The 72,089-nt window shown below is 40.0% G+C and overlaps 1 pseudogene; it reads right to left on the reverse strand.

Annotated features, from left to right (window-relative positions):
- Positions 1-383: 383 nt before the first annotated feature.
- On the reverse strand, positions 384-47,454 carry LOC108695766 (annotated as a pseudogene).
- Positions 47,455-72,089: the final 24,635 nt, after the last annotated feature.

The following is a 72,089-nucleotide window of genomic DNA, read 5'->3' on the forward strand; positions in this document are numbered from 1 at the left end:
GTGGGGTGGAGGGATCTGCTATTGCAGAGGTGGCCTGGGGGGTTTGAGGGCACGTGCAGCCACAGTGGGCCCTGGACCCCCTAGTTTGACGCTGAATCTGGGACTTTCTGTTCCTTGTTTGTGTAGGTTTACTGTATAAACAAAAACATACTGATATTAAATTGCATCCAATGCAACTGACCCCTAGTGTATGTGCATGCCCATTTTAGGCACATTCCATTCCATTTCACTTTAGTCAAATGTAAGCTCCAGTAAGCTCTGTATTTTACTATGTAATAGATTGGCTGTATATAAATATAGACAAATAACAATTCTATAATGCAGAATGTCTCTGAGAAAACAAGCAACCAGCTCCCCCAAAGACAACAGACCATTGGTTGGGGTCATTCAGCTACAGAATAACCATTTGTGGTCCCAGTGATTATGCTCAGGGTACAGCAGGTAACATTTGCTTCTTTGCCAAAGCTGTTTCCAGCCGTGCCTGTGTAATCTGTGTTGCTTTCATTTCTTTCCTTCGTTGTTTCCTCAATCTTCTTCAATGATCTGAGGAACAAACGGCTCCACATAAAATCTTTAACGTAAACTTTATCTAAATATTTTACTTTCATCTATAATTCATGCATATTGCCTTAATGTGAGTTCTCCGTTCCAAAATCAATACAATGAAGCCATGCCAGAATTGTGCAATTAGCTATGGAATGTTTATTCCTCAGTGGCAGCTAAAGAAAAGGAAGCTCGTCCCATGCACATTGCAAGGGCAGAATCGAAACTATAGGAGCAATATGATGAGAAAACCTGTGACCTTCCAGAAGCTCATGCACCGTAGTCTTCCTCAGTAGAGCCCCAGGCCAGAACTTCTATGGATTAGAGAAAGGTTGTTGATTAAATGTAAAAAAAGTTATTGTTATAAAGCAATGAAAGATGTTATAAAGCAATGGCTTCTTATTGAAAGCAATAATTTGAAGTTATTCATGTAGTTATTAAATGATCAATGGATTATTTCATTATGAATCAGCTTTTAACCAACAGTGTCGGACAGGTCCAACTAAATACAAAGAAGACTCCATGGCTCTTCCCCATTTCTGTATGAGAAGAAACAGAATAAATGGAATTTCAGGGATCCTCCCCGACACAACAATTTGAAGATTCATTTATTTGAAAAAAAACTTGAGAAAAGCTTGCATACAGCCTATTATGGCATTTAACACCTTATTATTATTGAGGCGTTGAGATCACAAACCCCAGAATACGATAGAGCAGTGGTCCCTACCAGTTTCTCACCAAGCCTTCTGATTTTGCTCCCAGTGGCTTCATTTTTGGATTTCTGACTTGGAGGCAAGTTTTGGAAGCATACAGACCATGTGTACTGCCAAACAGATCCACCTGTAGTCTGCCAGTCCACATAAGGGCTTCCAAATAACCAATTACAGCCCTTATTTGGTAAACTGTAGGATTTTTTTTTCATGCTTGCGTTGCTCCCCAACTGTTTTATTTAAATTTGGCTCTTGGGTAAAAAGGCTGGGGACCCCTACTCTAGAGAATTAAAATAATTTTGATCATAGCAATCAAATTGGTCAATTCATAGGCTAATTTGATGGATTCAATCAAAGTTCTATTAAAGATTACATGGCTAGAAATCCTGAAGGATTCCCCTTTTGGTTTTCGATAAATCTGCCCATAGCATTGCCTTTGTCCACCATATCGAGCCATGCCATCCTAGTGCAGGAGATTTTGAGCATCCTTTATTATTTATTATCCTTTATTATTTTCACCTGGTGAAATGACAGTGTTCATTAGGAAGTTGAGTGCTCTCTAGCACTACCACTCAGAATTAGACCATCACCTAATACATCCCTACTTAATGGGGCTCACAAGAAGCCATTGGAATAAGGAAATTAACTAGACTATGAGCTATTTATAAACAAGGCCCTCTCTTGCTCCAGGTAGAGTCCTGCTTGGGCCCAATTTCTGAAACATGGACCCACATTTATACCTGGACCCACTTGAATCTGCTGCTTGATCCAAACAGCAATTGCCTTATCTGCATGAAACAGGAAGTGGTGTGATTGCAAATTAGAAGTGACATCATCTGAAGGTTTTGGGGAAAAAGGAGCAAAGGAGTCAAATTAGCTTATATTCCGACCTGTGACTTGTACCCGTACTGTACCTGCAGGTCCTACACTCAACCTGCCAAATACTTGTAGATACCCAACCCAGTGCCGACTCTACCTCCAGCTACATCTCAGGCTTTTAGAAAGAACCTGTTAATTTTACCAGGGAGATAAATAGTTGCTTACCATAAAACGTCCATGTCAGAAGCCAGAAATGACCATCCTGCCACAAACCACAGATTCTTCATTTCCACATTCAATTGTTGGTAATGGTGACTCCAGCTGTGGTTAGTGTGAAAAAGGGCACAAGGAAGATTAATTTCATTAACTACCTGGTCCTTCTGCTACAAGTGCTCTGAAGAACCAGAAAGTTGCAAATTGAAGGAGAATTCATTTTCACTGCTTGCCCTGTTTAGTGTGGGATTAACAAAAATCACAGATAGATAAATCAACTGACAAAAAGTATGTTAATCTCAACCACAGCTAAATTAAAATGTTTGACAATATCAAATTATATTTTGTTCTGAACCCTTGAAATGGTCTTATAGCTGCGATGCATTTGTGATTTTATTGGGAGATTCACGGGCAGAGAAGAATGCAGTGATTCATCGTCCAGATGCTGTATGGCAACTCCTTGGGCTTATCCATAATGGTATGAGACCTATTATCTGGAATCCTGTTAGTCAGATTACTTTGCAAACTGGTGATTCCATTCTCTACAGAATATTTTTATGTTTTTCTCAGATATCTAACAGTCAATCTGGTAATGTGTGAATAAGTAAGGGGGAGGTGGGGCATCACTAGAGTGCTTTGGAGGAAGTCATTCTGTTTCTTGTGGTATGAGGTAAGTAGTACTTGCATTTCTAGGATTTCCATAGTAGAATTGTATTGTCTTTTGTTTTACATCTCTGGTTAAATTATGTTCCATTTGTTCATAGTTGCTATCTGTCAGGTTTATCTGCTCTGTAATAGTATTTAGGAGTGCTCTACCTTCATTAAACCCGTGTGGGTCTCAGGTGCTGAACTGGAAGACCCTCGCCTGCTTTTTGGGTCAACTGAACATCCAGAACAAAAAATCCAGCAGCACACTCAAATTGATGCAACAATCCGTAGTGTTTTATTAGCCCATATATAAAACATATATGGGCTAATAAAACACTACGGATTGTTGCATCAATTTGAGTGTGCTGCTGGATTTCTTGTTCTAGGTTTATCTGCTTTGTTCAGTGTGTGCATGTGTGAAGTTAATTTTCAGGAGAGATAATTAGCGATAGAGTTATCTATTCTTCATTGATCTCTAGGGTGGAGAATATGTATTTTTGTCTCTTCTGGTTGCCTAGATGGTTCATCTGCATCACTGGGTTGACCTTCAGAGGAGAGGTCCTCCTCTGAGCCTGTAGTACTACATTCGCCTCAAGACTGAGAGTTATAATCCTGTTACGACGTACAGTAGGAGAGGGAGAATGTTTACGTTTTCTTTAACAGTCTCGGCTACTGATTGAGCTGAGACTGCTTGTTTGACAGCTGTATTAATTGTGAATTGAATCCACAACATGAGCTGTGAAAGGCGAGCAACGGATTTTGTGATGATACTGATGCCATTGTGGGTGTTGTATCTGAGGGCTGAGAATCCTGAGACGCATGAACCATTGCTGTAGTAATTATATTATAATCTTGTAAATAGTATAAAGGAATAAACAGCTTCCAGGCAGTAATTTATAACTGCAAAGGTTCTTTATTTTTAGCAGTTTAAAACAGTGTAAAAGCAGTGTTTTACACTGCTAAAAATAAAGAACCTTTGCAGTTATAAATTACTGCCTGGAAGCTGTTTATTCCTTTATACTATTTACTTGATTACTAAGGGAGTGTTACACAGACTCCTTGGAAATTTACAGCTATACCTTCATGACAACAACATACGCTGGGACCAGCTACTGTTTATTCTTATATTATAATCTTTTTGTGTGAGCTTCCAGTGCGCTCACACTTTTACGCACTCTAGCGATGTGCTATTACACCCTGGCGTATTGATGTCCTTGCACAAAGCTCTAAAATTTTAAAATTTGAAGGGTCTATGCCAAATTATCCAATGCCCAACTTAGGTTCTGTTTGCTGTTAGTTCATGGGTGTGATATTATTCTGATTCGTTTGTATACTATACTATATATACTATATATATATATATATATATATACTATTCTATATATATATATATATATATATATAACATACTTAAAGTTGAACTGCCACTTAGCTTAGAAAATGCTATAATTAAAAAGCAGCCCACCAACCTAGGAACTGAGGAACACTAGGGTTTTGATATAAAATACAAATTATAATGGAAGAGTACAATAAAGGATGAAAAACCTTCAGTGCAATGTCTCATATTCCGTGCAATAACTCGTTTTTTATTCAAAAAATAGCAGATAAAGCAAAATATGATGAATCCAATAATCCAGTTGACTGTGTAAACGTAAATCACATTCATGCCTATTTCTAATCGCCATCCCCAATTTTCATTTTTAAAGTCCTGTCTGTGCCCACTATGCGGATATCCCCTTCCATTCAAATGTCTACTAAAACCTATAATTAAAACACAAAATTGGCAAGGTAAAATACACCACGTACGGGTTACCAACAAAACCAACAGTTTCATTTATTGCACTCAAGTTAAACACAGTTTAAAGGGATCCAGTCATATAGAAGCACCACAAAAACATTAAACACATATGGGGTTATGTAATGAAAGGCACTAAGTTTGCCCAGGGGCAGTAACCCCTAGCAACCATCAGCAGGTAGCATTTACTAGTCACCTGTTTAAATGCAAGAATTTGAGTGCAGTAGCACTGTAATAGATGCCCATGTTGTAAGTTTTGATGCCATTCACTAAAGGTTCTTGCGTTCAAAAAAACTCTTCTTGCACTTTTGTATACTGGTAGTTGCACTATTGCATCCATTCTACCTCTTCTGCTGAAATGTGCACAGTGCCATTTACTTTAGGGAACTCTGAAGCGACTGCCACCTTGAAGATGGTTATAATTCTAAAGTTGCCTAGGGTGGGACCATACCATGGAATAATACAGTAGAAAAGGCTGCTATATATTGTACTTCAAAAATCAAACCATCAGTAACAAAATCTTTTAGGTCTTAAAGGGGACTGGTCACCCAAATAAATTATTCCAAATTCTAGTTTATCATGTCAGTCAAGCAAAATTAACTTTAATTACACTATATAAATTACTTGAATCTTGTTTCCATCAGTCTGGGAATTCATAATTATAACAAGCAGGCAGGAGCCATTTTGTGGACACTGTTATTAAGACAAGCCTTGTATCATCTCAGAATCTTGTTTGTGCACCAGAACGGGGGACCTGATGTCCATCTCCATGCACTGGCTAAACAATTAAATGATGAAGAGAACAGGGGAATGTGGGGAGAGCAGTGACATTTAGGAAGTGCTGAATGGAAAGTGAAAGTTATTGCCTGACAGCTGAGATCTTAAAATGAGCTTACAACAGCTATGAATGTTTTAATAAAAAAATAATTTGGATTTCATGTTTAATTTGAAAAGGACTTTTATTATGCAGCTTTTTATGTTTGGATGACGGGTCCACTTTTAGGCTGTTATTGCCTGCCATTTTAGCTACATTTAACAATACCTTCATTTTGCAGAGGATGTGGTCCTTTCCCAATAGGTCTCCACAGGCTCTCCTGCTGCTTATCCTTTAAGGACTAGTAACATAAATTTTTTTAAAAAAAAATTAGTTTCTACTTAATGAAACAAAAACCCACCAAGGCAGTTTTAACTTTCAATTTGCAAAGTCTTTTTTTAAGAAATTACTTACCGATTCTCTGCTTGCCCTCCTCTTCGCTACAGGGCAACAATCCATCGTGCGGTGCTCGATTTCTCCCCCCTATCTATCTCCTATAGAAGGCAGGGAGGAGAAATCGAGCACCGCACGATGGATCATTGCCCTGTTGCTGTTTCTGAAGAGGAGTGCATGCAGAGAAGTCATTTCTTAATAAAGACTTTGCGAATTGAAAGTTAAAACTGCCTTGCTGGTTTTTTTCGTTAAGAAAAAAATTATTTATTTAAAAAAAAAAAAAAAAGAAAATTATGTTACTGGTCTTTCAAGGCCACAAAGACTGGATCGACCTTATTTTGCTTACCAGCTAGGTGGCCAACCTTAAGGGTGGGCCTTAAGCCCCTGGGACAAAGCTTAGATCATATGGATGTCCTTTAGCACCCATTGGGAGAGGGTTGCATCCACAGACTGATGCACTCCTTGTCCAATGAGATTTTAAAGCTAAGCTTTAATAATAGTCGGGCACTATCATTTTAATCGCAGACAGGGGCCAACAACCTACTGACTTGGTGGGGGTGGCAATTTTGATCAGTTTATGGGCAGCTTCTGATACTTCTCTTTGTCTCACTGTACATTCATTTTTAAATTCACAAATATTCTGTGTCCCACGGAGATTCCAGATGTGAGTAGATGCTGGCAATTATAGTTTTGCTATGCCCGAGGCAAAGCATTATATATTTATTAGTACTGCACATATAATACATATTAATAATCTGCATAATGTACTGAGGCAAGAAGTATAGCTTCCACTGTCCTCTGGGAGTTATAATTCTAAGTGCTAGAGTACCTCAACCCAATAAAAATTTCAGCATCACAGTTTGTTGAGAGAGTTGTAATTCAGATTTTTCCATTTCTTCCTCTGGTTCTCTAGACTGTGTATATACTGTATAGGTTATAAGGATGCACAACATCCAGGATTCAGGAAGCCTTAGTACTCAAACCAAATCCAAACCTTTAAAGGAACAGTAAAACCAAAAAATTAAAGTATGTTAATGTAATGAAAATATTATGTACTGTTGTAGTTTACTGGTGTGTTTGCTTTAGAAAGACTACTATAGTTGATATAAACAAGCATGGGGGCAGCCATTCAAAAGTTGAAAAGGGAGAAAAGGCTCAGGATACACAGCAGATAACAGATAAGCTCAGCAGTATACAATGGGATTCTTCAAAACTTATCTGTTTTCTATTGTGTGTTCTGTGCTTGAATGGCTGCCCCCCCCTGGCTGCACAGCAGCTTGTTTATATCAACTATAGTAGTCTTTCTAAAGCAAACACATCATTTTTACCAGTGCAGGGCAACAGTACATTATACTATGTATGAGACCTTCAGAGCCCCGGGAGGGATTTTGAAACATTCTCTGTAGATATCTGATTGATTGTCAGCTAGGTAGGGCCACTATACATTTGGCCCATATGTGGCCAGCTTACTTGTTGGGTTATAGTATAATTTATTTAATTAATATTTTTTATCATATATATGTAATGGAATTGCTGGTAAATGGCACTTGCACCCAAACAAAGCAGTTTGGGTTTAACAAAAATGCATATGACTGTCAGCAACTCCCTGTCCTACAATCAGGGATCTGCTTTTTACTGACTGCAGCTCTTCCTTTTTTCAGCCAATTTAGACCTCATGCTTTTGGTGCTGAGTCAGTGACTTTTCCCCCTTCCATTTTCCCCTTTTGACATCACCTACGATCAAGCTGCAGGCAATGCCCATTTGAGTTCCTGCCCTCTAAGTCAGTACCTGCCATTGTCTCCTCTGGTTTTGACTCCCTGTTTTCTGACCCTTGGCCTGTTATTGGATTTCTGCTTGACTAAGGCCCGCCCTGATCTAGTGCCTGTTTCAAGGACTCTGTTTACTTACTGCCTGCCCTGACCCTGTCTCAGAACTTGGACTTGTTTTCTGCCTGCTTCACACATTCTGCTAAGGTCTGTGTATTTTATATTTTTTAAAAAAAATCTTTTCGTCAAGCCTCTGTATGTTTGCTAGAAGTTACACAGCACGTAGGCTCCTAACAAACAGCCATTCTGAGAGTGCCTTAGCATCAAATACAATAATCACAGAGGAGTTGTCTTTCCCAAGATAAAGATCTAAATGTAAATTGGCTAGCATCATTCTTTTTCCATTGATGATTATGTATTTGTGCCTGGAAATATCTGGATGTAAAAACATTTCTTTCCCGAAGGGTCTCCACAGGCAGTGCCAGGCCTAGCCAACCAAGCTCCCTGAGCAACCCAGCAGGCAAGTTCACACCCAACCAGCCACAAATGAGCGGTAAAGGGGTGTTGGTGAAGCACGCATGCAAGCACACTCATGCCTGCAGGGGGATCGGGAGATAAGCAGGTGGCCAGAAGATAAATTGGCAACTCGATGATGAGGGCCTAGGTTGGGGTAGGCAAAGAGAAAAAGTACATGCATAGAGCACCCTAGTTCCAGTCCAGTTTGCAGGTCCCCCATGTGATTCTATTGTTAGACTGAGGCACACAATCAGATACTGCCCTCTGTTTAACCATGTCCAAAGTGAGCAAGTTTCCTCTAGCACTGTTCAAATACTGATACAACTGACTGACCCATCAAAATATCACCACTATTCCTCTATTGGTCACTACCAGGGATTGAATCTGGTATCCGTATTTCTTGCTTTGACACCCTAAAAATTGATTGAATAAAAGGTCTCTTACACATGGGTGTTTTTTTATGCGTGTGACATGCTTTTGAAGAGCAGGTTTAAGCGCAACGAAACGCATTGACTATTTCATTAAATTTCATTCTAATTGGTTGTATTCATGAAAGTTTATTGCATTTAATTGCATTATGTCACTTTTTAGACATAACTCGCTGCATTATTTGGAGCTTGCTGTATTTTCAGAAGACAATGAAATCAAAGGTTGCATTGGGAACAAAAACCCAGCTTAATTAAAAAATGCATATTAACGCAATATATGTGTTTTTGCACGCTCAGCATGCACACATAAATGCATATAAACACCCTGTCTTAGTTTTAAAATCTGAGGGCTCAGTTGTTAACAAAGCCTATTACTTATGGGAACTCTTATCTGGAAACCAGATGTAGGGATGTGAAAATCTTAGACACCCTTACATTTTACAGACAGGCACATCCCTAGTTAAATGGACACCTCAGTGGGTCCTTATAGGGACCTTGTGCGTATGTAACCCCTGCAGTTCACACAGTGTTCACCAGATGGCACTGTGCCAGAGTATAAAAGGTTTAGGAACCATGTGCTCTGGGTCCATTGCTTTAGCCCAACCAAGCAGGCTGGAAGGGAATGGGTGGTGCTGACCCTAGGTGCCTTGGCCCTAGTAATTAGACAGCTATACTCGTTTTATAGATCACTCTAGGAGTGATAGAGAGGTTATTTAGTTGAGCAGCTCAAGGCTCCGCCGAGGAGATTAGAGGGATTAAGATCCCAGGGTATTACTGACCCAGAGTAAGGAACCAAGTGTTGAGATAGGGATGTCAGGAGTTCCCCTAGTCTGCCACTGGAAGATATCCTGAAAACTGGGCAATACCCATCACATGCTGTCAACTTATTCTCTGCTGTATATTCCCTAGCCTGTGGGGATTCAGTCTATACGTGCTGCGAGTATATGCTTCCTTTATGCTGCTGTGTATGTTCTATGCTCCATTGTGGATCAATGTGCTGACTGATCTATGTGCTATTGTTCAATAAACACAGTTATATGTTCAACTGTTAAAGAACTACTGGCGCCCATCATTGTGCTATCGCACCTAGTTACAGTTACACTACACCCTTGCCTCCACCGCGTTGCGAGGGCTTACCCCTGAGAAAGAGAGCTCATCTGTGGTCTCAGCCCACAAAGGAAAGTAGCTAAAACTGCCCTGGCACAAGTCAGTTTATTATAGCGCTACACAGATATACAGAGAACTCTGAATTATAGAAACGGCATCTCCAATAAGGACATTTTAAGCTTGTACTTGATAACAACTCAGGTCATGTTCCAAGAAGATGGAACTGCTGCTTCATTTGGAAGATTTTTGGAATTAAATTATTCAAAATATATATTTGGTTTTACAAACTCTGTTTTGTATTTTTGAAGATTTTCTCTTGTTTCAGTTAATTCTATCATTTTCAGAAAAACAAGAACAATCTTTATACTGTTGACATTTTTCCAGCTAAAAACACCCTATGAGCCCTACATTGCCTAAATGCGCGATTTTATGGTATAACTTTATATTAATTTTTCTGAAGTTAAATATATTTGCAAACCCAAACGCCTGAAGGTTATTTTTGTATCAGCAACTTGAAATCATCTTGTAATCAGAGTGTAATTGCTGCAGAAATGAAGGCATCCAGTGGTGTTCCTTATAATTGGATAGTTAGAATTCTAGAGGGAAAACATGCACTTTCAGTGCTTGATGTTTCTATTTATCTCATGTAGCGCTGCTTGGAAATGTTTAAAATTAGACTTTGTAATGAAATCACTGGAATTAAAATTTACTATTGCCTACAAAAAAATCTAGCAAAAGTAAGGAAACTTTCACATAGAGAGTTTGATCAGTCTCTGTGGATAGAATTCTTAAAGCAGTTAAATCTGACCTGACTCATATTGCAGCAAGATTTGCAAAATAGCATCTTGATCCTAATTTTGAAAAGATCATGGAAAAAATCTAAACCATTTCAGTGCAAATCATAGCAACTAAATGCACAGAAAGTGGATGTACAGAACATATCATTTGCACAGGATTTCATTAAAGTGGACCTGTCACCCAGACACAAAAATCTGTATAATAAAAGTTCTATATAAATTAAACATGAAATCCAATTTCTATTTTTATTAAAGCATTCATAGCTGTTGTAAGCTCATTTAAAAATCTCAGCTACCAATCAAATATTGTCTGCCCCTCCTCTATGCCTTAGGCATAGAGGAGGGGCAGACAATTACTTTCACTTTCCATTCAGTACTTCCTAGATGTCACTACTCTCCCCACATTCCCCCATTCTGTTAACCATTTGATTGTGTAGCCAGGGCATGGGGATGGACATCAGGTCCCCCATTCTGGTGCACAAACAAGATTCTGAGATGAGGCAAGACTTGTCTTAATAACAATTTCCACAAATTGTCTCCTGACTGCTTGTTATAATTCCCAGACTGAAGAAAACAAGATTTAAATAATTTATATTGTGTAATTAAAGTTAATTTTGCTTGACTAGTAAACCCTCAGTAATGCTGCTCTGAGTCCTCTGTCAAAAGAATCACAGCATTTCCTTCCTTCTATTGTGTACCCATGGGCTTCTGTACTAGACTTCATGTTTTCAGCTTAAAGGAGAACTAAATCCCCCCATGATGATAAATCCCCACCAGCCCCACTCCCTGCCGCACACCTGCACAGTCTTACCCCTGAATTCTGTCCCCTCTAGAAATAGCGACCGCACATGCAGAGTGCAGCGGGGCTCATGGGCACCATCTTCTTCTCTTCAGTAATCTTTTTGTCTTCTTCCTCCCCTTTGGCAATCTCTTTCAGCACATGCGCAGTTGTTGCGAACCAGAAGGTTGCTCCAACTGCGCATGCACCAATACGCCGCTCACTTTACGAAGATTACCAAAGAGAAGAAGATGGCATCTGTGAGCTAGAGGGGACAGAATTCAGGGGTAAGGCTGTGCAGGGGGAGGCAGGGAGGGGGGCCAGTGGGGACTTATCACCATGGGGGGTTTAGTTCTCCTTTAAACCTCTAGGGCTAGGGCTTGAGCATGTACAGTTTACTCCTCTTTCCCTCCATTTCCCCCCTCCCTCCTCCCCTCCCTGCTGTAATCTGAGCACAGAGCTATGAGTGAGCAGGGAGAGAATCAGGCAGGAAGTGATGTCACACCAAGCTAATATGGCAGCAGCTATCCTAAACAAACAGAGAGCTTCTAGAGCTGTTTACTCAGGTATGGTAAAGCATTCTACAGAATACATATAGAGTTCTAGCTTGCACTATTGTGGCTAATCTATTGGCAATAAACTGCTTCGGTAGCTTTCCTTCTCCTTTAATACCTTTATAATCACATGGTGTTTGGGCCAACATTGGTAACAGACCCTGCCGCTAAGCAATGAGCCAGACTTAAGATAGTTCATACTTACCAAATGTTCCTAACTTCAAGGAACACACACAAAAATAAAAATTTCAGGATGGACCTGGTGCATCTTGCCTGCTTCCCCTGGCCGTGTCCATTACATACTCTGCTCCCTGCCCACAGTGGCTGGGAAGGGGGGATTTATTTGCAACTACACAGGAGGCAGACCCTGAGGTCCAGGTCCCCTTTCCCCCTTACTTCCTCTATTGTTATGCCAGTAGAAAGTTATCCATCATTCCAGGAAACCAACCCTGAAAATATAGTGTGGAAGGCCCAGGAATGACTAATAAGGAGGTTACACTAGTGGGCAGATTTATCAAGGGTCGAAGTGAAAATTCAAATTTGAATTTTTGAATTTGAATTTTCAAGTTTTTTTTATGACCAAACGGTCAAATTCGATTAGGGAATTTTTAAAACTCAACTCAAATTTGACTATTCGCCACCTTAAACCTGCCGAATTGCTGCTTTAGCTCATGGAAGACATCCTGAAATCAATTTGGAGTTGTTTGCAGCCTTCCTGACATTCGAGTTTTTTTGCGCTGAAAAAACTCGAATCGAATTCGGGTCAATCCTATTCACCCGACTTTTAAAAATTCGATTGGTTGAATTTTGAGTTCATGTGAGTTAATGGGAGTTTTAAATAACTCCCATGAACTCGAAATTTCCAAAGTGTTCAAAGGGAGCAAGTTTCCACTAGAATTTTTCAAAGACTGATACAACTAAATGACCCATCAAAAACTCACCACTATTCCTCTATTGGTCACTACCAGGGATTGAATCTGGTATCTGTATTTCTTGATTTGACACCCTAAAAACTGAATGAAAGGGCTCTTACACATGCGTGTTTTTTTAAGTGTGTGACATGCTTTTGAGAAGCAGGTTTAAGCGCACCTAAATGCATTGACTATTTCATTAATTCCACTTAGTCATTTGAGATGTTATTTACCATCATTTTGGTTTGTCCAGTAACAACGAGTTTCCATAGAATCTGCTAGTGTAGGGGCCGCTTCCTAAGTTTTGTCATAGCCTCTACAGAGTGATGTAATAAAACTATACCAGCATAGATAGGCATTCCCTTGTACTAAGCACAATTCAGCAGGATTCTTTAAGACACACAGAGAAGTTGTTCGCCTATAGCACTCAATTTGGAAGGCATGCAATTAAACTGGAAACGCAGCAATCCAATAATAGCCATTGTACCCTTAACATTACTGTCAGTACTGTTTGTCTATATCCCAGTGAAGTCAAACCACACCATGTAATTAAAGGTTTTACATCCACTGGCTTAGTTCATTTTAGTTAGTTGTTGTCAGTCTCATTAAATGGTATTTAGTTTTTAATAATTTTATGCCATTGTATCGATTATAACTTGTCTTTCATCTGCATAAAATTTGCTGTCATGCTGTTATCATTTGTTTAACATGAAAATCAAATAAAATATTTTCAAAAAAAAATAAAAAAAATAAAAAATAAAGGGGTCGGTCACCTTTTAAGTTAACTTTTAATACGGTAACGTATAAAAATTGCCAATCCTAAGCAACTTTTCATTTGGTCTTCATTATTTTTTTTTGATAGTTTTCGAACGATTTGCCTTCTTCTTCTGACACCTTCCAGCTTTCAATAGGGGGTCACTGACCCCATCAAAAACAAATGCTCTGTAGGGCTACAAATGTATTATTATTGCTACTTTTTACACTCATCTTTCTATCCAGACCTCTCCTATTCATATTCCAGTTTCGTATCCAAATGAATGCATGGTTGCTAGGGTAATTTGGACCAGATTGCTGAAATTGCAAACTGGAAAGCTACTGAATTAAACGCTAAATAACTCAAAAAAATTATCAAAACCAGTTGCAAATTGTTTCAGAAGATCACTCTCTACATCATACTAAAAGTTAATGTAAAGGCGTTTAATGCATGCAAGGTGTTATAAGAGAATATATGGGCTATGGTGGTGCAATAGGGAGGCTTTGGCCAATCAGTCTAGGTCGGACAACTGCAACGTAGAAACACCTTCACTAGGGAAATGTAAATCACACATTCACCTCCAGACGTCCAATACAAAAGGAAAGCAGAACTGCAGCAGTGGTGTATCTCTGGTGTCAGTACATATGGAACACAGTGCTTGCATGGCTGGGTGCTACAGAATTAATGCAAATTATTCTGACCATCCACCTGAATAATAAATACAAGGCTTGTGTCATGAGTTATTGCAGGCACATCAAGCCAAAGAGTCACATCTTATTACATTTTCTAATTTATAACTGATCATATTTTCTTCTGAAATTCCTTCCCGTCACACACAGAAATCTTCTTAAAAGGCTGAGGCGTAATTGCTCATAAATTACCTTTCGGCAGACAATTAATTTTAACTACTTAAATTCAATTTGGATAATGATCTTTACTTTACTGGCACTTGTTTTTTTTGGCTCTTGCTACCGATCATAGTCATTATTCCATCTCAGTTGCATCTTTATTGGATAAAACAAAACGACTTTCTTTCATTGCGGTATAGGCGATTCACCTTGTTAAAACACTTTTCAGCTACAAACAGCTAAATGGCAAAGTAAAAGCAATACAAATATATAAGTAGACTACCTTTCCCTAAACAAATTAACCTTCAGGCATGGTGGTTATTTATACTTGCCTGTACAATTTCTATGGTGTACCTCCCTGTAGTATCTTTAGGAACAGTAACACCAAAAAATTAAAGTGTTTTAAAGGAATGACAAAATAATGTAGTGTTGCTCTGCACTGGTAAAACTGGTGTGTTTGCTTCAGAAACTCTACTATAGTTTATATAAACAAGCTGCTGTGTAGTCATGGGGGCAGCCATTCAAACACAGGCCACACAGTAGATAGCAGATAAGTTCTGAAGAATCCCATTGTATACTATAAAGCTTATGTGTTATCTGCTGTGTATCCTGAGCCTTTTCTCCTTTTTTGTAGCTTGAATGGCTGCTCTCATGGCTACACAGCAGCTTGTTTATATAAACTATAGTATAAAATGAGCAGCAATCTAAATAACGATGCTCAATGAGCATTGGGTCTATATTTTCAGATTCTTATCCTGGAAGTACACTAAGGGGGCGATTTAGTAATGTTCTTTTTCTTTTTTCTTTTCCGTGATTCAAAATTTTTAGTGCCTAAAAACCGGGTATTTAAATAGTCTAAAACCACAAGTTTTCATAAGTGTAAAAAACCTTGAAAACGTCTAATATAAAACTACAGCATCTAAAAGATAGTGAAGTCGTGTAGAAGTCAACGAGAGCTGTCCTAATCAAATTGTAAAATATTAGATTACTTTGAATTTCTAGAATCTTTTTGGGGTTTTTTTTTTTGCTTATAATTGCAAAAGGTATTCATTCCACACGTTTATTCATTTGTTCTTTTTGTAATTTGAGAGAGTATTGCAGAGTGTTGGGTAACAGCAAAAAAAGAAAAGGGGGGTACCCTGCAGGTTTGGTCGTGGGTAGGATTTTTAGGTGCTGGTACAGATGGGGTTCACGGGTCATGGGTCTCATCTATATTTCTTATATTATGTTATCTATATTAATTTACGCCTTTAAATATTGTTAACACTTTTTTCCTGCCCTGCCCACTTCTGATGATGTCACTTCCAGTTTACAGCAGCAGCACTTCCTGTTTAAGTGCTGTCAGCGGGTTGCAGATTGGGTTTCGATAAAGCAGTTACAGGTCATACACTGTACCGTGTCCAAGAGGATAAAAATGCCGGCTCCAGGTCCAGGTTGGGTCCAGGTTAGGGTTGCCACCTGTCCGGTTCGGACCCAGACAGCCTGTTTTTTTGAAGGGCTGCCCGGGTCAAAACTGCCTGCTGCTTTTCCAAATTAGGAAAACCGGACAGGATTTCCTAAGATTTATGTGGCAATTGGCAATCGCTGACCGCCACGTCATAGCCCCACCCCTGACATAGTTACAAACCCAGTCGCATCACAGACCCGCTGCATTATGTTGAGGCCCCACCTCCAACACATCACACCCCGCCCCCCCGCCTGGAGTTCCACCGCACAGAAGGTGGCGACCCTAGTTCGGGTTTAAAAACAAAATGGTTCACTGCAGGACTCTGCTCTTTGGATTTTTTAATAAATAACGAACCATTTGTCATAGAAAAACCTTTTAAAATGACACAAAAATGAATTCTGATAAATAAGGCCCTCAGTTGTATCTTCAAGATATCTGGTCCAGGGGATGGCACTGCTATTACTTACAAACTGGAAATTTCTATGTCAGTTTTGGCAAGCAGTTATTTACTACAACTCCCAGCATTCATAGGGTGATTTCCCCCCTGGAGTCAGGTGTTGCCTGATGGTCCAGAAACCAATAACAGCCAGTGGCAGCAGTTACATTGTGCTTCTCTGGTGCCATTACAATAAAGAAATATCTGATTGCTATATGTTATTATATATTATATTATATAGTTATTATATGTTATTGGTCTTGGATAAACATTGCCCATTTGCCTTTGCAGCTTTTATGGGATTTAGTTACATCGTCACAGCATTTTCTGCTTCTGAATCACTGAATGATTGCTTAAATAGGTGTTCATGTAAATCTAACCCGATTCTAATGGTGTTCTACCCACTTAAGCATAAATGACAGAATGCAGTACACACATGGAAGAACATTAAACCTGAGGTTTAAATTTTCTGTATGCAATAACTGGTGCAAAACATAAACAGTTGATATCTCCATTTGAGTGACATAGGAATATATATTTATTTATACAGTATGTAGATAAAGTTTTCTACATACTGCAGTCACTTATTTAGAACCTACTCCCATCCTCTAAGCTTAACTTTTTGAAATGCTGAGGGTGTATTATCACAGAGGAAAGCCAAATACAGGTATGGGACCTGTTATCTAGAATGCTCGGGACATGGGGCTTTCTGGATAATGGATCTTTCCATAATTTGGATCTCCATACTTGGGGAGGCACATTTATCAAGGGTCGAATTTCTAATTCATGCGAGTTTTTTTTTTAAATTTAAAACCATAAAATCCCATGAATTCAAAATCTGATCAATGGAAATTTATTAATAAAATAAAAAAATTTCACCTCGGACAAATTGAATCGACCTGAAAAACTCGAATCAAATTCGACACGAACTTGCAAAAAATGCAATTCGAATTAAAAAACTTGATTCGAGTTTATTTCTCAGAAAAAAACTCGAATGTCAGGAAGGCTGCAAACATCACCAAATTGATCCCTGGACCTCTCCCATTGACTTATACAGTAATTCAGAAGGTTTAAGGTGGCGAATAGTAGAATTCTTAAAGGGCCAGAGTATGATAAATCTCGAAATTCATAATTCGAAGAGTTTTGACCAAGAAAAAAATTAGAAAATTCGAATTTAAAATTTCACTTCGACCCTTAATAAATCTGCCCTTAAGTCTACTCAGGGCCACTTCTGCAATGAGGCAAAGTGAGAACCTTGCCTCAGACGTTAGTGAGTGGCCAGTTACAAGGGGCAGCAAAAAGTTGCTTTAAGATCTCGAAGTTCCGCTTTTGAAACTGGAAAGCTAGTCCACAGAGCTCATTGCACTAGAGATCTAGTCCCCCTTTGACCCCCTCTGAAGCTAAAGTTTTAAGCATGGAGCGGGATAGGGTGGGCGGCAGGCCTAGGATCGTCCCCTGAGTCTACTAAAAAAAATCAATAAACCCAATAGAATTGTTTTGTCTCCAATAAGGATTATTTCCTAGTTATGATCAAGTACAAGGTAATGTTTTATTATTACATAGATAAAGGAAATCATTATATAAAATGTGAATTGTTTGATTAAAATGGAGTCTACAGGAGACAGCCTTCCCATAAAGGGATAATGGGTTTTCACATAACAAATACCTGTACTAAAAAATTACATCCCCCTAAAACTCTTGGCATAGGGGGATTAACCATATACATTTTTTATTATTTTTTATTATTGCAACACTAAGATAAATGTGCATGCCTGATGCTCTTACCTCCAAATCCTCTAAACATCCTATTGCTGTTGGGTAGTGGCCATTTGGAATAATTTGTTCTTTGGAAACATTCTTTCCTTTTCGAATATTCATTAGGGAAAAAGGCAAGAGATGATTTGTTCAAGTCTGTGAAATGAAATATGGGAAAACAGCACAAAATCACTTTTAACATTTATAGATAAAATCTGCGTTATGACTATTGCACGGACAAGTTCCAAGTAAAATGGTGCTATTTTGTATGAACAGAACTCTCCTAATAAGGAACGCTGCACATTCTTGGCACCTCTTGGATTGGTATGTTCCTTAAGATACACCAATATGGCATTGGGTTGAAAGATCATATTTATATTTGTAGCCGCATCTTATATATAATGATGTTCAGACACGGTATGGCCAAATGCAATGAAACTTCTAAGGGACCATGCACTCATCCAGAAGGACATCAACAACCAATCTGCTTCAAAGAAACAAGTGAGGCTCATTTATCAACAATGGGCAAATTTGCCCAAGGGCATTTACCTATAACAGCCAATCAGTGATTAGCTTTTTGATGCCAGCTGCAAGTAGGACAATGAATGCAGCAATCTGATTGGTTGCCATGGGTTACTGCCCATGGGCAGATTTGCCCAGTGTTGATAAATGACCCCCAATGAGAAGAATCAAGCAAAGCAAGGACAGGACTTGCCTCTCATCCAACTACTTTTTGTATACAAATTGGTCCCTGCCCACAAAGGCCCACCAATCTATCTGAATAATCAGATTTTGTATTCCATACAAGCAAATGAAACAAAACGTGTACCTAGAGCTTCAATCTGCCATCAGTGTATCCATATATTACAGGCTGGCCTATGTAACACTGAGATTTCTCCATTCTATAGTACTGCATGATTTCTTAGCAAAGCGTTTTTACAAAGGCAAAAACATAAGAGTTTCTCAGGGGCAGATTTGTCAAGGGTCAAATTTCGACGCAATGGGACTTTTTTTGAACTCCCATAACTTCGAAATTCGAATAAGAAAAGACTAATCGAAATTTATTTTAAAAAAGTTTTTAACTTTGGGTGAATAGGCTGCATTCAAATCATTTGAATCGATTTTTTGGGCTAACCTAGCTAACCATTGACATTGCAGCATACCATGCAGCATACCACTATTTTAAGACCTAATATCATATTTCTCAGACAACACTGAGTGGGTTTTTACTAAACATTTAATTTATCTGGCTGGGCTTTTTTGGGCAAAAACTTAAATTTTTAAAGAGATTTATTAAGCCCTAATGCTGCAAAAAGCCAGGATACAAATGCGCCATCCCAGACCTGTCGAGGTCATCTATACAGGCCCGGATTTGTGGTGAGCCCACAAAGGCCCCAGCCTAGGGCGGAAGAATTGTAGGGGCGGCATGCCGCCCAGCCGCTTGCTACGGAGCACTGGGGACGCGCAGGTCTGTGCTGGGTTAAACTCGATAATCCGATAAATTTGGAAACTGAAAACTGGCAGTTAGGCAGGTTAATATAGAGTTAAAAGGTTGAACTTGATGGACGTGTGTCTTTTTTCAACCTAACTTACTACGTTACTATGTAAGTGATCACATACTTCCAGTGCACCCACACCAACGTTGGTTATAATAATATTGGTGAAACAATTAAAGCCTCAAAGCTTCGCCAAAGCTTTTGCACAATGGTTTTCACATACAGCAGTCAATGCAATAAAAGCATTAGCTCTCTTATGTTTCAGATATATTGTCTAGTTACCTTAGTGACAATGCACAAACACACAAAGCAGGTCCTCTGGTATAGATACACAGTGTGAATGATTTCATGGCAAACTAGACATGTACATGTCACCAACAGGAGGGTGAAAGCACCTGGACTGGAGAAGTCACTGTATATTTTTCAACACAAGGGATGATGAGATCTAACGATGCAAGCAAACATGTTTTGTTTTATGAGATACTTAATTAACACGTAAATAACAAATTGAATTGTGCAAGGAAATACTGTATTACCAGACTGAAAACACACTTGTGCAACTGTCGTTCTATAGAGTGGGCATATCATCTTTGTCGGATTGTCTTTGGCAATTGTTCGCAAACATGGTTCACAGAATATGCGCTGACAAGGATTGCACATGTAAGGAATAAAGTAAACGTCCAAGCAAACTGCACAGATGTAGCTTTCCTTTTCCATAATATGCTCATTCTCTTCATCCGTACTGTCGTTGACTTCGGCAGTCTGCAAAAGAAAAAAAAAAAAATAAGAAAATTAAAAAAAATGAATCAGTACAAATATCAATAGGAGACATTATTTTTGCACAGCCAGCAATTGTGACATGGGCTGGTATTGACTTGTAAGAGGATACTGGTGTACAGTCACTGTTTGTGAGGTCATTTAACATAGGCTTAACAGGCAATCGACAGGCAGTCACAGTCATTTGAAAACCAGTTATTACATAGTGGTAGTGGAAATACGATTGAGGGAGAAGCAGTAGTTAGAAAGGCACAGTGTTGCATTAACGACCCCCACAAGCAAGCATTATGAAGTAAAAGAGTCAATCGTTTTACTACGATCAATAATAAGTGCTGCAGGCCATATCAATCACAAATGATAGCATCTTGGCATGTTTAAGAATTTATATTAAACACCAGGATAGCTCATAGTAAGAGCCACCTTAATGGACATTGAGGACACGTGTCCAAACAAAGCAGAATCAGAATACTTCTAATAGCAAGTAGCTGGCTAAGATGATGGCTGGGAATTGCACTCACTAAATGCCCCTTTGTCTTATGAAGATGGGAAAAAAGACACAACTATTTGGCTTCTATGGGAGGTGATCCCCAACCTCTTGGATGTTGCTTCCAGTTGCCTCAATGCAAGTGCTTATTTTAAAATTCCTGGCTTGGAGTTTTGGTTGCATACAAACCAAGTGTCAAAGAGTGCCTCTTGAAGGCTCCCAGTCCACATAGGGGCAACCAATGGCCAATCACAGCCTTATTGGACACCATATAAAGCCATAGCTGCAGCTGACTGACATGAATTTTTACCATATACAGTACTTACCAGAGCCGACTAGATCTTTCTATTACTTATTTTTAGGGTCGGACTGGGTCGTCAGCCCCGGCTCTCGTGGGCCCTCAGGCCCAGCCTCACTCCCTGTCACTGGTGCCCTGAACCTCCTCCCCCTGGCCCGGTTGCATTAGTTAAAGGGTACAAGTGCGTGCGCTGGTGGGGTACGATCGTGCAAGGGGTGCATTCGCATCAGGTGCGGGGTCCAGAGGGGGCCCCTGAGACAGCAGCCTCAGTGGGCCCTTGGCCCCACAGTCAAACCCTGCTTATTTCTAATACTGGTATAATCATACACATTGTAAACACCCCACAATTACTCACCTAGCGCTTGAGCACCCATCTAGTTTGGATTCCCTTGCATGTATTCCATTGCTTTGCCAACGTTTGTGTCACTGGCAAACCCAGAGACATTGTTAGCCAATGACCAAGTCTAAGTAGCCATTTGTTAAGAAAATCAATCAGCCTAGAGAATACAAGTGGTTTTATTACAGAGCCATGAACTAGAGTCCTGCAGGGGGTTGGGCACCTGCGGGTTACCCGCAGGAAAATCGGGTACCTTGCAGAATGAGGGTAGGCTTTTCAGGTGCAGGTATAGATGCGGGTCTGTAGGGTCGGGTTGCGGGTCTCTTCCTGCTGCAGCTTTCCCTCCACTTGTCTCCCCCTCCCATCTGACTTCAGGCACAGCTCTCTTACATCACACTGCGCGCTTCTGTCCCTCTCCCTCTCGGCTATCGTCCAACTTATGATGATGGAATTTCCGTTTTGCAGCAACATCACTTCCAGTTTGATGGTGGTCAGCGGGTTGCGGATAAGGTAGTTGTGGGTCCAGGTCTGGTAGCGGATCAAAGAGGGTGAATATGCGGGTTAGCAGTTTGGTTTGTGGGTTTGGGTTGGGACCGGGTCTTAGAAATTGTTTCTGCACAGGACTCTACCATAGACTACACCACTTACAGGTTAATTCGATATTTATGAATCGTATTAGACTGCACAGCTATGGAGTCTGAATTAGACCGACACCAAGTTTTCCAATATGTTTGCACATGCTCATTCCTTTATAGACTAAGATGAGCTGCATTCTTTTGCTGTTCTACATTTCAACAGATGAATTTCTAGCTGTATGGCTCTCATTTGTAATCGGAAGCTCAGTGATTAATGTTCATTGTGAACTGTACCTTCTGTGTGAAATGTTCCTCTAAATTACCTTTAGGTGCAGTTTCCATTGCAATTACATGCTCTGTTTCAGATGTATATCCAGCTGCTGTGCATTGACTATAAAATTATTTTATATATGCATAATTGGATCCTTGTATGGAAACAAACTTCCACGTAAAAAAAAGGTCCCCAGCTGAGGTCTACCGAACCGTATTCTTAAGGATCAATTCAGTCCCCCAGGTGGAGAACTTTACACAACATTGCTTGAGAAATAAACTGTGCACAGCATTGCGTGTAGGGATGCACTGAATCCAGGATTCTGTTTGGAATTCAGCCAGGATTCGGACAAATCCTTCTGCCCGACCGAACCGAATCCGTATCCTGATTTGCATATACAAATTAGGGGCGGGGAGGAAAATTGCGTGACTTTTTGTCACAAAACAAGGAAGTAAAAATGTTTTCCCCTTCCTAACCCTGATTTGCATATGCAAATTAGGATTCGGATTCAGTTCGGTATTCTGCCAAATCTTTCGCGAAGGATTTGGGGGTTTGGCCAAATCCAAAATAGTAGATTAGGTGCATCCCTAATTGCGTGAGAAATAAACTGGAAAGGACATATTTATAAAGATGCAATAAACAGTGCAAAAACCATGTTTCTTCTTCCATATCGAATTAGTCTGCCCAGCTCAGTTTGCACAAAAAATAAAGTATTAATACAGAAAAAAAATACTCCAGTCTCAATTTTTTTTAAATGGCTGAATATAATACATATAGGTATTGATACTTGTAGTCCTAATTTACCATACATAAAAATTCCATAGTTCAATTAACTGAAGGAAGCATTCAGTTCAGTTGGTCTGCCTATGTTAAAATACATTGATCAAATCAAGTCAATTTAGGGGCAGATTTATCAAAATGGGAGATCAGAGCTCACTACAAAAATATTCACTTGCTTTTTATTCATTCCTATGGGATCTTTAGAATTGTTTTTTTCAAATTGGTTACTCTATCACCCATTGACAAATGCAATTCTAAAAATCCCGTAGGAATTAACAGTGAGTTAATGTTTCTGTGGTAAGCTCTAAGATTTATGACTTGTAAAAACCACAAAAACTTTAATACAAAACTTCAGCAAGTAAAAGCAGTCAAGGTGCCCCTCCTGGGATGTAATTGAAGTCACCAGCGATGTTTAAAATAATATTTTTGCCAATGTTTAGCGCTACTTGCAATGTAAAATCATTCGCTCACTATCGCTAAGCAAAGGTTAGAGTTAACACCTGCTCTGGAGTTAAATAATATGTTGCAAAAACCACTTTGTGATTGCGAATTTTTATTACATACACTCTGCGCATGTTCACAAAAACAGTTTTGCGGCAAACTGAGGTCTGAAATTGGTCAAAAAGTGAAACAATGAAAATCAATGGCCTTTGCAAACTTCTTTTGCGCTAAAGAAACATTCTACATTAGAGGTTTTCAGATTTTCGCTAGTAATTGTTCAAAAATTCACATTTTTAGAAGGTTTGAGAAGTTTTTGTATCACTATTTGGATTGCTCGGCGTTTTTTATATTTAGATCTTTTCAAGGAGAATTCAATCGTAAAGTAAAAAAACCCTACCCCCCTGCATAGACCCCCCTCCCCTATAGCCTAGATGCTACCTTGCGCAAATGCCCCAAGCTCTTTACTTACCCCTCGGTGCAGATTCTGTCCAGCGGAATTCACGGCAGCCCTTTTCTTCTCTTCTGTAATCTTCGGGAAGTACGGTAAGTGCCATATCGGCGCATGCACAGTTGGAGCAATTTTCTGTTTCGCATGCACCGAAAGTCACGGAAATTGCCAAAGCACCGCTCTCATTCCGAAGATTACCGGAAGATGGCTGCCATGAACGCCACTGGACAGAATCTGCATGAGGGGTAAGTAAAGATTTTTGGGCATTTGCCCGGGGTAGCAACTAGGCTGGGGGGGGGGTCTATGTAGGGTAGGGGGCTAGGTTTTTTTTACTTTACGGTTGAATTCTCCTTTAATAAATTACATGGTGTTCATTGGTTTAAAGGAAAACTATACCCCCAAAATGAACACTTAAGCAACAAATAGTTTATATCAAATTGAATGACATATTAAAGAATCTTACCAAACTGGAATATATATTTACATAAATATTGCCCTTTTACATCTCTTGCCTTGAACCACCATTTTGTGACTCTATCTGTGCTGCCTCAGAGATCACCTGACCAGAAATACTACAACACTAACTGTAACAGGAAGAAGTGAGGAAGCAAAAGGCAGAACTCTGTCTGTTAATTGGCTCATGTGACCTTACATGTGGTTTGTATGTGTGCACAGTGAATCTTACGATCTCAGGGGGCGGCCCTTTTTTTTTTAAAACGGCAATTTTCTATTTATGATTACCCAATGGCACATACTACTAAAAAAGTATATTATTATGATAATGGTTCATTTACATGAAGCAGGGTTTTACACATGAGCTGTTTTACTCAGTATCTTTTAATATTCATGCCATTAGCAGAGCGACGTTTCGGCTATTCCAGCCCTTTAAAGGGCTGGAATAGCTCTGCTAATGGCATGAATAAATAAACATTGATTCACATATCGGTGAATATATGCTGGAATTATTGATTTACAGTGGAGTTTTTCCTTGGGCAGAGAGGAACACAGCTGTGCACCCAACGCTGCAAAAGGCGATTTAGTGTAAGTGCGGCACCTTACTGATTTGATTTGAATTAACTTACCTGAAACCCCGGGCCAGTGCTCCTATCAGCAGAAAACTGCACCGGCCCGGGTTATTCCAGCGAGCTTCCAGCTTCTTCTTTCTTCTTGTAGCTGCGCATGCGCATCAGAATGAAAAGCCGAACTTTAACTAAAGAGTCAGCTTTTTCATTCTACTGTGCATGCGTTTGCCCCGAGTGGTAAACAACTTTCCTTCTCCTTTCATGTGGTTAAAGACAGAAGGAAAATGGAATGGCTGTAAACTACTTCTTAGCAAATATATCTATTAGTACATACCCCTTGTAAGCAAAAAGAGATGAAAAACACAAGATAAAATATGAAAATATAAAAAAAGAAAAGGGCATTGCAGCGCAGATAAAATAAACCCCAAACTAATTTTTGAAATGGTATTGGATGATGAGAGCAGGGAAAAACTAGAAATTTTTATAAATTTTTCTACAATTTACACAACTGAGCAACCATTTAACGGAGGCTTCTTTTTTACCACAGTACAATTCTGAGGAGGAAGTTCAAAAGAGATTAGTACATGAAAGTAAACAAAAGTCCAAACCTCCCTCAAAAGAGCTTAGCTCTTTGATGGCAAAACCACATATTTCCAGGATTCCCTAATGTCTGGCATGGTGCAGAGAGATTGGCATATTGCTAATATAGTGCGTATTTCAAAAAGAGATTCTTAGCCTAAAAACTATAGTTTGACATCAGTAGTAGGAAAGCTATTGGAAGGGGTAATAAGATATTGAAATATATTGCTAGTATTACATTGCCCACTATGGGTTTCTAGTGTTTAATAATATATAGATCTTGCAAAACAAATTTATTTGTCTACTGTGTACTTGGGTAAAAATAAAAAGTTCTAGGTCTACACTAAATGGGAGTGTGTTAGTATACTTAATTAAGAAGGATTTAGGTGTTTTTGTGAATGATAGACTATGAGAATTTAGGCAGTCAGTCAGTGGCAACTAAAGCAAGTAAAGTACTTTCTTGCATAAAAAGGTCATTGATCTGAGGGATGAAAAAAGGCACTTGCAAAGGGACTAGATTAGTCTATACAAGTACAGCAGAAACCAAACTTTCACTTGAAGCAGCACAAACGGTTATTTGCGCTTATACCTTCCTTAAAGAAGAACTAAACCCTAAAAATGAAAATGGCTAGAAATGCCATATTTTATGTACTGAACTTATTGAACCAGCCTAAAGCTTCAGCATCTCAATAGTGGTAATGATCCAGGCCTTCAAATTTGTCATAGGAGTTTCCCATCTTGAATCTTGGCATGTGCTTCGAATGCTTTGAGCAACTTTAAGCGTAGGGGTCTTCGCAAACCATCAAGCACAAAATGAGATTTACCTGTCATTTAAGTTGATGCTACAGGGCTGATTATTAAATTATTATGCTAATTAAACTGGTGTCTGAGCTGTCTTGTACCAATAATCTGAACAATATTTCTGGGCTATTTCTTTACTTAAGCATTAGTTCTCCTTTAATGTTGAGTTTTTTTTTACCTCAAATGAACTTGATTGACCTCTCAACTCCAATGGCAAAAACATGATTCTGCGAGTTCGAGTCCCAATAACTTGAACTCAAATAGCTTGAATCATTTGAGTTTTTGGGCAAAACCCGAGAAACCCCTGAAAAAAACCTCAAACATCAAGCAGGCTGTTAACTTCTTCAGATGTTCCAAGGACCTCTGCCATTGAATCCTACATGAACTTGATAGGTTTTAGGAGGTGTATTTTCGCATTCGAGTTATTTCCAAGGTATAAATAAATCTTGAATTTGCAAGTTTTTTTAAAAACTCGGTTGATTCGAGTTTTTTTTAACCCCCAAATGTGAGTTTACTCAAATTTTCGTGGAACAAACAACTCGAACCTTAAGAAATCTGCCCCTAAGAGTGACTTGGATAAATCCTTGGACAAGCATAATAACCAGGGATATATATATATATATATATATATATATATATACACATATACACACACACACATGCAGGAACACTCACTGGACTCTTCTTAATGCAAACAAAATAAGTTATTTATTGAAGACTCAACGTTTCGATCCCACACAGGGATCTTCATCAGGAGAATACAGAACAAACAACCAGAGACCTCATGGTCCCACAGAATTTAAACCCCAGACGTTTTTTGGCCCGGACTGGCAATCTGTGGGTTCTGGCAAATTTTCAGGTTAGAAGTAGTGTAGGACCACGCACACCCTGTGGGAATTAAGAGATGCCTGGTGCACAAGGGTAGAGGCTCGGCAACCTCACAATAGGATACACATCGGCGACATCCGATGGCACACAGGTCTACAGGAATTCTTCCAAAAATTCTTTATTTACGGATTGCAAATGCAACGTTTCGGGGAACAAAAATCCCCTTTGTCAAGCATACGAATTCAGAAAAAAAGTGCATACATATAGCCAAATAAATGATTCAATTAGTGTGTCATACAAAGTTGTCCAATCGTGTAAAATAGTTAATTATCCAATCAAAAAGAGTGAAAATGCAGCACAATACACCCACTTTTTTTAAAAAAATTACACAATTCCAATAAAATGGTAAATGTCTAGTTTAAAAAGACTTTTTATAAAACAAGTGCAATATTAATGGATACAATATAACTACTATGTGAAGTGATCCAATAAATTACATAAAATACACAATATCTGCAAATACAAAAAACAGGTGTATATTCAGGACTACTACCTCCTAAAAATAATTATAGTTTAGAAAAAATTCTGTGTATTAATTATACAAAAATGGAAGGGTACATAGGAATTTACTCTTACCCTATAGAGGGAGTACTGGAACAAAGAGAAGCTAACCCTAATACATAAATAAACCCGACCAGGTGGGTATGTGTTGATCATCTGTAAAAGACAAAAAATAAAAAAATATTTTTGATAAAACAATAATATCTAAAAAAATTTTTTACAAAAAGCAAGACATGTTGAAATCTTGATTGAGAGCTTTCGGATCCCGAGTCTGCAGAAGCCAAATCCAAAAACACTCTCTTTGGAGTAGCAGCCTTTTAATATCCTGTCCTTGCCTAGCAGTTACTTTCTCTAATATCTGCCATCTGACTTGTGACACCTGATGCCCTTGAATAAAAAAATGTTTCACCAATAATGTCTCTTTTCTTGTTTTGATGAAACTTTATATTACCGCACACCTCCTTCCACTTATTCTGCGTAGTGGTGCTGGTCTCCCGTTGACCTTGCCAGGTCTCCTTACCGCTTTGTAATTTCGAAAAACGGTCCGCACACACCAATATTGCAGTCGGGGATTGTGCCCCTTTTATTAATGCCACCAACAATCAATAATCAACGTTTCGGGGGGACACAGCCTCCCTTCTCCTGAAGAAGGGAGGCTGTGTCCCCCCGAAACGTTGATTATTGATTGTTGGTGGCATTAATAAAAGGGGCACAATCCCCGACTGCAATATTGGTGTGTGCGGACCGCTTTTCTTGTTTTGCCCTTTTCCTTAACCACAACAACATTCTCTGGTTTAAAATTTCTTATTACCGATTTATGTTCATTTAAACGAAGTTTAATCGGTCTTGTGGTTTGGCCCACGTAGGATTTACCACACGGGCATTTAATGCAATATATAACATTATGGCTGTCACAGGTGGAGAAGAAATTAACAGGATGTTTAGTCCCTTGTGACGGATGCACCACTACATCACCAGCAATAATGCCATTACAATGTCCGCATTGTCTACAGTGGAAAGTCCCCTTGCTATTAGTGGTTAAATGGAGATCTAAATTTTGAGTGGGTCTAGGTTTAATAAGGTCCCCGATGTTTCTGCCTCTTCGATACGAAAATACTGGGGGAAGATGAAATAAATGTCCTATTTTAGGATCAGCTTGTAACAAGCCCCAATATTTTAAAATTAGTCTCTTACACTCAGCAGAATTAGTAATTATTGAAGGTAGAAATAAAAGGGACTCGGGTGCTGTTAACCCCTGTTTTTTTACACTTCTCAAGGGTGTCTCTCCTAGGTATCCCTGCCACTTCTTCTTTTACCTGTAATAAATTACTTTTGTTGTAACCCTTGTCCGCGAATTTATCGGCCATCGGATGTCGCCGATTTGGTTCTGGCAAATGCCAGAGGGACTGCTGTAATTTGCCATAGACAGTCATTATTTATTTGGCTGGTGGGGAGCTGCTTGGGCCTCTGTGTACTTGGAATGCCAGGACCTATTGTGAATCCCAGTCCAGACCTGGTGCCAACTATATATATATATATATATATATATATATATATATATAGATATATATATATCTATATATATATATATATCTATATCTCTATATATATATATATATCTATATCTCTCTCTCTATATATATATATATATATATATATATATATATATATATATATATATATATATATATAGTATAATTACAAATAATAAAAATAAATTTGTTTCTAAATATTCCAATTTCAAAAATACAAACAGCAAATGACAAAGGACAGTACAACGAACCTTTATAGATTCCTATATAAACTAACAAATCCTAAAAACCCATTGTTTGATTTACTAAAAATGGCAAACATTTAAGTGAAAAGGTAGTCGAGTAACGCAAGTGATTTCATATTGCACAAACTGACAAATGTTAGGTTACAAAGATATAATTTCATAAAGCAACCCAAAGTGATTTTGTCTCGATAAATAATGTATTTGGAATTATACATAATAAGCAGGAATGGCCAGATACGCAGATCAACTTTCCGCTTGGCTTCTTTCGAGAAAATATGATCTTTCATTAATTTGTAACTGAATCATCTCAAACCTATGAAGTGATGCTTTAGCAAAACCTGCTTAGGCTCCCAAGTAATTTGATCACAGTAAAAGTCAGCAAACTGTAGATGTGGGAATTACCACTGGCAGCTTTTCCATCCGCTAGAAGAATACGATCTTGACATCAAGATCTAAATGATAATAAAATGCATACGACACAAATTTTTTAATTGTTCAAAATCCATACTTTACTTATGTTTGGCACAGGAGAATTGAATGAAATTGGCCAACTGCAAACATTATGTATGTTTCAAGCACAGTCTGTCCAGGAACAGATGCTGGTCTTTAACTCTCTGAACCTTCAAATATTATGTGGATCTCCTTACATTAAGGGGGTTATATATTATGTTCCGAATACCCGCAATTCGAATAATTCGTAGTTTTCGGGCAAAAAAAAAAACCCCCACAAATTTTACGGAATTTATTAAAGACTGATGGTCTAAAAAGTCTAAAAATCCATATGATGATGCAGGTGTGTTTACAATTGTGCAAAAAGCAAAAAAAAAAACCCCTGACATAGCTAACATGTGGGTATAAAAACGCTAGAAGACCCCAACTCAAGCTTGCCCTTTGAAAAAGCTTTTTAGCGAAACGTGTGTCAGGGCAAGACTTGCTCTAACTGGTTTTATAATTAGTACTGGATATATACTTGGTGAATTTTTATTATTTTAACAATTATCATTTTAACAATTTCTCCTTGACTCTATACTCAATCTTTACGCAATCACTCCAAGAGCTGTTGGGTTTGCGTTTTTTAGGAAATATAGCTTCTCCTTTATAGAATACAAAACGAGACCGCAGCCCTTCAGTCTCTGCTGTTCTCCAACTTTGTGGTGCTCCCAAGGAATAGAAAAAAATGTAGCTGGAATCTATGGGAGCAGCTCCACCTACTATCATTTTCCATTTTCTTATCCTTAACTAAGGAGATACTTGATAGCAACTCTAGATCAATTGGAATCATTTAGTGCACTGGTCACTTTATATTTAATGAACTGAGGGGGTTGGAAGGACTTTCTTAAAAAACGTTTAATTCATGTAAGCACTGATTGAATCTAGTTGGAATCTAGATCCAACATCACAGAGCGAAACTAATTAATTATATTTATCAAAGTATTGATTGAAATGGTGAAATTGTATAGATCAAGTGTTGATTGTTAAGTGGCATTCCCGCAACATATGTGGAGATAAGGGGTTATACAGCGTGGAAATAAGCACTCAACACTTTAATTAAACCAAATACTGGTGAACCTATAATTGCACACTTGTGGAAAATAAGCACTTGACACTTGTTTTTTTTAAACCAGAAAGTCTTTTAGGGCTCTTACACATGAGCGTTTTTACCTGCGCTCCCCTGCGTTCCGTTTTTCGGCGTTCAGCCGCAGGGGAGCGCAGGAATAGACGCATTTCATTATTTCAAATGGGGCTGTACTCACACAGGCGCATGTAGGCGCCGAACGCAGGTTGAGACGCAACATGCTGCATTTTTCCTGCGTTCGGCGCCTGCACGCGCCTGTGTGAGTACAGCCCCATTTGAAATAATGAAATGCGTCTATTCCTGCGCTCCCCTGCGGCTGAACGCCGAAAAACGGAACGCAGGGGAGCGCAGGTAAAAACGCTCATGTGTAAGAGCCCTCATATAATACAAACGGTGGCACAGACGTGAAATAGAAGCACATAGCACCCAATATTCAGCTTATATAACTGGAATTGATGGGGTGGTGGTAATTAAGGAATCAGTATACGAGGATAATAGGTGTAAGTTCATTTAATAAGTGAATAAGTGATCATTGGAGGACAATTATCCTGAATCTGGAAGTTATCAGGTGGTGATATTGAGAAATAAACAAAGTGGGTGTAAGAAATTGGAGAACTATTTTATAATTGTATAAAATCACAGTCACAAACAAGGTTCTTTTCTTCCTCTCTACTCTAAAATTCAGGCATCTCAAAGCTCTCAAGGTCCTGTATAAGTCAATGGAGAAGGTCCCAGTGTCTGCGCTGATGTCCATACAATTATCAGATGATTTTGAGGATTCGGAGCAAAAAACTCCATAAAAAATCTTAGTTTTTGCGGAAAACTCTGAACAATTCAGAGTTTTTGGGGGAAAACTCAGACATTTTCCCGACCCTATTTTTGAGCCTTTCTCTTGATAAATAAGGTCCATTCAGGCAATCGGAGTCACTCAGATTTCTAACTAAGAAATACTAAGAAATTTGGACTTGATAAATAACCCCCTTAGTCTACTTAAAAATTTATTTTAGCATTAAATAAACCCAATAGGATTGTTTTACCTGAAATAAAGATTAATTATATCTTGGCTGGAATCAAGTACAAGGTACTGTTTTATTATTACAGAGAAAAAGACAATACATTTTAAAAATCTGAATTAAATGATTAAAAGTGAACCTATGGGAGACCATATTCCCATTGGTGCTCTCTGGATAAAGAGCCATACCTATAAACCCTAAACCTTTCAGGGTTAGCAGGAGTCCATTATGCAGGGAGATTAGCTGTGCACAACGTAAGTGCAACGAATGGGGCTTATACTGAACAAACTTTAAACATAAAATAAATACAATACAGGTATGGGACCTGTCATTCACAATGCCTGGGATTTTCTGGATAACGTATGTTTCCTAATTTGGATCTTCGTACCTTAAGTCTTATATAAAAGCATGTAAACAAAAAACCCAAAAGGCTGGTTTTGCTTTCAATAAGGATTAATTATATCTTAGTTGGGTTCAAGTACAAGCTTGTGTTTTATTATTACAGAGAAAAATTTGGATTATTTGGATAAAATAGAGTCTATGAGAGATAGCCATCCCATAATTAGGAGCTTTCTGGATAGCGGATCCCAAATAATAAATAACGGATCCCATACCTGTATTTTTGTTTTGCCCCCAATAAGGATTAATTATATCTTGGTTGGGATCAAGTACAAGCTACTGTTTTATTATTACAGAAAAAAGGGAAATCATTTTTAAAAATTTGAATTGTTTGATTTAAGTTGAGCCTATGTGAGATAGCTTTCCTGTAATGAGGAGCTTTCTGGATAACGGGTTTCTGGATAATGCATCCTATACCTGCATTGTATGGTTAGTTCCTATTTAAACACTAACATAATTTGTATAATTTATCTGAGCTGCCATGACTAGACATATAAACATCTGGGGTCTAATGTATTTCCTAAATTCATGGGAAGGTATTTTTGCATTTATTACATATCTTCCAGCTGAAATCATTGCAACATATAGCATAAGTCAGTATCGATTTAAACGATGCAGTGCATGGTTATTCTTTTCAAAGGTGCCCATGTTTTCTGAAAAATAGTTGAACAATATTTTGTGCATATACTCAATAAAACAAGAGAAAATGAGGAGGATCTTGCAAAGTAAAAGTAAAATAAATGCAACCTGAATTTCATCCAGGAGGGGGCAGAGGCTTCACTGGTTATTCCGCAGGCATGGCTATCGCATTTCATTTGAGAACTATCTAAGCTCCCTTAAATCTAAAGAGGATTTTGTCTTTGAGAGTGTTTGTATTGCCACCAAACAGATTTATACATTATTAGGAATGGATATTTGTAAATGATCTCCAAAATCGCTCAGGGAATCAGATTGCTATACAAGTCTGTAGAATATGCTAAAATGATAACAATCTTTTATTAATTTATGGCAGAATTCTGTTAACCTTTTATTACAATGGAAATACAAGGTTCCAGCATGAAATAACTGCCCTTTAGCTGTAAGGCAGATTTGTGCTTCGGTGCATCCAGATGCCCTTCAATCAACTTAGAAAGCAATTTAGAAACAGAGCACATTATTACATGGCAGATTTACTGGCAACTGAACTTCTAATGATACAAAAAATAACAAAGCAGCTTTGTATAACACATGGAATACAGGTATGGGACCTGTTATCCAGAATGTTCAGGACTTGGGGTTTTCTAGAAAACGTACCTTTATTATGGCAGAGAAAAATTAAATAATTTTTTAAAATTTGGATTATTTGGATAAAATGGGCTCTATGTAATAATAAAACAGTAGCTTGAAATTGACCCCAACTAAGATATAATTAATCCTTATTAGAAGCAAAACCAGCCTATTGGGTTTATTTTAAGTTTACATTATTTTCTAGTAGACTTAAGGTATGGAGATCCAAAATGTGGAAAGATCTATTTTCCAGAGAACCCCAGATCCCGATCATTCTGGATAACAGGTCCCATACCTGTACTTAGGTACATGTCCAGTGAACTGGACAGAACTAAGAACCCATTCAATCTTTCAGTGGGACTTGGTTCAGAGCTTGATTATCAATATAGTTTGTTTTCAGACTCAGTTATCAATGACTGGAGATTTTCAATTAACAGTACTTGTTTGACCAACTCCTCTTATTACAGGAAATCAAGGAACTCTCATTCAGTTGTCCAGACCTTGAAACTCACTTGCCTTCAAGGATTTGGTTTGGCTGTAAACTTCATCAGAATTCTGTAAAAAGTGCCAGGATTTGGCCCAGTTCTGATCCTTAATTCAAATATTACAACAGAGGTAGGTTAAGGGTCATTTACAACAGGCCCTGCCACAAAATTGAGCCCCTTAGTGTTCATTCAGATTGGACTTGCAGTGGCAGTGCCGCGCTCTGCACTTTAGTCCAGTTTTTAAATCCAGAACAAGGTGCAGAGCAGTGCTGATGGCAAAACCCTGTCTTAAACACAAGGCAGGACACCTACATGCCTTTCCCCACCTGCCCCTCATGAATACAATAATGATCAACTGTGACATTTGGTGTCCCAAAACTAGGCTCGCACTTCTGCCTATAGCAGACGGCTTTTGGCTTTAGAACCCTCCACTACTTAGATGCCACCAGGACTTAAAGGGAAGCTCACACCAAAAAAACTTATTTAAAAAAAATGATTCTTCATTTGGAGAATATATAGGTAACTTCAAATGAAGTATCATTTTTTTAAAAGAAGTTTTTTGATGCCAGCTTCTCTTTAATGTGAGAGGACCAAGGGGGAAACTCGGGCAGGCAAGGGAACAGGAACAAGGAGCCAAACCAACAGACAGGTCGGGTCAAAACCAAAAGACAATACAGTACAGAAGCTGTAGCATAGTCGAGGACACAGGCCAAGGTCAAACACACCGATATTGAGGTACAAAGCAGGATTTGAAGGAATAGTCAGTTCAGGCAAGGGTCAGGACAGGCAGCAGACAATTTAGGAACAGGGACAGGCAAGGTCAAACACAGCTCAAACAATAACAGATCACACCAAGGAACTACCAAAATAGACCTACTGTATACTGGGCAATGAGTCAGAGCAGAGTAGGGGTTTTTATATCCAGTCAAATGGCTTACACAAATCACCTGTGGCCAAATTGGCAACAGGTGAAACAAGCCATTCTTCCAAGCAATAGCTAGCAAAGGCATAAGAGTGAACCAGGGCATTGGCTGTCTGCTCGTATAGAGCAGTGGTAACACAAACAGCACAAGAACACCAGGTCCCTTGTTCAACTCCAGGCAGGTTTTCACACCAATACTGGCAGCTCTGTATTCACCGGGGTGGAGGCAGTTCTCTTTGTTTCATTTTGGAGTGCAGAGACCTGTGGCAAATCATTTAGTGTGCAAAGAACAAAAACATGGTGGACAAAATTATTGTCTGCAACCATTGATTGCGCATTTAGCGATTTTGTACCATTTTCATCATATTGTTGTAAACAGAATTCGAAAATAGAATTTCTTTTTTTTAGTTCTATTGGATTTATTAAGGGGCCATCCAAACAATTAAGTAGAGTTAAAACAAACAATACATCACTGGAACTGAAATGTAAGTAGTGAATCAACGCTTTACTAATCTGTAGCCTTACAGAACTATGGTGTATGCACTTTGAATCATTAAACAGAGAAACATTCAATGGGAAGATAACGAGGCTTTATTGTTTCCGTAGAGCTCGTTAATCAGGCAAGTCCAAAGAAGTGCAGTTTGTATGTAAGATCTGCAATTTAAACACTTAGGGGGTTATTTACTAAACTCCGAATGCAAAAATCATGAAACCTTCGTGATTTGTTTTTATAAAATTGGACTTTTAAAAAATCACGAATTTTTCGGAATTTATTAAACCCAGAGGATGGAAAAGTCCGAATTGGAGAATCCGACATCTCAGACCTGTCAAGGTTGCATATATGTTAATGGGAGAAGTACCAATGATTTTTGTGATGTGCCCTGGGTTTCGTGCAATACCCCAAGAGTTTTCAGGCAAAAATTTTCAGTTGAAAAATACGAAAATCAGATGAAAAATCTGAAAAAATAGTGAAAATCTGATTTTTTTCCCGCAAAGCTAATTTTCAGGGGAAAATGTAATAATAAATAATCACAAAAAACCCGAGCGGATTCGATCGGAGTTTGTAGCAGAAAATATTGAAATAAATTCGGATTTTGATAAATAACCCCTTTAATCTCTGTAAAATAATAGATAAGTAATAGTTAGGATATTTTTAGTATCGGTTACTATTCTTTAATGGACCATATGCACCCCTTTTACCTAAATAAACAGAGGTAATCTTGCTGAATTTACTATTTAACAAACAAGAAAACAAGGGGAGGGGTCTCTCACTGATTAGAATTGCTCAGACCCCAAGCCAGAGGTCCTCTTCTTTAAAAAACTCTAGCTCGGGGTACTATACAATCGCATTGAGTATCACACCACCCTCTTGTTTGTTGTCCCAGGGATGCTTTGTAGTTGCCCTGTGAAGTAGATTAAAATTGTATTGGAATGGGCATCCCTAGTGATTAACCATTTCCTTGCCCTTGCTGAGTTTGCTCACCTTAACATTAACTTTTAGTATGTTATAGAATGGCCAATTCTTAGCAACTTTTCAATTGGTCTTCATTATTTTTTTTTTCATAGTTTTAAAATGATTTGCCTTTTTCTTCTGACTCTTTCCAATTTTCAAATGAGGTTTACTGACCCCATCTATAAAACAAATGTTCTGTAAGGCTACAAATGTGTTGTTATTAATACTTTGTATTACTCGGATTTATATCCAGACCCTCTCCTATTCCTATTCCAGTATCTTATTCAAATCAATGCATGGTTGCTAGGGGAAGTTGGACCCTAGATTGTGATCATGCAAACTGGAAAGCTGCTGAATAATGCCAAATAACATAATAAATAATGAAAACTAAAATTGTCTCAGAATATCACTCTCTACATCATCAAACTAAAAGTTAAAGGGTTTATTCAATCAATCCTCTTAAAAATCAAAAATGTGAACGACCACAGGGAGGAATAAGACAAATTACTTGACACAAATAACTCCCCCTTTCCTGCCATGTGCTGTAGGGATGTAGCGAACTGCCGATTTGGTGTTCGCGAACACCGGCAAAAAATGCGAACGTTCGCGGACAGTTCGCAAACTTCGAACACCCGCTAAAATCGTTCGATTCGAATGATCGAAGGATTTTAATCATTCGATCGAAGGATTTTCATTCGAATCGAATGATCGAAGCCATTCGATCGAATGCTTTTCATTCGATCGAATGCTTACAATCGTTCGAACGAATGGAAATCGTTCGATTTTTAGCGGTTGAAGGAATTCGAATGGTCGAATGGTCGAACGACTTGTATTCGAATCGAACGCGAACTCAAAATGCGAACGTTCCCAAACGTTCGCGAACATTCGGCGGACGCGAACGGTCGAAGTTCGCGCGAACTAGTTCGCAGCAGAACAGTTCGCTACATCCCTAATGTGCTGTAGCACAGAATTAGAACCGTTATCCAAGCTGCTTAAAAGAATACAGAAGATAAAATACACAAAAAGCAATATACAAAATCTTGAAGTTCTAGCATATCCCAAGAGATGTTAAGCCCTGTTCGTCACTTAATAAAGATGACTACAGATAAAGTTTAACTATTGAGGGATATTTATCCCAAATGATTTCACCTTAATCTTAAGACATCTTAATTAAGTTATTACATGGAATACAGTTTAGGAATGACTATGAAGATTTTCATTCATCAAGGTCATGGTATATCTAATATAAGTAATTAAAAAAAAAAAGGTTAGGAATGTGCTTCCGGAGATAACCATTTAGGACAAACATACTGAAATAAAGTTTAGAGTAGCTAGCGTTCCATCTGTATAATGTAATAGTAAAAGGTTGGAAGATTCCAGAACTGAGGAAGTTGGGTTTTATTTCTATTTAAGGACCCTCATCTACTTATACGTTTGCATAATTTATTAAAGCAGTTTTAAAAGGCACAGTATGCAACATAAAATGTAATAATATATTATATAGATATATATATATATATATATATACAGTATACATAAGTATATCTATAGATATGTACTGTATGTAGGGACCCTGAGATCTGGGTATGTTTACTCAGGTAGTCTCCCCTATGTAATTGGGCACCAAAGGATCCTTTCAGCATAATCAGGTAGTTATGTCCCGTTTCCTGGGTCCATAGTAGTGATTGGCGAATTTATTCGCCAGGCACAATACTTTTTGATGCCAGCGACAGTCCCGACACCGGTGACAATTAAACGGAAACCCATTGGCTTTAATTTCGCGTCAATTGGCGCTTGCGTTGAAATTGTTGCCAGTGTCAATTTTGACGCTAGCGATTTGTTGCTGGCTTCAAAAATTGTGCTTCACAAATTTTTTGCCCCTTTCGAATTTCGTGGCGAAACAGGACAAATTCGCCCATCGCTAGTCCATAGTGATTAAAGGGTTTGTCCACTAGGTGGCAGCAGTTTAAAGTATAAAGTGGTTTAGCCCCATGTGCTCAAGGTCTTTCCTGGGACTTACCTCACTTTGAGGTATTACAGGTCCAGGGCTGCCGACGTTAAAGCTAGATAGAGTTATTTCGTGATAGTAAGATTTTGTCATAGTTGCTCTAGGAGCAATAGAGAGGCTCAGGGTATGTAGTGAGCAGTTTCTGCTCTAACGAGGAGAAGTAGTGGAGTTCGGACCTCGTGGTGAGTACAACACAAGCTCAGGGACTCAGTGGGTGAGGTGAGGACCAGTGAAGGTGCCAAGACCCAAGATCCCAGGCTGATTATTTCTGGGCAGGAAGCTTTACTTTCTGGGAGGATTTAGCCCCAGGAGTGTGAAAACCTAACTGTACTATTTCACTGAAAAAGAAAGGATCCTGATACTAATATTCTGTGGACATCTAAGTGCCTGTGAATTACTCCATTACAGCTGTTCTGTGTAAATAAACAAGTAATATTGCTGCAAGGCTAATCTCTCTGAATGGATCCTTTGCTGCACTGAACTACACCAGGTACCGGGAGTTGCAGGGAGTTTCACAGGTACACTTGGGCCCTGGGCACAAGTTAAGCAGTTTAAGCCTGGTCACACACAGCCATAATACACATCTAAAGCACACTCAAGGATGGGCTACATTTGGGGGCTCATCGGGATCATTTATTGAACTATTTGCTGTGAGAGAAAAGTGTGACAGGTGCTGCAGTGCCAGACCATACAGAAAAAAGGCATTTGGGCCTAGCGCGTTTTGCAGCCTGAGCTCCCTCCACACTAAATTTACTGTTTCCTGAAAGAGAAGGCCTACTGGAAAGTTGGCACTGACAAGATTAGGTTGGTGTCGAGGGCCAATCAGGAAAGGCCAATTTGGCGCCAAAGGAAGGCGTACAGACTTGACGAGATTAGAGAAGAAATTTTTTTCACTCGAAAACTTAAATTTTTCAAGATTCATATTCATATACCCCAAAGCTGCAAAAAAGCCAGAATCTGAAAATCTGCCATCTCAGACCTGTCGGGGTCCTATTTAAGTCAATGGGAGAGGCACCGATCTCAATTTGAAGTTTATAGTGGTCTGTGCTTGGTTTATCCCAAAATCCAACTTTTTCCGGGTTTTCGCGCAAAAACTAGAAAAAATTGAGTGATTTAAAAAAAATACCCGAGCAATTTGTGAAAAAGCACAAAAAATTAGTGCGATTCTGGTTTTCACTTGGTTTTATCGAGTTCTTCCATGATCCAATTAAATCAATTTTTTTTTATTAATAACTAAGCTAAAATCAGGCATGGGAGTTTGGTCATGTTTTTTTTTTAATAAAATATGAGACAAATTCGGATTTTAGTAAATAACCCCCTTCAAGATTTATTAAACCCCAATGCTGCTAAAAATCCGAAAATGCTCCAGCTAAAACCTGTTGAGGTCATGTAGAATTTAATGGCAGATGTTCCTGACGAAGGGGCGTGCCCCCGAAACTTTGTGCATCTTATGACACAATAAACACTTAGGGGTTTACCCCACATTGCAATTGTTCCTGTGTGCCGATTCCTCCTTTCACTTTACTTCATTGGAAATCGTGGGAGTGCCGTCTCCCTAGAGGATTGTGCACCAGACAATCAAGCTCACACTGTTTTCTACGAGATGTTCCTGAAGATGTCTCTTGATATCGTGAAGCCTGTTTTTTGTCCGATAATCCGATAAAGCCAACTTGTCGCGGTGACAAAGTTGGCGATAAAGTTGAGTTTTGGAGCATCAATTTGAGTTGGGAGTTAGGTTTTAATAAAAAAGTGAGATAAATGCAAGTTTTAATCAATACCCTCCTAAGTCTTCTAAGGAATCATTTAAATATTAATTAAACCCAATGGGATTGTTCTGTACCCAATAAGAATTAAATATGTCTTAGTCTGGATCAAGTACAAGGTATTGTGTTATTATAAAAGAGAAAAGGGAAATTATTTTTAAAAATTTTGATTATTTGGATAAAATTGAGTCTAGGGGAGATTGCATTTTACATCATTTTTTGCGGTCCTACAAATATATAATACATTTCCCTGATTTTACATTTTCCTGGATTTTACAACATTTTGTTTAGATTCCCTGAAAAACGTGGCCTAATGAGGAGCTTCTATGCACTACCAGTCATTTCAGACTCAACAATAAAGTGAGCTGTTGAATACAATGCCAATGATCTGATTTGGTACAAAGTGTGAATAAAAATACACAGTTTTAACCCTCTAAGGGTCTCAATGTTCCGTTATAGAAAGTGTTGCTATTATTTAACAAAGCTTTGCAGTAAAAATCAAGTTGCCTCAAGGTTTAATTGTTGCTTATTGTAATTGCAAAATACGTTGCATTAATGTATATGGTTTTGTCAAAGCAAGTTCAATTGCTTCACTGTACAATGACATCTGGTGCCCTCTGCTGGTAAATACAATAACTCGCTGCAATTCTGAGCCATTTTCTTCACAAAGCTATTTAATTATCAATGATATAAACCTGGCTCTGATTTGTGCTGTAAATCATACAGGTATGGGATCTATTATCCAGAAAACCGTTATCCAAAATGCTCTGAATTACAGAAAGGAAGTCTGCCATAGATTCCATTTTAATCAAATAATTCAAATAATTTCCTTTTTCCGCTGTAATGATAAGATAGTACAGGTATAGGATCCCTAATCCGGAAACCCGATATCCAGAAAGCTCCAAATTACAGAATGGCTGTCTCCCATAGACTCCATTTTTCTATGTAATAATAATACAGTAGCTTGTACTTGATCCCAACTAAGATATAATTAATCCTTATTGTAAGCAAAACCAGACAGGTTTATTTAATGTTTAAATACATTTCTAGTAGACTTAAGGTATGAAGACCCAAATTACGGAAAGATTCGTTATCTGGAAAACCCCAGGTCCCGAGCATTCTGGATAACAGGTCCCATACCTGCACTTGAGCCCAAATAAGAAATGCCTATTGGAAGCAAAGCAATTTGCAGATTTAAATGGGTTGTTTGCCTTTAAATTAACTTTGAGTTATATTCTGAGGCAATTAGCAATTGGCTTTCATTTTTTATTATTTGTGGTTTTTGAGTTACTTAGGTTTATATTCAGCAGAAATCTGGTTGCTAGGGTCCAAATTACTCTATAAAACCCTATAATGATTTGAATAAGAGACAGAGATATGAATAGTAGAGGGCCGAAATAGAAAGAAGCACACTAAAAAGTAGCAATAACAATAAATGTGTAGCCTTACAGAGCATTTGTTTTTTAGATGGGGTCAGTGACCCCCGTTTGAAAGCTGGCAAGAATCAGAAGAAGAAGGCAAATAATTTAAATAATTAAAAAATTATAACAAATAAATAATGAAGACCAATTGAAAAGTCGCATAGCACTGGCCATTCTATATCATACTAACATAAAGGTGACCCACCCTGGAATATTTGATAGGAGTTTTATTACATCCATTGCACATACCTGTCGTTGAAGCCATTTTTCCCTCTCCCTTTACTTTCTCCTTAGGCTTTTTAGCTTATTTATTTCTCTCTTCTTTAGTCTTTGATTGACAGATACCAAGTAAGAAGAGGGAGGTGTAGGCAGTGTCGGACTGGGATGCCTGGGGCCCACCAGAAAACCTTAGACCTTGGGCCCACTTTCCAAACTATTATTCCTCCTCTCCTCACTCAACCTCTTTATTCTCCTAGTCTTTTATCTCTACATACTATACTCAATTCTTCCATTAATAAGCCTCTTAAAGAAATTGGTAATGACCATGAAATAGACCAAATGATTAAAAGCAAGAGGGCCCACTTAGACCTGGGCCCACCGGGAGTTTTCCTGGTATCCCGGTAGGCCAGTCCGACACTGGGTGTAGGGTCAAGAGAAGGGAACTGTATCAACAGGAGGGATTTGTAAGGTATCTTGTCTCTCTGTTGAGTCTGGAGCCATGTTGCAAGTTGGCATTGGCGCATGAACAGAGTTGCTCTGGAGAGTTGAACATGGCTGTGCTGCAAGCACATTCTCAGCACCAGTAGCGTAATTGTTTTGAGTGTGTTCTCCCTCTGTAAATGTTGCTTGTGGGTTGTCATTGCCACTAAACAACTGACTTGAGGTTCCACTGCATACATTTAAACAGTCATCTGCTGCTCGACTATTGGAGAAAGCTAAACTGTTATTTTCAATGATATCAAATGGATTTTCAAAAAAACCCAGAATCCAAACTATTTGATTTCCTGTGACAACCATTTCGGCTACACTTTGCCTTAGCGTTCTCTGAAGCAGAATGAGATTTATATAGACTAGAAACTGTGGTCTTTGTCCCCCTCACCTCAGATTGTTTGGTTGATTACACTTCCAGGCACAGAGCCTCGGCTAATCTTCCCATTGCTTGCTTTGGTCCATGGTCCATAAATTCTTGTGACTGTGCCTTTCTACCGATCCATTCATCGATCTACATTTTTACACGCAGAATGCTCTTTGGAGTTTGACATAATCATCACGAGTGGTTTAAGGATCCTTAATGGGAGAGCTGCTTCATAATCAATCTTGCTTTTGCACAAATATAACACAACGTTCCGGCCACAGGAGCATTTTGGATTTGCCAGCAAAGTTAAAGGCCCCAAGACGTGCCCCGCAGACAGGGCATTTTAGCTTCCCAGTAGTCCATTGTGCCTAAATGTAAGAAATAGTGGAAATTCATTGTTTTAGTGACACAAAGCTACTACAGTGACTACTTTGTTTGGCTACAAATGAGTTCCCATTTCTGGTTGTTTTTTTGTGACAAACAGGCTGGTCAGCAAATAACACACTTTTCAGTGAGAGTTGAAAAAGCAAGACTAAGCAATGCAGAAGTCTCTAGAATACAATATATACAAGGTGGAAATGAGGTGTATATAACATGCAAAAGCTTTACAGTTTTTATCTGGACTACCTGCTAGAAGTATTAAAACAGGCATACTTGTTACTTGTTATTATATATACAGTATGGGATCCATTATCCAGAAACCCGTTATCTGAATTACAGAAAAGCAGCCTCCCATACACTCCATTATAATAAAATAATCAAATTTTTTTAATGATTTCTTTTTTCTCTGTAATAATAAAACAGTAGCTTGTACTTCTCAGTTGAATGTTTATTGAGTTTTCAAAAAAAAAAGGAAAAATCAGGGGTACAGAAAACAAAGAAGGTTGGGGGGGGGAAAGATAGTAAAAATAATCAAGGTTGTAAACTGAGATACAATCAAAAAAGGAGGTTGCATAAGCTCCAACATAACAGGAAAGTGGATGGTGTCAAAACAACAGGGTCCCATACAACCAACATGTAATCAGGAGGTTTGCTTGTAATATGCAGATTCTTTAAATGAAAGCCAGTTAAGCAATCTCACACTATAAGTATCATATGAGTCAGATAGGAAAAGGAAGAGTTCTTCAAATTTGTGGAGTTCGTCAACTTTTGAGTACCAATCCTGTACCGTCGGAGCCAAGGTTTGTTTCCATCTTAATGGAATGAGCATTTTAGCCGCATTTAAAAGATGAGGCTCAATTGTCGAAGTGAAGGTACCAAACGGTTTATCCATATAAAATAGTAAAAGTAGCTTGTACTTGATCCCAACTGGGATATAATTAATCCTTATTGGAAGCAAAACCAGCCTATTGGGTTTATTTAATGTTTAAATGAATTTCTAATATAGTTAGGGTACAAAGATCCAAATTACGGAAACCCCCAAGTCCCAAGCATTCTGGATAAAAGGTCCCATAGCTGTATAGATCTTTAATAAAAACATGTAAAAAATATCAACTGCTATTAAGTAAACAGACTAAACTGACTATATAAAACCAACAACTAAACTGATAAAAGTCAAAAGTAATAAACTTTGTTGTCATGGTGAGGAAACTCCACTTCATACACAAAAGCATATGGGAAGTTTCATACGAGTGCTCAATACAGTAACCCTAACATGACTGTAGATATATATTTAAATGTAAATATCTTCATACCTTTTCTATCAGTCTATATAGTGCATGAATTCTGATTATCTGAGGAGTCCTGCATAAAACAGATAGGAATTTGGGGTTATACAAAGAGGCAATAAATTTTAGCGATTTTAACAAGGTTTCCATCAATGAAATCATTTCATAATTAAATCCTTTGGAGATAAGAAATTTAATCTGACTTATTCAGAAAAGCTCAGTGCCTTCATTAAAGCCTATGTTTTAAACCTAATTAGAGATGTATTTTTGTGACCGTGCGATGAAACAGAAAGCAGATAGTAATCTGTGTGCTGTGGGAAGGACATTGCAAAACTGAGAGGTCAAAAGGCCTTGCTTGCACGGAGGAGTGGGATTTGCATGAAATACTCCTGTAATTAATATAATTACATTAAAAGTTTCATAAGTAATTGACATTTAGAACACTACTATCGATGAATTGAAGAATGATGCTGTTTAATTTGCTTGCATATTGTAAGACAATCCTATGCAATTGAACAGTAAATATACAGGCAATGAATGTTACGTTAGGGCAGTGATCCCCAACCAGTAGCTCGCGAGCAACATGTTGCTCTCCAACCCCTTGGATGTTGCTCTCAGGGTCCTCAAATCACGTGCTTATTTTTGAATTCCAAGCTTGAAAGCAAGTTTTAATTGCATAAAAACTAAGTATACTGCCAAGTTGAGCCTCTTGTAGGCTGCCAGTCCACAAAGGGGCTACCAAATAGCCAATTATAGACTTTATTTGACACCCCAAGGGACTTTTTTCATGCTTGCGTTGCTCCCCAACTCTTTTTACATTTGAATGTGGCTCACAAGTAAAAAAGGTTGGGGACCCCTGCGTTAGGGGAATGTGAACATTTCAGGTCATTTGGCCCCTTCATTGGCCTTCATGAAAATTGACTTAAAAACGAGCACCTGTCATATCCGGGAAAAAACAAGGTAGTGCATATCTACTGGGGAGAAACGCAAGTACTAGTGTTTGCACTTTTAGTCTATACTTATAGGGACCACTGGATGGTCATTTGCTTCCATGTGTTCCAACTATTAAAAAAACTAGGGATGTACAGGATTCGTTTCCGGATTCGGCCAGGATTCAGCCTTTTTCAACAGGATTCCGATTCGGGAGGGAAATGGCTTGCCTTTTTGTCACAAAATACGGAAGTAAAAAATGGAAAGTGAATTACTTTCACTTTCCATTCAGCACTTCCTAGATGTCACTGGACTCCCCACATTCCCCCATTCTCTTCATAGTTTAATTGTGTAGCCAGTGCATGGGGATGGACATCAGGTCCCCCATTCTGGTACACAAACAAGATTTTGAGATGATACAAGACTTGCCTTAATAACAGTGTCCACAAAATGGCTCCTGCCTGCTTGTTATAATTATGAATTCTCACACTGAAGGAAACAGGATTCAAATAATTTATACAGTGTAATTAAAGTTAATTTTGCTTGACTAATGTGATACCATTTTTGAGTAATTTTTTTGGGTGACGGGTCCCCTTTAAGCAACAGTTAATATCATATTTAGTAGCATATTACAGAATCTTATCAAACTGGAATATAAGTTTAAGTGATTATTTTCCTTTTACATCTCTTGCCTTGAACCACCATTTCATGATGGTCTGTGTGCTGCCTCAGAGATCACCTGACCAGAAATACTGCAGCTCTAACTGTAACAGGAAGAAGTGTGGGAGCAAAAAACAGAACTCTGTCTGTTAATTGGCTCATGTGACCTTACATGTATGTTTTGTTTAGTTTGTTTGTGTGCACAGTGAATCGTATAATCCCAGGGGTCGGCCCTTATTTTTTAAAATGGCAATTTTCTATTTATGATTACCCAATGGCACATACTACTAATAAGTATTTTATTATGAAAATGGTTTATTTACATGAAGCAGGGTTTTACATATGAGCTGTTTTATGCAATATCTTTTTATAGAGACCTACATTGTTTGAGGGGTATAGTTTTCCTTTAAGTTTTAGTTCTTCTTAATTCTGTTTTGATCACTGTGAAAAAAAAAGGTTGTTTTATCCAAGATTTAGCTTGTTTTTTCTAATTAGCTGATGTTAATCATTTGTCATTAGTTACAATTCTGTAACTTTGTGCTTTGTTTGTAACACTGATAAGAGCTTAAAGGGAATGTAAACCCAAAAAAATATTGTTTTGCCTTATAAAAAAAAACATAATTATAAGCATTTTTGCAATATATATCCATTAAAAGTTTTCTATGATTTTCAAGTTATTTGAATATGCATATGCATTGTCATTGTCTGTCCTTTTCTATTCTCTGTCCTGGTGGCTCAGACTGTTGATACAATGTAAGACAAGGCAGCTGATTAACAGACCTGTCTTTGCTGGGGAACTAAGACTTTTGCAACATTGTTTAAAAAGTAACAACCAGGAGTTAAGCAAATGCTGCTTTTAATAGCAATTGTTTTTAAAAATAACTTATAATAAATGTATATTGGAAAGTTGCTTAGAATTATGTTTCTTGTATTAGGCAAATTTTATTTTGGGGTTGATTTGCCCTTTAAACTGTGATAAAAGCATAAAACTCCACATGTTTAAAACGTTTTGTCTGGTAGTGTATTCTTTCTCTTTAGTAATAACGTCAAAGCTAATATCTTGCGAGAACTACTAATTAGAAAAGTAATGCTACACTGCTTTCCATAACAACAGAAACTCTTATGTAATTTTAAATATTTTGCCTTGTATAAAATTCATTAATATTGCTAGAGACTGAACAAAACCACACATATTGTACTTACGTGGTTAAACCCCCATGCTTGATCCTCAATGAAGCTGTCAGAATTGGCTACACATTGTCTACATTTCCAACAAAGGAGAAGAGCACTTAATTCTTCTCTACTCATTTTAATTAACAATGCTAGGCTTTTCACAAAACCAGAATGAAATGTAGAGTGAAACTGTTGAACGTGTCTTCATCCAAGACATTCGATTGCCTGTAAGGTTCACAGTTCAGGGAAACAGTTTATTGTAGTTCCACTGCCACTGTCATTCAAGTTGCTGACTTTTTTTTTCTGCAGAAAGAATGTGAATCATGAAAACAAGAACAAATGCAACTTTTCTATATCTGTTATTATTAGGAATGCACCAAATCCACTATTTTGGATTTGGCCTAACCCCCGAATCCTTCACGAAAGATTTGGCCAAATACCGAACCAAATCCGGATCCTATTTTGCATATGCAAATTAGGGGTGGGAAGGGAAAACATTTTTTATTTCCTTGTTTTGTGACAAAGTCATCCGATTTCCCTCCCGCCCCTAATTTGCATATGCAAATTAGGATTCGGGTTCGGTTTGGCCGAGCAGATGGATTCAGCTGAATCCGAATCCTGCTGAAAAGGGCTGAATCCTGGCCGAATCCCAAGCCGAATCCTGGATTCTCTGAATATATGATTGTGTAAAGTAGTGTTGTATTAAGAAAAATATGTTTTTCTTATTGCTAGAATGTTATTGACACTTTGGGGGTTATTTACTAAACTCCTAATGCAAAAATCACGAAAAATTTGTGATTTTTTTTTTAATAAAATCTGACTTTTAAAAAAATCACAAATTTTTCAGAATTTATTAAACTCCGAGAATGGAAAAGTCTGAATCTCGGAAATCCGGCATCTCAGACCTTTCGAGGTTGCATATAAGTCAATGGGAGAAGTCCAAATGATTTTTGATGTCCACTGGATTTCAGGCAATATCCCGCAGTTTTTCAGGTGAAAATTACGAAAACATTGTGAAAATCGGATCGAAAAATTCATGAAAATCTGATTTTTTTCCCCGCAAAGCAAATTTTCAAAAAAATATAATAATAATAAATAAGCGTTAAAAACTCGGATTTGATTGGAGTTTGTAGCAGAAAATATTGAGATAAATTCGGACTTTGATAAATAACCCCCTTTATTTGATTGCACGAGAGAATCCGTTTCCTGGTCCTAATGTGACTATTCCTGTTTGCTTTGTAGTCTTCTTCTGATGGAAACAAAGTTCAAAATATACCTTCAGGATCACGGCTAACATCACATTACACTGGATCTGAAAGGCTCATTAACATTTTCTGTACTAGTCACTACATTCTGGAGGCATTCTAAAAAATCCAGCAACCAGTAAAGCTTACAGGAGGGGGTTATTTATCAAAGGTGGAATGTTAGAGTTTTTAATGCTTTGAATAAACTCGAATGAACTCACAACTCGAATGGTAAACTTTTAATTGATCAAGTTTTCGCGCAAAACCCACTGAAAAAACACAAACATCATGAAGGCTATTAACATCTTCGAATGGTTCAAGGAAACTCTGTCACTGACTCCTACATAACCTCGACAGGTGTTAGATATATTTTTGAATTCAAGGTATTTTCAGGGTCAGGGCATAATTCATCTTGAAAAAATTTGCGTTTTTGAAAAAAATCAAAAAGTTTGAGTTTATTTTTTAACCCAAAAGAGTTCTGACCAAAAAAAAAAAACCATCTCAAAAACTTACATTTTGGTGGAAAATACAACTTGGACCTTAATAAAAAAAAACAACTCAACCTTTGATAAATAACCCCCTTAAAGTTATAGGTCGAGTAGTTTTTTCCACAAAAAAAATCAAGTTTTCAAGGGTATTTTTGAGGCAAAACTCACATTTTCTGGGTTAAAAAAAAAACTTGAAAAATTTGAGTTTTTTTTTTTTTAAAATTCAATATTTATTATTCCCCCGCAGCTGGAAATAGCTTGAATCTGAAAATACACCATCTAAAACTGTCGAGGTCATTAGTGATGGGCGAATCTGTCGCGTTTCGCTTCGCCGAATAATTCGCGAATTTCCAGCGAAATTCGCGAAACGGCGAAAAATTCGCGAAACGAGTCGCGCGGGCCGATTTTGTCGCGCGTCAAAATATTTTGTCGCGGACGCAAGTATGAGTTTTAACGCGCGACGTTATTTTTGACGCGCAGTGCAATTTGATGAAGCCCATCTTCTATGGGTGTTTTGTTTGTATAACCTTTTTTCATCTTTGGGCCTACAAATAAAAAATTTCCCCTTAGTTTCAAGCTTTGTAGTCTGTGATGATAAATGAACATGGTATCTTTTGCTTTGTGTCTGAATGTGCTGAATTGGATTGGACTCCATGGGAAGACCAATACACATGCGTGTTTCACTTAGTATACTGCTACACACATGCCCTGCATTGTTAGAGGACTCCTATCTTGAAAAAATGGCTCCCATTTTGCAAGTTTCTTAAACTTTTAACGTTTGTGGATTTTTTCACATTACCTCTGGTCAACTGGTAATGGTATCTACTACTACTCTATATCTCTGTTTAACCAAAAAGTACCATCTGTACTTCATATATCTAATAGTAGATTACTAACACAAGTACAACTAATAAATCTGAACAGATAGTATCTGGATGCTTTGTATCTCAGATAAAAATGAATAAACCATATGTTTATGTGAATGAACCTTATATTTACATCATGTAATTGTAATGATTCTGAAATACTATGTAATGTAATTTTAATGACTCCGATTAAGAATAGTCATCGTTGTGTTATTAGAATCCAAACAATTCCAAGTACCATGTGAGTATTAGTTTAGTCAAATGAAAAATGAACTCAAAATATAGAGATATAAAAAATTTTTTTAATTTACAACATATAGCACAACGGTGCTGTAACAAACAATAAATAAATTAAAGTGGAGGAGGAGGAGGAGCAACTACCCTCTGCAGGTTGTCTACAATGTCCCTAACCTCTCCCAGCTCCTGCCGCATGGCATTAACTTGGTGGACTAGGGTGACCAGGAGCTCAGTCTGGTCGTAGTAGGCATTCTCTGTCTGAGTGCCTACACTGAGCCCCTGGTCGTCCACTGGTCGTGCCGCCTGGTGAGGTGGTGGTGCCGCCTGGTGAGGTGGTGGTGCCGCCTGGACAGGTGGTGGAGGCGGTGCTGCCTCATCAGGTGGAGGCGGTGCTGCCTCATCAGGTGGAGGCGGTGCTGCCTGGTCAGGTGGTGGTGGTGGTGGTGGTACTTCCCCATCATCAGGATCATCTTGGATCCATTCAGCTGGCAATGAATAAATTTCAGTTTGAGTAACACAGCAATTGCATTTGTATAGTATAAATTATACAGGATAAGGTGTCATGTTGTAACTACAGGAAAATTAACTTTATTGTAGTTAAGAAGGGAAACCTATTTTTTCCGTTTAAATAAATCTACCTTTATGTGAAGTAAAATTCTTATTAGCCTTGTCACAGGCCTAAACAAATACACATTTGCTCCAAAATACCAAAATAAATAGGAATCAAGTGCAGGGCAAGATTTACATAGTAGGCGCCCCTAGGCCCACTGCCATTCGTCGCCCCTGTCCCCTCCCCTTTATTCGGGCAAATTTTTATCATCTGGACAGGAGCAATGGGGATTGCTGCATGGGAAACTATTGTATCTCCTGTGCATCCCCAGTTTTTCTGAACCAATATGGGTGTGGTTGGGCAGCATGCCGCCACCCTAAAATCTTCCAGCCCTAGGCCCGGGCCTTGGTGACCTTTCCACAGATCCGAGCCTGATCAAGTGGCTTTATTGTAGTTAAGAAGGGAAACCTATTTATTATGTTTAAATAAATCTACCTTTATGTGAAGTAAAATTCTTATTAGCCTTGTCACAGGCCTAAACAAATACACATTTGCTCCAAAATACCAAAATAAATAGGAATCAAGTGGCTTTATTGTAGTTAAGAAGGGAAACTCATGTATTGCATTTAAATAAATCTATTATAATCTGTTTAAATAATCTCCATTTGACAGCTCATTTACTTGTTATCTAACTTGTCTGCAATTATGTCAGTCAGTCAAAGTCAACTGTTCCAATCCTAATTACAGTATTCACTTAAATACATTTTTGCTGTAAAATAGCAAATCATTATAAGATGTTTTCTTTTTAAATAACTCTACCTTCCACCTCCATGCGCAGCTCATCTACAAATGCGCTGTGGCGTCTTTTGAGATCGCTCCAGATCCTCTGGAGCTCCCGCAAACTTAAACGCAGGCGGTACTCCCTCCGCAGCCTGCGCCTCAATCTCTCCATTATGCTCCTTCGGAGCGCCTGGATTCCTCTCACTCCAGGAGGGATATTGTCGTATCCCTCCTGGTGCAGGTACCTGACGAAGTACCTTAGCTGGTCCCGGTTCATCATGCCAGGTCCTGCCATTTTCAAACTGCACTCCTAAAAATGTAAGCACGGGCGGGGCTATTTATAGTTGCGACGCCCATTTTTGACGCGCGCATGACGCGCGTCACATGACGCGTGCGCGCACACGACGCGCGTCACATGACGCACGCGCGCGCATGCGCAAACACAGTTTTGATATGACGCGCGCCGAATCTCGTCGCGCGGCGACGAATCTCGTCGCCCGGCGACGAACCTCGTCGCGACGGCGACGAACCTCGTCGCGACGGCGACGAAATTGATAAATTGACTACTGTAACACTCAAATACATTGATTTTTTAAAATAAATTATGATATTAAGTCACACTATATTTGGCAATTAGGCACTATTAGAAGTAACATTATTCCCCTAGCAATCATACATTGATTTAAATAAGAGACTGGAATATGAATAGGAGAGGCCTAAATGTAAAAAAGTAGCAATGACTAACAATACATTTGTAGCCTGACATAGTATTTGCTTTTTAGTTGGGGTCAACTCATTGACCCACATTTAAAAGCTGCAAAGAGTCAGAACTTAGAAGAAAAAGGCAAATAATAAAACCAAATTAAAAGTTGCTTAGAATTTGCCATACTATTGCATACTAAAAGTTTCCTTAAAGGTGAACCACCCCTTTAAGGGCTTTGCACTGGATCTATGAATACGTTGTGTAAAGTGTTTGGAAACAAAGGATGGCGTGTGTTCTCTTTGAAGGTTATGGACAGCAAACTGGGACAAGACTGCTTGTGAAGTTGAAAGTCGCAAAATAGCAGATGCAGCTGAAAGTGGGATGTAAGATGGACATCATCTAGGAATGAAATTCCTCTTTCCATTAAGCAAACTGTGTTGTCTCGTTTATTTAACTCAAGGACAAAAGCATTCATAGAGGACAAATTCAATCTAAATTATTACTTACAGCATGAATTTAAGTAGAGTTTATGGCTATGTTTGTGTCAGCCAGGGTTGCCAGGTTGGTTGGTTTCCAGTCAAATTTACTGGGCTGATGTTTGGGGCCTGTTTGGGCCTCTGTGTAATTTGAATGCAAGGGCCTATTTTGACTCCCAGACCAGACATGGCTTTGGGACTACCATTAAAACATTTCCCTTACTTTTGTACACAGTGATGAATGTATATATGCCATGTTTTGCTTTGGAATCAATGGGAAGAGCAATTCGCACCTATGTTCCACTCAGTTACTGCTATACACACATGCCCTCCCTGTATACATTTTTTAGAGCACTCCTATCATTTCAAAAGAAAGAATAATGACAGAGGCAAAGGACTTTTGGCCGCAGTCGTTTCAGGGGTAATAATAGTGTGAATACATTTGACAACCAAGCAGCAAGCATTGTTGTAATCAATTTTATTAGAGCCAGAAGAATTAAATGAGGCAGGCCTCAACCCCCAGAAGAAATTAGCCAAACAATGGGGCTGTATTCGGAGAAACATTTTTAGAAGCCATGATAGGCCTCAACCACCAGAAGACATTAGCCAACTTAGCGGCAAAATTACAAGCAACCTATTTAGAAGCCATGATAGGCCTCAACCCCCAGAAAAAATTAGCCAACAATATGGCAGTATTCGAAGAAACATTTTTAGAAGCCATGTTAGGCCTCAACCACCAGAAGAAATTAGCCAACAATGTGGCAGTATTCGAAGAAACATTTTTAGAAGCCATGATAGGCCTCAACCACCAGAAGACATTAGCCAACTTAGCGGCAAAATTAAAAGCAACCTATTTAGAAATCATGTTAGGCCTCAACCCCCAGAAGAAATTAGCCAAACAATGTGGCAGTATTCGAAGAAACATTTTTAGAAGCCATGATAGGTCTCAACCCCCAGAAGAAATTAGCCAACAATATGGCAGTATTCGAAAAAACATTTTTAGAAGCCATGTTAGGCCTCAACCACCAGAAGAAATTAGCCAACAATGTGGCAGTATTCGAAGAAACATTTTTAGAAGCCATGATAGGCCTCAACCACCAGAAGACATTAGCCAACTTAGCGGCAAAATTACAAGCAACCTATTTAGAAATCATGTTAGGCCTCAACCCCCAGAAGAAATTAGCCAAACAATGTGGCAGTATTCGAAGAAACATTTTTAGAAGCCATGATAGGTCTCAACCCCCAGAAGAAATTAGCCAACAATATGGCAGTATTCGAAAAAACATTTTTAGAAGCCATGTTAGGCCTCAACCACCAGAAGAAATTAACCAACAATGTGGCAGTATTCGAAGAAACAGTTTTAGAAGCCATGATAGGCCTCAACCCCCAGAAGAAATTAGCCAACAATATGGCAGTATTCGAAAAAACATTTTTAGAAGCCATGTTAGGCCTCAACCACCAGAAGACATTAACCAACAATGTGGCAGTATTCGAAGAAACAGTTTTAGAAGCCATGATAGGCCTCAACCCTCAGAAAAAATTTAGCCAACAATATGGCAGTATTCGAAGAAACATTTTTAGAAGCCATGATAGGCCTCAACCACCAGAATAAATTAGCCAACAATGTGGCAGTATTCGAAGAAACAGTTTTAGAAGCCATGATAGGCCTCAACTACAAAAAAAAATTGCCGACAATGCAGCAGTAGTGTCAGCAACAGCAGTAGGAGCCTTGATAGACACCCACCAGAGTTTTGCCAAATAATGAGGCATTAGTAGCAACAGCAGCGGCAACAACAGTCATGTTGTAACTTTTAATAAACTCTATATTAGAGCCAGAAGAATTAAATGAGGCAGGCCCCAAACAGAAGACGTTTGCCAAATAATGAGGCATTAGTAGCAACAGCAGCGGCAACAACAGTCATGTTGTAAATTTCAATCAACTCTATATTAGAGCCAGAAGAATTAAATGAGGCAGGCCCCAAACAGAAGACGTTTGCCAAATAATGAGGCATTAGTAGCAACAGCAGCGGCAACAACAGTCATGTTGTAACTTTTAATAAACTCTATATTAGAGCCAGAAGAATTAAATGAGGCAGGCCCCAAACAGAAGACGTTTGCCAAATAATGAGGCATTAGTAGCAACAGCAGCGGCAACAACAGTCATGTTGTAAATTTCAATCAACTCTATATTAGAGCCAGAAGAATTAAATGAGGCAGGCCCCAAACAGAAGACGTTTGCCAAATAATGAGGCATTAGTAGCAACAGCAGCGGCAACAACAGTCATGTTGTAAATTTCAATCAACTCTATATTAGAGCCAGAAGAATTAAATGAGGCAGGCCCCAAACAGAAGACGTTTGCCAAATAATGAGGCATTAGTAGCAACAGCAGCGGCAACAACAGTCATGTTGTAACTTTTAATAAACTCTATATTAGAGCCAGAAGAATTAAATGAGGCAGGCCCCAAACAGAAGACGTTTGCCAAATAATGAGGCATTAGTAGCAACAGCAGCGGCAACAACAGTCATGTTGTAAATTTCAATCAACTCTATATTAGAGCCAGAAGAATTAAATGAGGCAGGCCCCAAACAGAAGACGTTTGCCAAATAATGAGGCATTAGTAGCAACAGCAGCGGCAACAACAGTCATGTTGTAAATTTCAATCAACTCTATATTAGAGCCAGAAGAATTAAATGAGGCAGGCCCCAAACAGAAGACGTTTGCCAAATAATGAGGCATTAGTAGCAACAGCAGCGGCAACAACAGTCATGTTGTAACTTTTAATAAACTCTATATTAGAGCCAGAAGAATTAAATGAGGCAGGCCCCAAACAGAAGACGTTTGCCAAATAATGAGGCATTAGTAGCAACAGCAGCGGCAACAACAGTCATGTTGTAAATTTCAATCAACTCTATATTAGAGCCAGAAGAATTAAATGAGGCAGGCCCCAAACAGAAGACGTTTGCCAAATAATGAGGCATTAGTAGCAACAGCAGCGGCAACAACAGTCATGTTGTAAATTTCAATCAACTCTATATTAGAGCCAGAAGAATTAAATGAGGCAGGCCCCAAACAGAAGACGTTTGCCAAATAATGAGGCATTAGTAGCAACAGCAGCGGCAACAACAGTCATGTTGTAAATTTCAATCAACTCTATATTAGAGCCAGAAGAATTAAATGAGGCAGGCCCCAAACAGAAGACGTTTGCCAAATAATGAGGCATTAGTAGCAACAGCAGCGGCAACAACAGTCATGTTGTAAATTTCAATCAACTCTATATTAGAGCCAGAAGAATTAAATGAGGCAGGCCCCAAACAGAAGACGTTTGCCAAATAATGAGGCATTAGTAGCAACAGCAGCGGCAACAACAGTCATGTTGTAAATTTCAATCAACTCTATATTAGAGCCAGAAGAATTAAATGAGGCAGGCCCCAAACAGAAGACGTTTGCCAAATAATGAGGCATTAGTAGCAACAGCAGCGGCAACAACAGTCATGTTGTAAATTTCAATCAACTCTATATTAGAGCCAGAAGAATTAAATGAGGCAGGCCCCAAACAGAAGACGTTTGCCAAATAATGAGGCATTAGTAGCAACAGCAGCGGCAACAACAGTCATGTTGTAAATTTCAATCAACTCTATATTAGAGCCAGAAGAATTAAATGAGGCAGGCCCCAAACAGAAGACGTTTGCCAAATAATGAGGCATTAGTAGCAACAGCAGCGGCAACAACAGTCATGTTGTAAATTTCAATCAACTCTATATTAGAGCCAGAAGAATTAAATGAGGCAGGCCCCAAACAGAAGACGTTTGCCAAATAATGAGGCATTAGTAGCAACAGCAGCGGCAACAACAGTCATGTTGTAACTTTTAATAAACTCTATATTAGAGCCAGAAGAATTAAATGAGGCAGGCCCCAAACAGAAGACGTTTGCCAAATAATGAGGCATTAGTAGCAACAGCAGAGGCAACAACAGTCATGTTGTAACTTTTAATAAACTCTATATTAGAGCCAGAAGAATTAAATGAGGCAGGCCCCAAACAGAAGACATTAGCTGCAAAATTGTAAGAAAAATATTTAGAAGCCATGTTAGGCCTCAACCAGAAGAAATTAGCCAACTTAGCGGCAAAATTATAAGCAACATATTTAGAAGCCATGTTAGGCCTCAACCAGAAGAAATTAGCCAACAATGTGGCAGTATTCGAAGAAACATTTTTAGAAGCCATGTTAGGCCTCAACCAGAAGAAATTAGCCAACTTAGCGGCAAAATTATAAGCAACATATTTAGAAGCCATGTTAGGCCTCAACCAGAAGAAATTAGCCAACAATGTGGCAGTATTCGTAGAAACATTTTTAGAAGCCATGTTAGGCCTCAACCAGAAGAAATTAGCCAACAATGTGGCAGTATTCGAAGAAACATATTTAGAGGCCATGTTAGGCCTCAACTACTAAAAAAATTTGCCGACAATGCAGCAGTAGTATCTACGATAGCAGTAGGAGCTTTGATAGGCCCCCACCATAAAAAAATTGCAGACAATGCAGCACAGCAGCAGTACTACTAGGGCTAGTAGCAGGCTACAGCAGCAGCAGCAGCAGCAAGGGCAGCAGGTGCAGACAGATGGGGAATGGGCAATACCACTGAGGAGGAGAGTATGGGCAGCAATGGAGAGAGGAGGATAAATCTATGGAGGAGAAGGAGGAGAGGAGGCTAGTCTCTGCTGTCTGCAATGGGCACTTGGATATCCCCGCTTATCCATGCCTCATTCATTTTAATGAATGTCAGCTTATCCACGCTGCCAGTGGATAGCCGTGTCCGCTTCTCAGTGACCACCCCACCTGCGGCACTGAAGACACGCTCTGACAGGACACTGGCAGGGGGGCAAGCCAGCACCTCCAGAGCGTACTGTGCCAGTTCTGGCCACTGGTCGAGCCTCGAGACCCAATAATGCATGGGGTCATCGTCAGGGCGAATGGCATCCTGCACGCTGACTGACCCCATGTAGTCAGCCACCATATGCTCCACCCGCTGCTGGTGGTGGCTTTGGGTGCTGACTGGGCCTGCTGCTGGCCGTTGAGGCTCGAAAAAGCTCTTCCACACACCCATGAGATCTCCGCCCTTGCTGCTGCTGCTGCTGCTAGGCCCCCGTCTCTGCTGGGTGTGTGGAGTAGTGGAGGCCTGAGAAGTGTCAGACTGGGGGAAGGCCTCCACTAATTTTGAGCACAGAGCCTTCCTCAATTGACCCATCCTCCTCTCTCTCTGGCTGGGTACAAGGAACTCCCCCACCTTTCCCTTGTACCGTGGGTCAAGCAAAGTAGCCACCCAATAATCCTCCCGGTCTTTGATAGAACAGACCCGGGGATCGCTTCGGAGGCAAGTCTGCATATGGGCAGCCATGTAAAAGAGGTGCCCCCGACCAACCTCTTCTTGACTGCCCTCCAGATGCAGCAGGTCATCTGGCTCGACCTGCCCCTGCTCTGTACCCTCCCAGCCGCGGACAATAGCTGGGGTGGTTGGGTGGCATGTGCCCTGCTCCCCATGCTGCGCAGGCACCCAGTCCTCCTCTCCCTCATCCTCCTCATCGGGCACCATCTCCTCCTCAGCCCCCTCTGCCTGCCTACGGGGCCTACTCTCCTCCTCCTCCTCCTCCTCAGGCACGTCACCCTCCTCTAGCAGCCCATCCAACGTGCGCTTGAGGAGGAACACCAGGGGTATGACATCGCTAAGACACGCATTGTCCCTGCTAACAAAGCGTGTCGCCTGCTCAAAGGGGGCAAGTACTTGGCAGAGCTGCCTCATTTGCTGCCACTGCTCTGCACTAAAGTACCCCAAATCTGCCCCCTGAGTACCCCTGGCACTGTGCTCCAGCAGGTAATTGCTGACCGCCCAGCGCTGCTCTACGAGGCGCTCCACCATGTGCAGGGTGGAATTCCAGCGCGTCGGCAGGTCACAGATGAGCCGGTGGGGTGGCAGACTATGCTGCCGCTGCATCCGTGCCAAAGACGCGCTGGCGGTGGGGGACCTGCGAAAATGGGCACATACCCTACGTACCTTCTCCAGCATGTCACCCAACCCTTGGTAGCTCTTGAGGAAGCGCTGCACCACAAGGTTGAGGACATGTGCAAAGCAAGGCATGTGGGTCAGGTGCCCTAGGCGGATGGCGGCCAGCAGGTTGCGACCGTTGTCGCAAACAATATTACCTGCTTGGAGCTGGCGGGGAGTGAACCACCGCTGCACCTGAGTCTGGAAGGCAGCCATGAGCTCAGGTGCAGTATGACTCCTCTCGCCCAGGGAGAGGAGTTGCAGCACAGCCTGACATCGCCTGTGCTGCACTGAAGCGTAGCTGCGGGGACGCTTCAGGGGTGGCTCATCCATAGTGGAGGAGGAGGAGGAGGAAGTGGACATGTGGGGTTTGCCCTGTACCCCACGGGGAGGCACCTGTAGCCTGAGGGGAGCGCCCCGGCTTGCACCCTCCCCAGCACTCATGAGGGTGACCCAGTGCGCAGTGTAGGTTATGTACCTCCCCTGCCCATGCCTGCTGGTCCACGTGTCAGTGGTGCAGTGCACCCTGCCGCCAACAGCATGATCCAGCGACAGGGACACATTCTCAACCACATGCTGGTGGATGGCAGGGACGGCCTTCCTGGCAAAATAATGGCGGCTGGGGATCCGCCAGTTAGGGGCAGCGCAAGCCATCAGCTGTCGGAAGGGGGCTGCTTCGACTAGCTGATAGGGCAGCAGCTGCACTGCCAGAAGCTTTGCCAGGCAGCCATTAAGCCTCTGCACTTGGGGGTGGCTGGGGGAGAGAGGCGTCTTGCGGCTGAGGAACTGGGGGAGGGAAACCTGGCGGGACAGGGGCCGCATTGAGGAGGAGGAGGCTGCAGAAGAGGCTGAGCTACACAGTGGCTGCCTCCGACTGTGAGCCCCAGAATCCTCTTCACCTGCTGCAGGGTCTGGGGAGCTAGCACCTCTTCCCTGAGGAATGGGAGGAGGTGGACAGGAAGCACCACTGCCACCCGGTGCCCTGCCACTTTGGTGCTGCTCCCACGTCATCCTGTGATGACGTTTCATATGGGAACTTAAAGCTGATGTTCCCATATGTGACCCTGCCTGCCCCCTTCGAACCTTCTGCCGGCAGAGCTGGCACACTGCTATTGCCTGGTCCTCTGCCTGGCACGTGAAAAAAGCCCACACTGCTGAAGTGCGGGCCACTGCCTTGCCTGCTGTGGAGGGTTGAGGATGGTCCCCACCCGTACGCACATAGGCTTTGGACCTAGGCGCAGTGCTGCCCTGTTGCCTGCCCCCCCTAGCAGTGGTCGGTGGAGCCGGCTCTTCATCCTCATCAACAACAAACAGTTCCCCCCCTGAACTGCTGCTGTTATCCTCTGGAGCCGGCTCCCAGGGTCTGTCCCTGTCATCGTCCTCCCCCAGACCAGACCCTGCCTCATACATGGCATCAATACCCACATCCAGCATGCTGGTGTCTGACCCCACACCAGCAACTTGCTGCCCTGCCATAAGGGGACCCTGCCCAATATCCCCTATTGATGTGGGCTGTGACATGACCACCTCCTCCTCTTCATCAGACATGAATGCCCCCCCCATTCCTGCCTGATCATCAAAAAGATCCAGGGTGTCTGGGCCCAAGTCCACCTCAGGATCAAATAAGAGGGATGGGGTGTCATCCCACACTGAGCTAGCAGGTGATGCCACCTCCTGCCGCTCACTAGTGCCTGCTGCAGATGAGGTAGCCTGGGTCAGCCAGTCTACCACTGCCTCTGCCTGCTGCGACCGTATGGGTCGCGAAGCAGTGGCAAAAAAATCGGGCACAGTCCTACGTGGACCAGTTGCCCCGCTGCTGCGACCCACAGCCACCTGCTGCTGTGGCATTTGCTGCTGCTGTTGTTGCGGCTGCTGTTGTTGCAGCTGCTGCTGCTGTTGTTGTTGCAGCTGCTGCTGTTGTTGTTGCAGCTGCTGCTGTTGTTGTTGCAGCTGCTGCTGTGATGGCAGCTGCTTTGATGGCAGCTTGTGCTGCGACTGATTTACAGTGCCCAGACTGGGCATGGCACATGGCTGTTGTGGGGTTGGATGCCCACGGCCAGCACCACGGCCTCTTCCTCGGCCACCCCTCCCTATCCCACCCTTCTTCCCACCACCACCACCACCCCTCCCTAACCCACCCTTCTTCCCACCACCACCACCACCACCCATCCCCCCTCTCCCACGGCCCGTCATATTGGGCAACTAAACTTAAAAAAAAAAAATATATATAAGGGGGGGGTTTGGATATTTCGGGGAAGGAAAGGAGAAAAAAAATAAAACCCTCAACTAAATCCCCTCAGCAGAAGTGTGCACCCACAAGGAGTACACACACCAGCACAGACAAAGACAAAGACAGTTAGCCCTAAAAAGGGCTATTGGGTGGTGAGCAGGCAAGCAGAAGAGGGAAAACAGTAAACTGAAATCCACAACCTCCACTTGCACTGACTCAGAAAAAAAAAAAGCTCTCTACACAAACTCCACTAGCTAAATCACACACAAATCTCTCACTATCCTGCTCTCTCTACCTCTACCAGAAACGCCACGAGTAATGGCCGCCTCTGCAGCTCCTTATATAGCCAGTGGGTTGGCTCAGGGATGGCTCACATCTTATTGGCTGCTGTGGGTGATGTTTAGTTTGTCGCGCGTCTTTTTGTTTTGACGCGCATTAGCGGCGTCGCGGCTCGTCGCGCGACGAAAATTTCGACGCGCGGCGAAACGAGTCGCGAGGCGAATTTTTGCCGCAATTTCGCGAAAAATTCGCCCGCGGCGAAACGCAGAAATTCGCCGCGAATTTAACCATGGCGAATTTATTCGCCCATCCCTAGAGGTCATGTAGGAGTTAATGGCAGAGGTCCCTTGCACCATTTGACGATGTTTGTAGCATGATGATTGAGTTTGTTTTTGGCGGGTTTCCCTTGAAAACTGGATCAATTCGATCTATTCATTTTTTTTTCGCTTAAAAACTTGATCAATTTGTTTTTCACCTCAACTACAGATTCAATTTTTTTACATTTGAGTTACCCCTAGTTAAGCAGGCAGGCAAATCCTTAGTGTTCTAGACACCTAAATGGGTCCTAATGGGGACTTGTGTCAATGCTCTGCTTTATGCTATGCTCCTGAGATTCTCAATAGTGACCAGTGGATGGCACTGTGCTTGTCAGGGAGCCGGGAGCTCCCTCCAGGGAGGTAGTCAGGATCGAGGAGGAAGCCCTCTTGAGGGAGCAAGGTCGCGGTGTCCAAAGGGTTAATCAAAGGGGTAGTCAGAATCCAGGCAAGAGTTCAACAGGCAGGTAGAATAGCAAGCGAAGTCCAAAGTCCAGGCAAGGGGTCAGGCAACGATCAGAAGCAAGGTTAAATCTTAATAGTTCACAGGAAACCCAGGAAACATGTAGGAAATGGATCCTATACTGGCGTCTTGGTAGGGTTTTTATATTTGAATTTGGCGCCATAGTGACATTATCGGCGTCCTTGCGCCGACGTCGACGCGCTGACGTCATCGCGCCAGCGCCGCTACCCACGTGGCGGCCATGGGCGCCACCATTTTAGGAGCGACGCCGGCAGGGGAGGACACGCCGCCCGGAGCTCCTGGAACTGCTCCGGGCGGCAAAAGTATAAAACCCTTTGTAGCCATGCTCTCAGGGTCCATTTTGTGCTAGCTATTAGCCTGAGCAGGCAGACAGAGCTCTTGTGGAACCTAAATGGTTTAGGTCTAGTAAGGATTAGGTTACTCACCTTAAGAGATCACTCTAGAAGTGACAGATAGATAGGTTATCTAGTTGAGCAGCTTAAGGCTCCTACGAGGAGAGTCAGAGGGATTAAGATCCCGGGTACCAATTGTTTAGAAGTAGGGACTAAGTGCATAGCCTTAGGGATGAAGAGAGTCCCCTGGGTTCCACTTAGGGAAAAGGCTGAAAGCTGGGTGTACCTTCATTGCTGCTGTGTATGTTCTCTTCCCTGTGGGGATTAACACTGACCAAATGTGCTGTGAGTATATGCCTATCCACTGTTAATGTTTGATCCTGCTTGCTCTTATGTACACTCAATTCAGGATTGTATTGTTCAATAAATATGTTCATGGTTAAGTTATAAGAACCACTGGCGCCCAGTTATTACACCCTGCATCAAGTTACAGTTACACTACACCCTGCCTCCACACTGTTTGCGAGGGCTCACTCCCTAAGAGTTAAGGTCTCATCTCATCAAGGCACAGGGGCTCTGATATAGAGAACAGGGTACTCAATTTACTACAGCGCTACACATTCAAATTGTGAGTTCATTTGAGGACTAAAAAAAGCTCACAAAAGCTCTAAAATTTGAGTTACTATTGTTTCCCAGGTGGTGTCTATGAAGTTGATGCCAAAATCCAAAAAGGGCTACTACTAGTCCAAAAATCCTTTAAACCTAGCCTGCTGCCTTCATTGATCTTGATGGATTATTTCTCTTTTCATTTTGCCAAATTTACAGTTATTTAGTTTTAATAGAGACATGATCATATTCCATATATATTTCTTAGTTGTTATATCAGCACAATTCCAAGCAATATCTCTTTGCATTGGTTTAACTTCTGTATTCTGTCTTCTTCTGTGGATGTCTCGAAAAGTGATCCCTGCTGAGGGCTATTAACATCTTCAAATGGTCAAGGGACCTCTGCCATTGACTTCTACATGACCTCCCATTGGTGTATTGTGTATGGTGTATTTTTGGATTCTAGCTATTTCCAGCTTCAGGGATGTTTAAGGGAGATATTAATAACTAGAGTCACACCTAGGCTGCGCACCTGTATAACAAATCTAGATTTACACCCCAAAGTTCTAAATCTTGTTATCAGCCTCTGCCCTCCAATAACAGGTACCTCTGTTTTGTCTGGATTTAGTTTAAGCCAATTCAGGTTAATCCACACTTGCAAATCAGCTATGCATAGATTGATTAGCATTAATTATTGGAGTATATGCACCTCAATTTAATAAAGGAGGTTAATTAATTGTACTAACTCATTGTGAATCAATGATTGATTATTATAAGCACTAGCCACTTTACAATTAAGGATTGAAGTCTAAGGGCTCTTACTGACGAGCGTTTGAAGCTGCGCTCCCCTGCGTTCCGTTTATCTGCGTTCAGCTGCAGGGGAGTGCAGGAATAGACGCATTTCGCTTTTTTCAATGGGGCTATACTCACACAGGTGCGTGTAGGCGCCAAACGCAGGTTGAGACGCAACATGCTGCATTTTTCCTGCGTTCGGCGCCTACATGTGCCTGTGTGGGTACATTGAAAAAAGCTAAATGCGTCTATTCCTGCGCTACCCTGCGGCTGAACGCAGAAAAACGGAACGCAGGGGAGCGCAGCTTCAACCACTCGTCAGTAAGATCCCTAAGGGACTGTTATTTATTTGAGGACTTGCACCTTAAATACCTCAATTTATTGAAGGAGGTTTAATTTATCACACTAATTTATGGTTAATTAATTGTTAAGATTGTTAGTTATTGTTGGGTCGTTGGGGGAACACCAATTTAACCCTAACTAGGGAATGGTAATTTAATATATTGGTTAATAAGGGGTTCTTTTTCTCTATAACTTATAAATAAATACCAGCTTGTAATAAAAAATATTTTGAGGCACAGATAAGAACTGGAGATAGTAGTACTGATGTTGCTGTGTGGGATGGCATCATAAAGTGTTGTTTCTATATGTTATGTTATTTTAACTGTGATGAAAATAGTTTAAGTCTTTAGTAAACAACATCCTTACAAATACACATTAAAATCTACGTTGTTATAAACAATAATGACAACAATAAACTCGTTCCAATGCATTTACAGAAACAGCAATTACATACAGAGCTAGTCGATAACTATAAATTATTCATACTCATAACAATACGTGCTTCATTTTATTTTTAAATGTCAGAAGCTACCTCCGAGCACAGATAATTTAACTGGTGGAAATAATGTGAACGTGTAAAGCAAATGCATTATAATTAACAAAGAAAATTAAATGGATGGTTGTTATATCTATAAATGTGTATATATATATATATATATATATATATATATATATATATATATATATACATCTTACATGATTCTCTCTTTTATATGATTCAAAATTAATCTACAGGCGGGAAGGCTAGAAATGACTAATTCTTCCCCATATCTGTAAATTTGATTGTTGTCATTTGAAAACAATACCAGACTTGCTCACTAACTAAGTCACCAAAGCCAGAACCTCTAAATATAGTATTACATCTAATATAGCTAGCCATACATGCCCAGATGGGCCATCTTGACCATACTGCCTGAACATTGGTCCTTTACCACAGGTAATCCTGAGATCCTTGTGGATTGGGAAATATCAATTATGAAAACAAATTTTTACTTGGACAAATAAGATTTAAAGAATAGCTGCAGCCCCTCTTCACCTCCTGCTATTTTGGTCATTCAGGTGGTTCGCCCAAAAGAACGGAACAATGGAAATATTTGCAATTGTACAATATCCATCCAAATTGTTTAATCAACAGGGTAACATTTGTGTCAATTTTGCTAATGAAGGTGAATTGCCCTTTAAGCTGAAAGTCTCAGTTCTCCCACGAGACCTGCTAAACTTAAATAGTTACAAATGTATCTTGAATAGTTACACATGTATCTGCCAAAAAAAGCCTCTAATTTAATTAAGTTTTGTATCATTTTCTGGCATCTGTGCAGAAAATCAAAGAGAAACTAGGGAAATAGAACATTCCAGTTTAAAACCCTGAGCATAACAGCTGGCGCTACAGGTACCAATTGAGATGTTTTGAAATTGAAGTGCAGAGTATCATTTATCAGAAGATAAGGAAGTGAAGAAGAGCTGCAGCCTGACGAACAATAGAAAAGTGGCCATTACAAGTATGACCCCTTGAACAGCAACTGCCAATTTGGCTCAGGGGCCAATTGGTCAGATAATGTATGGGATCAGCCCATGTGTAGCTGCCCTAACAGGTGAAGAAACTTCTTCTGAGATGTATCATTATGAAATACTTGACTCAAATATACAACTTAGGGAGTTATTTATCAAAGGTCGATTTTGCGAGGTTTTTCCTCCCTCGAATAAACTCACAACTCCAATGTTTGCTTATTTATGAAAAAAGCCGAATGTAAAAAACTTGATTCAATGGAATCGCGGGGAAAACTCGAATACTCAAATTGATCGAGTTATCTGTGAAAAAAACCTTGAATACCTCAAATTGATAGGTTTTAGCTGGTGTAAAATTTTAGTTTTTTTTTTATCCTGAAAAATTCGAGTTTTTAGTGAAACTACCCTCCAAAAACTCAATTTTTTCGGGAAAACACAACTGGAACTTTGATAAATAACCCCCTTAATGTATATTTTGTTACCAACAACATTTTGCAGACGAAGAGCTGTTTAAAAATGAAGCATTTTTAGTTTAAGACCAAGGTGATTTCACTGGTAGAATGGACAATCTGTGACATATTCTATGACCTTTATAAATGTTCAGCCATGAGGTGGTCAGCCTGCAGGGAAGACATCCATATACTACAAACAGGATATGCCTGCAGTGAGCTCGAAATCGAATAATGGCCACACACATGGCTCTCTATTGTATCACTTCAGTCACTCTATTAAAATTTTAAGAACTTGATGCAATGAATGCAGGGAATTCTTTACCCTTTAAACAAAACAGGGATTGTTTGTCCATATATTGCAATATATTTAAGCTGGCCAACTACGTCAAAGTCATCCCATATCTGGCCAGTCCTACACTCAATTTTCATCTGATTCATTAAGAATTCTATTGCTTCATTATACATTTTACAAAGGGACTAAGTAGGCTTAATTTACATACTAAACAAGGTAGCGCCAGCTCTCTCACTATATAACGCCCTGAAAAAATATTCTTGCACAACTGAACTGTAACTTTTTTAAAAAAAGACACTTTTAGGGGCCGATTCACTAAGGGTCGAATATCGAGGGTTAATTAACCCTCGATATTCGACTAGGAATTAAAATCCTTCGACTTCAAATATCTAAGTCGAAGGATTTAGCGCAGATAGTTCGATCGAACGTTCGAAGGATAATTCCTTCGATCGAACGATAAAATCCTTCAAAACGAACGATTCAAAGGATTTTAATCCAACGATCGAAGCATGGGGAAGGACCTTCCCCATAGGCTAACATTGACTTCGGTAGCTTTTAGATGGCGAACTAGGGGGTCAAAGTTTTTTTTAAAGAGACAGTACTTCGACTATCGAATGGTCGAATAGTCCAACGATTTTTACTACGAATCCTTCGATTCCTTCGATTCGAAGTCGTAGTCGTAGTCTAGCCGTAGTAGCCCATTCGATGGTCGAAGTAGCCCAAAAAACACTTCGAAATTCGAAGTTTTTTTACTTCGAATTCTTCACTCGAAGTTAGTGAATCGGCCCCTTAGTTACAAAGTTTGTACAAAGGATGCATAAGCTGACGCACCCCGTCAAGGCAGTGTCCATGTGTTAGTCCTATCCTAAGTGAAAAAAATAAAGTGTTACCTTTGGGGGGAGACAGACCATACCTGCTTTTCTCTTTATTGAGCATGATCTCTTCCAAAGACACCATTAGGCGGGGGTTGGGAGTGCGAGCATTTAAGGAGAGAGCCACCTCCCCAAAATATATAAAAATTTTATTATGTCTTATTAATAAATAGGAGCTAATATCTCCATACATATCATGCACCCCTGAAATGTAATGTCCTCTTGTCCTCCTTTATGTTTTCTCATAGGAAAACAAATATTTTTCAATATGTACTTGCTGTTTTTGTGTCTGCCGGCATTTGTTATTAGTGTTTTTGACTAAGTGCTCAGTGACAGTTTTGATTTTTCTTTACCGATACTGTGTGCTGCCATTGGGATTAAATGAATGAATGTATTTCACTGCTAGTAGCAAATAGCTTTACATATTTACAGTAAGTGAGTGTGCTGATTTTGGGAGCACATCTACTTGCTGCAGGGGCTCATAAGTTACTGGGCAAGAGAGCTTTTATAGAGGAAGCACACCCTGCGGCCCAGGCCCCCCTTTTCCCCCCGGGCCCTCCCTCTCGGGTTCTGCTTCCTCTATAGTTACGCCACTGGGCATGGGTTTGACATCATAGCCATACTCTTAACATCAATAGGCACACCCCTAAACATCATTAATCCACCCTCTGACATCACAGGGCCACCACTCTGACATCACTAGCCCTCACCTTTGTCCAAATTTGTCCAGAATTTCTTTTTTTTTTTTAACAATTACATTTTTATATTATATAATGCATACAGTATGACATTACATTTGAAATAAAACTTATCTGTTACTCATTTAAAACTGTGTGGTGTTTGTTTGTATTTATGGGGGGTCGCAAGCAGGGAGCTACTATAGGGTAATCTCTTGTCTTTGGTAGTCATGTGTTTTAAGTAGGAGTGATATGCGGCCAGTCTTAAACTGTTTTGTTTGATTTAAAAGGGGAAGGAACAAGATAATAACAGGGGACAGATGGGGGGTCATATCGAGTGTTAGCTCTTTTGCACAGGGGCAATCTGGAGAGACTGGTTGTAGATTATCATATTTCTTGATTTGTGTTGGGTACAGCAAATTAAGTAGTCCTGTAATTTACTCCTCATGAAGTGATGAGATTTTTTTGTGTTTCATACACAAGTAGACATTTAGCTAAGGGTCCCACACTTTACCATTAGGTGATGGGCGAATTGGTGCCGTTTTTACTGCAAAACAGTGAAAAATTCACAAAATGCATTGAAGTCAATGGGCATCAAAATAATTTTGACACGAGCGGCAATTTTTATACGCGCAACTATTTGGTCCAAATATATTAAAGTCAATGGGCGTTCGAATAATTTTGATGTGCGACAATATGTATGCACGCAACAGAGAGAGGAAATTCCTGATTGACCTGGTTTTGTCCAGATTTTTATGGCAACCCCGAGTATGAGACATAGGGGGCCACAATGCATTTCAGGGCCTCCATCAGGGGGGTTCAGAGGGTTACGTTTGTCAGGAGCACAGCTGGGTAGCTAAAGTAGTTATGGAATCTATGCAGTAATTTATGCAACTTACCTAGAAACATATGTATGTATACATATCAATCACTTACAATGCAGAGCAGAATTATAGGGCCAGGCAGATGTGTAGGGTTAGACTGAGAAACCATAAGGACTGTACTCCTGCATATAAACATAAATAATGTTTTAGTGCAGCAGCAACTACAGATTCACCATGGGTTATTTTACTGTTGCTGCCTTTCTGTTAATGCACATTAGATGATTTAACTGCTTGGCCGCAGTATTGCCTTCAATAGCATTTTCACGCTCTGCTTTAGCTAGTCTCTTGTCCCCAGTTTCCTAGGGTTTCCAAAACCAGTATTTTATTAACCCAAATAGCAAAAAACATACTGGAAGCCAATGTTATTATTAGGAATTACAAATGAGAGAAAGGAAGAAGTAACTATATTTTTTCCAGGAAAGCTTTCACAGACTAATAGACGTTCTTGACTTCCCATGTCTGATGTCCATGAAAAGGTGATAGATAGGGATGCCACCTGGGTCGTGAAAATGATAGCAATGTTATTTATAGGTAAAATAGCTTAATATATAGTAAAATTGGTACAGGTTAGGGACCTGTTATTCAGAAAGCTCTGAATTACGGAAAGGCCGTCTCCCATAGATTCCATTATATCCAAATAATCAAAATTTTTTTTAAATGATTTCCTTTTTCTCTGTATTAATAAAGCAGTACCTTGTACTTGATCCCAACTAAGATATAATTAATCCTTACTGGAAGCAAAACCAGCCCATTGGGTTTATTTCGTGTTTTCCTAGTAGACTTAAGGTATGAAGATCCAAATTACGGAAATATTCCTTATACCTCGGGTTTCGAGCATTCTGTATAACAGGTCCCATACCTGTATTTATTTTCCAAAAAAGTTGGAAACAGTAGTGACAGACCACACCTGTACCACAGGTCTTGTAATTGCCATGTTTTCACTGTTTTAGAGTGCCAGAAACCACCAACACACATGTCTCCTTACCGTTCCGTTTTTTCGCGGGACAGTCCCAATTTAGACAACTTAACCTGAAGTCCCAGATTGTTAGGGAAATGCAGTGCCAGAACTAGGGGTAGGCAGAGTAGGCACATGCCTAGGGCGCAAAACTGAGGGGCGCCAGGCACGTACCTTTTCTGCCTTCTAGTCTTAAAGTGTGTGTGTTTTAAAACAGGGAGTGGTCAACACTGGCTTCCATTATCGGCCCTCCACCATCTAGGCCAGAAAAATTCCGGCCCTCGGTACCACAGAAGTTGGACAGCACTGATCTAAGAAAATAAATCACGTGTCACCCCATTGGATCTATACTAGACTATGCCATACCAGGGTTAAACCATTTGTTTTCTGTTGCCCAACCCTTTCAGTTCTGCATTCAGTGTTTGCTTTGAATGTCAGCGGATGATGTGGCATAAATGTGGGAATGGGAAGGAGGCTGCTGTGTGGGGGCAGAGGAGGGAAAGTGAAGTGAGTCGTAGTTGAGCTGCAGGCGGCGGGGTTTGTGGGAGATGTGAGAGGGAGAAAGAATTAATATTATGAGACGGCCTGTCTCTACCAGCTGAATATATAGTCCTATCACTCTAAATGTGACTGAAGACTGATAAAGATGTTAGAGAAAGGCAGGCAATGTGTGTGCATGTCAGATTTTGTGTATAGGAACATTCTGGCAGAGCCAACTGACCTAGGCCAGGGGACATGAGGCAGATGCTCTACTACAGTGATCCCCAACCAGTAGCTCGTGAGCAACATGTTGCTCCCCACACCCCTGGGTGTTGCTCTCAGTGGCCTCAAAGCAGGTGCTTATTTTTGAATTCCAGGCTTGGAGGCAAGATTTGGTTGTATAAAAACCAGGTGTAATGGTAAACAGAGTCTCCTGTAGGCTGCTAGTCCACATATGGGCTACCAAAAGCCAATCACAGTGCTTACTTGGCTCCATCCAGGAACATTTTTTATGCTTGTGTTGCTCCCCAACTCTTTTTACACCCGAATGTTGCTCATGGGTGAAAAAGGTTGGGGATCCCTGCTCTACTAGAAGAGAAAGCCAAGTGCCACACTGCCGGCCAGTAAAGTTGGGGTGGGGGGGGAGCACTAGAGGTGACAGGCCGAGTACCGAACCTTCCAGGAAGGATTTGGCAAGATCCCAAAGTATATCAGTGAAATCCTTGGGGGAAAAAATCTATTTCAAATAATCGTGTGGTCTAAAGTCACATGATTTTTAAGGGTTTCGATTCGGTTCAGACAGGCAGTTGGATCTGGCTGAATATGGGCTTCATTTCATCCCTACTAATGTCACAGCTAGCGAAAAGGCCACTTTGTCACCCATATTGCTATTTTGTCAAGCTCCCCTTGCAAGGATGACTGAATGGATTCCATCACTCTGCATAAATCATCTTCAAAGTAACATAGAGGCAGCTCTTAAATATACTCCTCAATAGCCTCCTCTAGTGATGTGCAGCACAGGTAAAACCCGCACCCGGCCCTAACAAGCCCTCCCTCCGCCCACCGAGCCTGACTTCCGGCTTCCATTTCTAGACCCGCCCTGCCCATGACGTCACAAAAGAGGCGGGCCGATCAGGCGCACATCAATAAAAAAAGGAAGCTGGAAGACTGGCAGTGCAAGGTGGTGGGCGGGGAGAGCAGGAAGAAGAGCTCAACCCGGACCAGCCTGCCATCCGCAAAAGGGGTTGCAAGGTCGGCCCAAACCCACCCGACCAGCGAGTCCCACACATCACGAGCTTCTTCCATGTCATTATTGAACATATTGAATAAAAGTGGACACAATATAAAACACAGCAGTTCACCTCTGACAACCAATTTCTGTACACATCCTTCAGCCAGTCCTCATTACATATATAAACAACACAGCCCTTAGTTTAGAAAGCAAAGGTTTAAACCAGAAAGCAATCAGGCAGGGTATGGGTCATCAAAAGGAACATGTTGAAGCAAGCACTGCAAGGGAACACCTTCAGCATATAGGTAAAACGGAGCTTTATTTCACATCATTAAAAACAGCCAAGCCTGGAGCGTTTCATATCTTGTAATACATACACATAGGCTATGAGTACATAACACAAGATATGAAACGCGTCAGGCTTGGCTGTTTTTAATGATGTGAAATAAAGCTCTGTTTTCTCTTTAGCTAATGTGTGTGCTTGCCTCAATGTGTTCCTTTTGAGATTTTCTCTTACCCTTCAGCTATGGATCAGGGGAAAGGCACCCAAGATTCAGTGAGTGACCTTTCGCCATGTGGTTTCACCATGATCTTGATGTAAGGGAAATGTATGTAATATTGTACATATGACACTGTACCATTATGGAGATGACAAAATC

Source organism: Xenopus laevis, chromosome 1L (genome assembly GCF_017654675.1).
Source record: "Xenopus laevis strain J_2021 chromosome 1L, Xenopus_laevis_v10.1, whole genome shotgun sequence".
Classification (NCBI taxonomy): Eukaryota; Metazoa; Chordata; class Amphibia; order Anura; family Pipidae; genus Xenopus; species Xenopus laevis.